Raw genomic sequence first — 72,089 nt, 5'->3', positions numbered from 1 at the left:
GCCTTCATAAAAAGGGAATAGAGTATAGGAGTAAAAATGTACAGGGCCCTGAGGAGACCACACCTGGAGTATTGTGTCCAATTCTGGTCTCCTAATTTGAGGAAGGACATTCTCACTATTGAGGAAGTGCAGTGTAGATTCACAAGCTTAGTTCCCGGGATAGCGGGATTGATGTATGCCAAAAGGTTGGATGAACTGGGATTGTATATGTTGGAATTTAGAAGGATGAGAGGAGATATGATCGAGGTATATAAGATTATTAAGGGATTGGACACAATAGAAACTGATTACATTTTCCAATGTTGGGGGAGACTAGGACTAGAGGCCATAGTTTAAGAATACAGGGAAAGTCCTTTAGGACAGAGATGAGAATTTCTTTTACCCAGAGGGTCTGTGGAATGCTTTGCTGCAGAGGGTGATAGAGGCGAGTTCTCTGGATAAGTTCCAGAGGGAGTTAGATAAGGTTCTTGTAGACAGGGAATTAAGGGTTATGGGGGGGAAGGCAGGGACAGGATTCTGATAGTGCTGGTTCAATGGGCTGAATGGCCTACTCCATCACCTATTGTCTATAATGACCCAGGCACATCCACTGCTTGCACATGCAGTTGAATGTGTGCACCTTTATCACTCATTCCTTCTGCGTTGGAAGGGTGAAGAGTGTCTGGCCTCGAATAGTGAGAATGGAGCCACATTCCCCTTTTCCTGAGAGTCCCGGAACATCCTCTGCCATCCTGCCAGGGTCTTGAAAGTGACTGTTACCCACTGCATACTGGAAGCAGTAGATGACCCTTGCCTCACATTTGCAGCATTCCATTAAGACCTTCTAGACGAAGAGGTACCGGGAAAATGGCGAACATTTCACCATCACCCTGACAGCATTGCGGATTCTTTGTCCTGCCAGTGGGTTTTCTGCCATGGCTCTCCTCATAAGACCTGAGGTAAAGATATATGTACAATATAACCAATATTTGGGACCTGAGCCCTTCTTCAAGGTATCAGGGTGATTGAAAGATCTGGTCCCTTCACTGACCCAAGAACTGGCAGAACCCACCACCACTACTGGTACCCCATTCACCATGTGGAAAGGATATTTCAACTACTTTCATAATCTCACCAATAAGGGACAACATTGTTTTGGTATCTTTTGTGTGGGGACAGCAGAGGGATTAATGTTGTAAATCATTAACTAAATTTGCAGGAGCTCTCTAAGAAAACGAGGACAGAAATTAATGTCCTAAATTAGCATTCATGATCATCTCAACCATTATAACACAGAACAAATGAAACAATCTTATCGATTTTATGCTGAATCCCATCTTTCTGAAAAAGATGTCAAGTGCATTTTCAATATTAATCATGTGTTGTAAAAATTCCTTGTGCACCAAACATTTCTTGAAATTAATTTGCTTAAATTGTGTATTTTGAAAATCAGAACAGAAAAGAGGTATGCAAATTTAAAGAGTATCAGAAAAAAAGCTTGCAGTGAACTGGAATTCACTGTCTGTATTGTTCAGATGGCTGGCTCCACCCTCACCTACCCCAATATAAACCTTGGTTTTCCTGCCCTTACCTCAGATTCACCTGAGGACTATTGTGTCTACTAGCCATCGATTGTAAGCTATTGAAAGCGAGTTTGTACTCCTCACTTGACTCTGAGTGCATTGAGTCGTGTTACAAAGCTGGCAACTGCAGGAAATCTGAAATACAAATAGAAAATGCTACAAATATTTAACAGGACAGACAGCATCTGTGAAGAGCGAGTTTACATTTTGGACTGACAATCTTACATCTCAACTGATGAATCAGTTCATCAGTTCTCATGGAAGGTCATTTATCTGAAATGTTGACTCCATGTTCCCTCTCTCTGCACACATGAATGATCTACTGAGGTTATATTCTCCAATTTCGGATCCCATTTCAAATTATTGTTAAAATTGGAAAATCAATAGACCAAGTAAAGAAAATCACACTAAATATATTTCTGAACCATTCATCTGCTACCCTTAATATTTGTGAGCTAAGGAATACACTATAGAAAGCGGAACTGCAATAAATAGCAAACAAGGAAAGCTGGAGGGACTCAACAGCCCAGGCAGTGTGCAGAGAGAGAAATTGACCTGTTCCGCTGGCATTCCAGTTAATTGGCTGTGCCGTATCCCTGGATAGGAAGCCCTTTGTGCCGTTTCCACTGGGCCACCCTTAATTGGGACACTAATTGCTTTTCCACTGAACACACTCATCCCCGGGGACAGAGTTTTCTACCTTCAACTGGAAACGGGTGACTTTCTGATATGACTTTTCTGCTGGTTTTATCAGCACACCGGCTGATTTCACAAATGTGAAATGACATCATTTGACGCCAGCATTCGGACAGTGGTCCTTTTCCACCGGACCCTGACCCAGTAAATTCCAAGTTAATTCCTGGCAAAAGGAATTTTCCAGTGGAAAAGGGGCTAAATGTCTTAGGTGGTCACTTTTATCAAGACTAAGGCAGGGACAATGGGTAGCAAGCATAAAAAGGGGGATGCAACAGGAGGGATCAGGAGGCAATAGGATGCTATAAAAATGAAGGTGTGAGTGAATATGAAATGATGAAAGACAATAATGGTCAACACAGTTGGCGTAGCGGTTAACGCAGTGCTGTTACCGCACCAGTGATGGAGACCAGGGTTCGAATCCCGCACTGTCTGTAAAGCGTTTGTATGTTCTGCCTGTGTGTGTTTTCCCCAGGGGCTCCAGTTTCCTCCCACCATTTGAAAATTACCAGGGGCTGTAGGTTAATTTGGTGTAATTGGGCAGTATGGGCCTGTCGTGCTGTTTAAATTTAAATTTAAAATAAATATATCACCAAATGTTCACAGCAATCATTTTATTTGAATCATATGCCTCTTCAGCTAAAGGTAATTGTCTTATTGGACTTTTCAATACTGTCAGAAATAGGTGAATCTCCCAAAAGGGCCTCTATGGAAAGTTCCTTACATCTCACATATACATAGAAAATAACATTTTTAAAAATACCAGCATATTTTATCACTACGAGACTGGAAGTATTTTATAAAATATTTGCCAACTGTAAAAGCTTGAACTTTTATGAATTACTGTCCACCAAAGATTTCAAAACAAGACCATTGGAACATTTTTGAAGAAGAAATTTAAACTTCAATAGCAAAATTTCCAGACAGAAACAAAAAAAAATGATTAGGATTATTACTTATTCTCTCTCATTAAAGCCAAAAATGCTTTCTCACGTCCATACAACATGAATGCAAGTTGGTAATAATCGACATTTTAAGGCTCTAAACGGGACACTGGTACCAAAAGAACTAAATTGTGTTCAATTAACTCTGTTGCTTTATCAATTTAATACTGGAAGGATTATTTTGCCAAATACAAGATACACAAATATATTTACATTGATTAAACTTTAAATATTTTAAAATATGACTAAGTCCCATCTTATTTATTCAGGCAGAACTCAGAAACAAACCATAAAAAATGAATTAAAGCATAATAGCCAACATTTTGCAAATAATGTCTATTAAAAATTAAAATTTGAAGGAAGATTACAATTGTCCTAAATTTACTACATCCTAATACCTTTCCAGTTTGGTAAATTCTAAGTTGGAGAATGAGGACATTGTGGTGCTAAGAACACAATGCTGCACGTATCTTGTTGTAGGGCTGAAGTCCAAAAAGATTGGTTATGTATCTTTATCTTTGCTCTGCCTCCAACAATGTGTTCTTACTTCTATCACGGTGTCTGCAGACTTTACATAATGTGGGAGCTGTTGACTTTTCCTTCCACAGATGAGGCAGGTGGTGGCCAATGGGAAGCTTGAGTAGCCTGTGAGATGGTGTTCCCTTCTGTGGCTTGAACAAGGCTTCTGCATTCTCTCAATTCATGCCACCAGGGTTCTACTAGTCTTCCAAATGATCCTTCTCTAATTTGAAAGGTCATAGGCCAGAGATCTTCGAGTCATGTGGATGTTGCATTTCTTAAAATAAGCCTTGAGCACATCCTTGAAACTTTTTCTTCTCTCTTGCCTGGTAATCTCTTTGCAAAGTAGAGCTGAAAATAATACCTGATTTTGCTGAGATAATGCTCATGTATTCTTTCATGTTATATACTCTAGTCCAGACCATAGCAGCAGATAGGTGGATGGATATAACTGTCTCCTAGTTTGGAGGGTGTAATCTTCAAATACCCTCTTCCTCAGTCAACTAAAATGTGTGCTGATGCATTGAATTTCAACATTCTTGTTTCCCTTCGCTGAGGGGTGGCTCCCAAGATATGTTTTCCAGGATCTCGCTGTAATCCTTGGCTGTCAGAAGATAGTGTGGTACAAGGGTAGGAGGGATGAATGGAGGTACTGACTGGCAAAATCTCATTGTCTTGCAATCATTGCGTGAGATTCTTCCTCTCTTTTTTTTTGGTGAACATGTTGATAATGGCTGACAGCTTGGCCTCCCAGCATGCATCATTATGAGAATCATCCCTGTACAGCAATTCAGCTACTCAAGTTCAGGGGCAAACTCTTAGTTCTTAATTGTAATCACGATTGCTCAACACTTTCCCAAGAGTTCTAAAAATTAGCTCCATTCTTGTAGGAGGTTTATGAGAAGTGGCGTGTCGCAATGTACAAAGGACTCTGATGCACTTCTAAGTGAAGATGGTGTCTGAGCTGGACAGGATATGCACAATGTGGTGTGGTCATGTACCCGAAGCTCTCCTTCTTGCTGATAGAGGTTGTCAGTTTGGGACAGTGTCAAGAGTAGCCACTATGACTGCACAATACAGTATGCAAAGCAATAGGGCGACAATGTATGCAACTGCAGAGCATTCTGCAGATGCTGTACCCTGCAGCCACAATGCTTTGAGAGCAAAAGGAATGAATATCATTATTAACCTTCAACACCTTCACTACTAGTTGAAAAACATGTTAAAGTAGATGCTCACCACAGCTCTGTTCAAAGAATGGTGTGACTGTAGATCCACTTCATTCTGAGCTTCCAATATTGCATTTGAGGGCGCAACACTATTCAAAACAAAAGATGCTCGCCGCCCATTAATTGCAACACCTTAACGTACGTTTAATGTCTACTATTGCACAGGTTTCTGAACATGTTGGCTTTTTTGCAAATAACCCTGGTCTACCAAATAAAGTCTTTAGTGACAACTAGTTCAATTCTGGCTCAAGTCGAAAAAAAGAAAATTGTTCCCAGGTTGAAGTTGCAAGGAGCCAGATTTAGTGTCAGCCAGTGCACCAGACACAGCTGTGTATTGGGGCTGTTTTAATAGCAGACTTTATCACATGCCAAAATCAGCTGCTTAAGATGCCAGGAGTCCAAATGAAGCATTTTCACTGCTTTCTTAGTTACCATAAAAGGTTGCTTTAAGCATCCTTGAAAAGGAAACAATGAATACTTTATCTGATTTGCCGAAATTTTATCACTGTAATGTGCAATCTTTTAACCAAAGTTGAATATATTTAGTTAAGCAAGTCTCTTCTGCCACCCTGTGGACAACAATGATTCTACCGATCAATGGCCCAATTTTTTTTGACTAACATTGAGAAAATTAGTTATTCTGCCTCGCAAAACATCAAAACATGACCTGACAAGTCATTAAGTGACATCCACAAGCATGCACGTTCTTATGCACTACTCAAGTTAAGCCAAAGGCCCTGTTCCCATCCTATGTGAGTCTATAACTCTGTGGCAATAAATATCATTTTCCTTTTTTATCTTATGGATATTCAAGCCATTTATAATCAACTTCTAACATGTGTGTCAGTTCCTGAGCCAATAGACATCATCTGTAAATATTGGTCCTTCCTCGGTTCGAAGAAGACACGTTGTTGTGCAGTTCATCTGCGGACATGAAGGCAATCCCAGTCTGGAAGTGCGAAGTCTAGCACAATGTGGGGACTGGAAGTCCGTTATTGTAATAACTATGGCCGCTGCTCTGCGATGCCATTCACAGCCTGCTGCCAGTCTTGGCAGCGGCTGGCTTTGAAACTGGTGTAGGCTTCATCGCAGAGGTCTCGCCAATGGGACCTGTCAGCAACTGCAGTTTCTAGTTCTATCGATTGGATACCACAGTAGCATAGGGTTTACTTCACAACATCTTTATAGCATTTCCGTGGATGACCTTGTCTCCTTCCGGTCTTCAGATCACTTTTAGAGCACCTGATGAGGAATATGATGATCATCCTTTCTGATGGCATATCTCACCCACCGTATCTGAGCTTTGATGATCAGGGACTCAATGCTGGTGGACTTTGCAGGACCCAAGACCTCCAGGTGGGAGGCACAGTTTTGCCAACGGATGCCAAGAATGAAACGAAGGGCACGCATGAGGAATTTCTTCATTTGTTTGATGTGATGTTGGTACAGAGTCCAAGTCTCACATCCATATAGGAGAGAAGGGATGACCACAGCTCTGTAGACTTTCAGCTTTGTGGAGATGCGGACATTGTGTTGATTGAGCACTCTGGTATGCAGCCTCCTCAGAGCCTGGCTGGCCTTGCTGATCCTCGAGTCAATTTCTTTGTCCATAGACCCATTTACTCCAGGATCAGCAGCTGTAAATGCTGATGGACTAAAGCACAACATCAGAAGACCATAGCCCCCTACTCTACTCGTTTTACATCTATGATTGTGTAGCTCAGTACAACAACACCATCTACAAATTTTCCAATTATACCACGGTAGTGAGTTGTATAAAAAAAGGTGATGAGTCAGCGTACAGGAGGGAGATTGAAAATTTGGCTGGATCTTTGGCTTGGCTTCGCGGACGAAGATTTATGGAGGGGGTAAAAGTCCACGTCAGCTGCAGGCTCGTTTGTGGCTGACAAGTCCGATGCGGGACAGGCAGACACGGTTGCAGCGGCTGCAGGGGAAAATTGGTTGGTTGGGGTTGGGTGTTGGGTTTTTCCTCCTTTGCCTTTTGTCAGTGAGGTGGGCTCTGCTGTCTTCTTCAAAGGAGGTTGCTGCCCGCCAAACTGTGAGGCGCCAAGATGCACGGTTTGAGGCGAGATCAGCCCACTGGCGGTGGTCAATGTGGCAGGCACCAAGAGATTTCTTTAGGCAGTCCTTGTACCTTTTCTTTGGTGCACCTCTGTCACGGTGGCCAGTGGAGAGCTCGCCATATAACACGATCTTGGGAAGGTGATGGTCCTCCATTCTGGAGACGTGACCCATCCAGCGCAGCTGGATCTTCAGCAGCGTGGACTCGATGCTGTCGACCTCTGCCATCTCGAGTACTTCGACGTTAGGGATGAAAGCGCTCCAATGGATGTTGAGGATGGAGCGGAGACAACGCTGGTGGAAGCGTTCTAGGAGCCGTAGGTGATGCCGGTAGAGGACTGAATGGTGCACCAACAACAACCTTGCACTCAACATGACCAAAACCAAGGAAATGATTATTGACTTTGGGAAGGGAAAATTAGAGATGTACAATCCAGTGATCAGAGGTAGAGAGGGTGAGCAAATTTAAGTTCTTGGGGGTCACTATCTCAGAGGATCTCTCCTGAACCCAACACACTAATGGCATCATGAAGAAAGCACGTCAGTGCCTCTACCCACAGGAGTTTGCAGAGCTTTGGTAGAGATGTGTGGTGGAAAGTGTACTGACCAGCTGCATCAGAGTCTGGTGGGGGACACCAATAACTCTGAATGGAGATCCCCTGCACAAGGTAGTGGACACAACCCAGGACATCGTAGGCAGACCCCTCCCCACCGTTGAGAACATCAACAGGGATTGCTGCAATCGGAGAGCAGCGGCAATCATTACCCAGCACACACTCTGTTCTCTCAGGAAGGAGGTCTAGAGCCACAAGACTCGCACCACCAGGTTCAGGAACAGCTGCTCCCCTCCACCATCAGACTCCTCAACAACAAACTCAATCAGGGACTCATTTAAGGCCTCTTACTTTCGCACTTTATTGATTTTTCTTTTTTTCCTCTCTGCATTGTACAGTCAGGTTGCCTACATTTCTTTATTTGTTTACATATATATGTTATCTCCTTGAGTAGTTTTTCTGCACTATCAATAAGTCAAAATTCTGCCTCACCCAAGGAAAAAAGAATATCAGGGTTGGATGTAATGTCATTTATGTATTCTGACAATAAATCTGAACTTTGAATAAAAATTCCTTTTCTGTACTTATATAAATGGCATGTTGTAACACTTAATTATACAGGAATATGTTAATATAACTACAGTACTATTCAAGGAGGGACACCAGCTTCTCTTAGAATTGTGGCCAGCTTAAAAACTGATCAGGGACAGAATGCTAGCTATCTTTCTTGTTAATTGAATCTGATGTCACTGCATGACATGGGAAAGAAGATAGGGGAGTGAGATGGTGATTTCAATGGAAACCAGACACATTGATGTTAATGCCATCCAGTTCGAGGGGGCCCAGACGGAATATGAGGTGTTGCTCCTCCAATTTGCAGGTGGTCTCAGTCTGGCGGCACATGACAGACGTGTCGGCAAGGAAATGGGGCAGGAAATTGAAATGGGTGGCTGCTATGATGGACAGAGCCAAGGTGCTCAATGAAGCAATCTCCCAGACTGCATCCAGTCTCTCCAATATAGAGGAGGCCTCAATGGGAGCACTGGTTGCAGTAAGTTCACAAGGGAATAGCTGCTCCATTGGAAGGACTGCTTGGGGCCCTAAATGATAGTGAGGGAGAAGGTGTGGGAGTAAATGGAATACCTTCTGTGGTCACAGGTGCCATTAGGGTGATTGGGAAGGGAGGAGTAGACGAAAGTCATGGAGGGAGCGGTCCCTGCAAAAGGCAGAGAGGAGGGGAGAATGGAATGCGTGTCTGGTGGTGGGATCATGTAGTAGGTGGCAGAAATGGTGGAGGATGATATGTGGGATGCAGAGCTGGTAGGGTGGTAGGTGAGGACAGGGGGAATCCTGTCATGTTGCACGTGGAGGGGGATAGGGCAGATGTGTGGTTGATGGAGGATAAGTGGGTGAGGGCTGAGTTGGTGGTGGAAGAAGTTAAGCCACATGATTTGAAGAAGGAGGACATCTCTGAAGATCTGGCATGGAAGACCTCGTCCTGGGAGGAGATGAGTTGGAGACAGAGGAATTGAGAAAGTGGAATGAAATCCTGACGAGGGACAGGCTGTGAAGAAGTGCAGCTGTCTCACACCTTCCAATGATATCCTTTTGAACTGTGTGATATCCTTCTGAGCCAGGCCTTCAAAAGCATAGAAAATGCAGCCTTTGGCAGTGCCTGTGTAAAGGTGGGCTGTTGATACAAATTGTAAACTGTATCCGAACAGGCCAGCACTTTGCTCAGAGATCATGTCGGTTTTGGTGCAGGTTCTGTCAGGGAGCGTGACAGTTGCAGTGACTGCCCGCCAACGGGGGGACGGTTGCTACTAAGATTTGAAAAGTGGCTCGATAGAGTCTCTCGAGATGGACTTGGGTGACTGGAGCCACACCTCCAGCAATGCAGGGTGTCATCCTCCAACACACCAGATCTACAAACAACTCCCTTCAAGCCCTATGCACACAGACACAGTTTTACAGCACGGGAGCTGGCCCTTCGGCCCAACTTGTTCATGCAGACCATGTTAAACTCTTTCTATTGGCCTGCACTCATCCCAGATCCTTCCAAATCAGTGGTTCTCAACCTTTTGTTTCCAATCACATACCATTTTAAGTAATCCCTTTCTCACCACAGGCACCTATGGCATCCTATGCTCAGAGATTAGTAAGATATTACTTAAGGTGGTATGTGAATGGGGAATAAAAAGGTTGAGAATCAATGTTCTAAATGTTTCCTATCCAGGTATAAATTTAAATGACTTTTAGATGTTGTAATGGTACATTCCCTCTGGCATTCTCTGCAGCCTCCCTGCCACTATCTTTCCCCCATTTGCACTCCCCACACACACACAATTAGATATTCTCTGAGACATTCTCTGACATCCCCATCAAACTCTTTCCTTTTGCCTCCACATACCTTTTCCAGCATCCTCATTGTCAGAGCGAAAATACCCATCTATAAAAGCAGAGGTTTATTGCCCTTACGCCTAAAGACATAGCTTTCTGAATGTGCCATAGCTGGCTCTGAGGCACAAATTCCAACCCGTCTCGGGGATGGATAATCAACAGAGAGCTGAGCTCTTCCGCCTAACCTGAATGTACAGCCGCTGCAAGCGGCTAGTTAAGGCCAGGCTGATTATGCCGTCAGCCCGTGATACATCTCTCCAATCACCCTTTCCCTCCATGAGCCCCTCAAGGCAGGAGCGACGGACGGGAGCCATCAGGGCACCGGGGGCCGATGGGGCAGCAGGAGCTGTCAGCAGGGACTGTCAGGATAGCACGAGCCATTGGAGCAGCGGGGGCCATCATGGGTCGGCCGGTGCAGCTGTGACAGGCTTACCGGGAGGGGCTGCTCTCTGTGGCTCTAAGCATGGCAGAGCAATGGCTGTCTTCCTACCCATAATCCCCCACGCAGCTGGGACTGGTCTGGGAACCACAGGGTAGTTCCAGCCACATAGTGGATTATGGGTAGGGAAAATGGCCATTGCTCTGCCGCGTATTTATGACGGGTGGCGCTACAGCACCAGTTGCCCACCTCCATTGGCTCCGGAGGGCGCTATGAGGCTCCTCGATATGAATGGGATGCTGGAGCAGCCTTTTAAGGCTGCTGTCTGAAATGTAAGTTTTAAGTTTTAGATCCACTTTTGTAGCCGGCCTCCAGGCAGAGGCCTGACATGAAATAGCCTAATGCTTCTCTAAAAGCAGAAAATGCTGGAAATACTCAGCAAGTTCTTTCTCTTTGCCATCTTCAAGGGATCACCCTGCTTCACTCCAGGCATGTGTGTTTTTCATCCTCATTCCGATTTTCCCATGATCACAATAAACTGTGCGTATGTTTTATTCCCACTTCCACTTTGCCATGTTCGCTATATACTTTGTGTGAGTGTGTGTGTGTTATTCCCGTTACCATTTTTCCTGGCTCGTCTTTTGTAAATAAAATCATTTACTACAAAACTGTGTTCAGACTCCCAGCTTTTATGTCCCATTGAATTGGTTTTCTCACTCAAAGCACTCGCCCAAACTAATTCATTTGAAATATGATGATTCTGCCCAGTTCCTATTACTTTATTGTTCCAAATTTCTTTGGTATTGATTCATTTCTTAGTTTCTCCAGTTTGGACTCGTTTTGGTCACATATCATTAACTGATTTTGGTTGCAGTAACCAGAGCACATTGCAAACTAAGTGGAAACAAATACTCTATTTTCTTGTTTTTCTCATCGACAACTCAAACATGCCTCATAGATACAAACAAGATATATTATTCCATTTTTTATAAATATGAACCTTCTGGACATGTGAGGGTGTAAACTGAATTACATGCTCATAAATCATTTTGGTTTGAAATGAGTCATAGAGAATTACAGCCTGAAAGCAAGCCTTTAACCCATCTTGACCATATTGACCAAGCTGGTTCCATTGACCCATGCCTGTGCGTGCAATAGTTAACCATGTGAAAATACAGTTTAAAAAAATGCTTTGCACAAGTACAGACAACCTGTATGATAAAAAGGCTCTTTATAACAGGTCGTAATCTATACTTGTGTAAAACAATTTTAGGTGCTTTAATATTTTTGTGTATTTTTTAAATTTAGGGCCCCTTTATAACATATGTTACCGACCCCACACTAGCTTAATCCAGCCCTGGGTGCATAAACCGAAGAACTGAAGTGTATTGCACATGCATTCTTCCACAATAAACTATCAGACGCAGTGGAAACATGTCTCTCGACGAACTTAATTTGGTTTTGCTTGTTTAGTCAATTATTAACAATATTGCTTCCAGCACAGAGCTGTAACATGCAATTGTGATTTTTGCATAGTTACAGAAACTAGCAAGCTCCATGGATTGGATGGCAATTGGAACGGGCTAAATCCGTGTACCTCAATAAACGTTCTCTGGATGTTGAAGCACCTTCCACTCTCTTTAGGCAGATGAACAGAAAACATAAATTCAAAGCTGCCTGAGATTGCCTCATTATTTCAAGAAATGGAAAAATAGTCATTCAAACCATCAACACAGGCACTTTTACTAAAACAAACAGAAACGTACCTTGTCAGGACAGCTTTTTTTTAAATTATATTTTATTCAACCATAGAAGGAGGATATTTAAAATAGGCAGTGGATGTTGTCCACATGGATTTCAGTATAGCATTTAATAAAGTGCCTCATGGTAAGCTGATCCAGAAGGCACAAATGCATGAGATCCATGGTGAATTGATCGTTTGGACTTGGGATTGGTGTTGGAGGTCTGTGACCATCTGTGTTCTGCAGGAATTGGTGTTGGGACTCCTGTTGTTTGTGAGGTTATATAAATGACTTGGATCAAAAAGTACATAGGTGCATCAATAAGTATAACAGGAAATATGGAAGTGTGGGTGAAGCATTGGTTGACTGAGTTGGAATACAAGGATCATATTCTGGTTGGCTGCCAATTGCTAGTGATGTTCCACAGAAGTCGGTGTGGGGCATTCCTTTTTATGTTGTATATGAATGATTTGGATTATGGAATGAATGGCTTTGTGGCCAAGTTTGAAGATGATATGAAACTAGGTGGAGGAGCAGGTAGTGTTGATGAAACAGGGAGGCTGCAGAAGGACTTAGATTGGGAGAAGGGGCAGAGACGTGTCAAAGGCAACACAATGTTGGAAAGTGTAAGATCATGCACTTGGGTACAAAAAATAAACAGGCAAACTTTTTTTTTAATGGGAGAAAATTGAAAATACCCAGATGCAAAGAGACCTGGAAGTCCTCTTGCAGGATACCCTGAAGGTAAATGTGCAACGTTGAGACAGTGGTGAAGAAGCCAAATCCAATGTTAGCCAAGAGGAATAGAATATAGGAGCAGGAATGTGATGGTGAGGGTTTATAAGGCACTGGTGAGACCTCACTTGGAGTATTGTGAGTAATTTTGGGCTACTCATTTAAGAAAATTAGGACAACAGTTAGTGCAATGCCTCTACAGCGCCAGCGACTGGAACCGGGGTTCGAATCCTGTGCTGTTTGGAAAGAGTTTGCATGTTCTCCCCATGTCTCCAGTTTCCTCCTCCATTTGAAACGTATGGGGTTGAAGGTGAATTGGGAGTAAGTTGGGCACCACAGGTTTGTGGACCGCAATGGCCTGTTACTGTGCTGCATGTCTAAATGTACATATAAAAGATGTGCTGGCATTGAAGATTCAAAGGAGGTTCATTATGATGATTATGGGAATGAAAGAGTTAATTTGAGGAGTGTTTGACAGTTCTTGACCTGTATTTGTTTGAATTTAGGAGAATAGGGGGGTGGGGGGGGGGGGAGGAAATCTCATTTAAACATTTTGAATGCTGAAAAGCGTCAACAAATTAAATGTAGAAATTTTGTTTCTCATGGTGGGAGAGTCCAGAACAAGAGGCCACAACTTCAGGATTAAAGGGTGTCCACTTAGAATAGAGATGTGTTGGAATTTCTTCAGCCATAGGCTGTGGAATTAGTTCTGGAGGCCATGTCATTGGGTATATTTAAGTCATAGATTGACAGGTTCTTAATTTTGCCAGGGCATCCGTTATGGGGAGAAGGCCAGGCAGTGGGGCTCAGTGGGAAAATGGATCAACTTCATGATTAAATGGCAGGGAAGACTCGATGGGCTGAATAACTTATTTCTGCTCCTATCTTATGGTCTCATAATGCCAAGATTGGTGGGCCTGTGGATAGTTAATCAGGCAGGACTTACAGAGTTGGTGGCAGGGCTTGGAGAGTGCTTTAGAAGAGAGGGATATAAGGGTACAGTGGTAAGTGGTGTCGCAAGTAGACAAAGTAGTGAAGAGGTGTTTGGCTTCAATAGCCAGTGCATTGAGTACAAGAGTTGGGATGATATGTGAGAGCTGTACAGGATGTCATTAAGCTGGAAAGGGTCTGGAAATGATTCACAAGGATGTCACAGGGACTGGAGTTAGAAAAGTAGTAAGGAGAGGCTAGGACATTTGTCCTTGGAGGGAAAGGAAGGGAAGAGGACACAGATTTAAATTGAGAGGGGAAAGATTTAGAGGCCGTGAGTGAAAACTTTTTTCAAAAAGCACAGTGGGTGGTGGGTATATGGAACAATCTTCCAGAGGAAACTAGTAGATGTGTGTACAATGGAAATATTTAAAATACATTTGGACAGATAAATACAACCCGACAAAACAGCGTTCTCTGATCCTCGGTGCAAAACACGCAGACACACATTCAGACATCACGCACATACAGTCAAAGAATGATAAGACAATTATTCATATATACAAATAAATAAATATTGTTTCATGTATATGAGAGTCTCAGATGGTTAGTGTTGGCAATTCCTTTGGTCGTTCAGCGTTCTCACTGCCCGTGGGAAGAAGCTGTTCCTCAGCTTGGTGGTGCTGGCTCTGATCATCCTGTATCTCTTCCCCGATGGTAGAAAAAAGGTTTAAAGGCCTGACCATATGAAACTCTGAGGAGAATTAATAAGGTACATTTTCCTAAGGGAAGAAAGTCTAAAATTAGAAGGCATAAATTTAAGATAAGAGGGGAAAAATCAAAAGAGGACATAAGGGGAAACTTTTTCACTCAGTGTGGTGGTATATGGAATGAGCTGCCAGAGGAACTGGTAAAGACAGGTGCAATAGCAACATTTAGAAGTCGTTGAACAGAAAAATGAATATGAAAAGTCTCGAGAGATGTGCCAAATCCAAACAAGTAGGTCTAGCTCAGGAAGACAACTGGATCAAGTGATAAGTTGGGCCAAGGGGTCTTTCTCTGTACTTTGGTTCTATGCCTGCCCTGAGGATTTGATTCACAAGGATGTTACAGGGACTGGAGTTAGACGAGTTGCACTGGGACTGGAATGGTGGACTTCTAATGGACTGTCTTTCATTGTGGCTCTAATCTTCAGACAAGAGAAAATGGTTGTAGTTCTTAAAGTAAATAATTCTAGCCCCAGAACGTCACTTCAGAAATCACTTTGAGCAATGTCCCAGGCCCAATTAACTTCAGCTGCTTCATCAATGACCTTACCTCTTTTGATTGCCGTATTTGATCAAATGGTTTTGACAGCAGTCAAAGATCCCACTATGAGATCATTGCCAGAGCAAACTTTGGTTTGTTATGCAAGATGCATGGTCTTTTAAAAGAAAGCAAATCGTGTTTAGGTCTCCACAGAAATTAGACTGAAAACATTGAAGGATGTTCCTCCTGTTCTCATCTGACCAATCCCCACACCCCTTGCCCCAACCATAAATCCTATGAGCACTTTCGTCATTATATTATATTTCCACTAGCAAATCACACACAATTTTGAACTGGAAACATGGCAACATTCTTTCATTGCAAACTGGTTCAAAATCCTGGAATTCCTAATGAGATTGCAGGTGAAAGTCTCTTCACCAGAGGGACTGCGGCAGTTCAAGGAGATAGCTCACCACCATCACTTCAACAGCAATTAACCCTAGGCAATAAATGTTTGCCCACAATTCCCACAATTCAAAAATTAAATAAAGATACTCTGGTCAGGATTGTGTTTGACTTGAATCTGAAGGCAAAACGATGAGATAGGTGGAAAGGAATTATTACTGCTGACTGAGTCGAGTACTGTCAGGCATCTTATTATGTTTAAGGTTATGCCTTTCGGCAATGGTTAGGAGTCACATCTATTCACAAAGGTCAGGGTTTGAAACTTTCTTTTGCAGGCTGAAGTTGATGCAAGTTCAGTTACTAAGCAATTTCATATTTATAATTAGCAGGTAGCAGAAACTTGGGTCACAAATGATCGCACTGAATGGCAGAAAAGGTTTGTGGTCCTCCGCCATTTTATTCGAATGTGAATTAGTTGGAAATTCTATCAGCCGTAAAATAGTTTGATAGCTTAATTATGTTCGCCTTTCCCAAGGAGGTCTGGTGTTGGGAGGGTTTAAACTAGAATGATGGGTGGGTGGGAACCAGAGTTGCTGAGGTTATGGCAAGCAAGTCGAGAAGATAGAAAGAAACAGTAGCTGAAGTATGTTAAGAGGCATTATGGGTAAGGCAGATGAACCTGGAGCTTGGGTCAGTACTATGGCCATTTTAGAAGCCGGACGGGACTAACATGTTCAATGTTCCTGGGTTTCAGGATACAGAGGGAAGTAAAGGAGTGCGTCACAGCTTCATTCTGTGGATTGATCCTCCATAACATCCACTGAGGCAGAATGTAGAGATAAAAGATAAGAAAGGTACAATCATTCTAGTATGATTCTGCTACAAGCTGCCCAATAGCCACCGTGAGATGAGGGATCAGGTATTTGGACAGATTATTAAAAACTATAAAAGCTGCACAGGGAGAATTTAATTTTCCAAATATTGCCTGGGGCGCCATTAGTGCCAGAGAGTTGAGTGGGTCAGAATTTGTGTGCCCAGGAAGGTTTTTTAATACACAATATGGATGGTCCAACCAGAGAAGGGGCCATACAAGACCATATTACTGAGAAATAAGCTTGGCCAGGATATTGAAGATTCAGAGTGAAGGCATTTTGGGAATAGTAATCACAATTCCTTAAATTTCAAGACAGTTATGAATGAAGATAAACTTGGACCTTGAGGGAAAATACTAAATTGGGGAAGGGGGGTGGAATTATGACCTTTATTAGACAGGACCTGCTAAAAGGGAAGCACACATGGCTGCAGCGGCCGCTCTGGCTCCAAACAAAGGTGCAATCTCTCGCTCTATTTGTCTTGTCCATGATGGGAAAACACTGCTAAATGAAAGGAACACTAAAACCTGTAGGTCTACCAAGCCAGAGGACCACATCATGAAGGTACTGTGTGAATATGATTTAAGGAAGGCAGGGAGCCCTGACCCATCCAACCTACTATTGAAACTTGGGGAAGAGGTCGCCAGAAACAGTGGGCAAGGAAGCAGAAGCACATGAAGCATACCCACATTCATGTAAGATTCAAAGTGAATCCATCCAGGCCCACGCTCCCGACAATTTCACTTGCAAATGGACGATATCTTTAAAATAAACTGGATTATCTGCACTGCATCTGAACCAGAGAGGAATGAAGAGCTGCTGCACTCTGGTAATAACTGGGAATTACAGAAGCGTGGCTCCAGGACTCTACTCCAAATTCAGCCATCCAGCTAGCAATGTGTTTGTTTAATTGATTGTTATGTACTGGGTATTGGGAGTTTGTGTTGTGTGTGAACCATGAACTAGAGAGAGACGGTCTTTTGTCAGGTTGTACACGTACAATCAGATGATAACAAACCTGAACTTGAACAAGGGAGTTTAATTGGAAATGGCTATTATCAGATATGTCTACAACTGACATGTGGATTTTGTTTAATAACCATCTAATTAGAGCTCAGGACCACTTTGTTCCATTAAGAAAGAAGGGCAGGGATGGCAAAGAGAGACGATGACAAGAGAGATTCTGAATCCAGTTAAAAAGAGAAATGAAATAATAGGTTTAGGAAGCTACAATTGAGCAGAGCCAAGATAGCAGGAAAGAGCTCAAGTGTGGGACTAAGAAGGCCATGAAATATCCTTGGTGATCAAGATGAAAGAGAGTGCCAGGGCATTTTACACTAACACTAAAAACAAGGGGACAAGTAGGGAAGGAAAAGAACCACCCAAGGACAAAGGAGGAAATTCATGCTGAGTCCAAAGAAGTGGGCAAGGTGCTAAATGAGAACTTTGCATCAGTATTCACCAAGGAAGGCACTGGGGAGCATAGTATGGAGAATGCTAATGTTTGGGGAATGTTAAGGCTAAGAAAGAGATAGTGCTTATATTTCATATTCAGAAATGCAAGTGATTGCAGTAGGTAGCAAACATAGCCAGGTCCATCACAGGGTCCGATCTCCCATCCATTGAAGACATCTATGTGAGGTACTGCCTCAAGAGGCCAATCAACATTACAAAGGACCTCTATTACCCTGGCCACAACCACCTCTCACTGCTGTGGGAAGGTGGTGCCAAAGTCTGAAGACTAGCATGTCTAAGTTCACCATCAGTTTCTTCCCAACAACTATCAGGCTCTTGAATCACCCATTGTTACACTAGGCTGCTCCAACACCACAAAAGCACTGCCTGCGCTATTGTCTTGTCTTTCTTTGGTTTGGCTTCGCGGACGAAGATTTATGGAGGGGTATGTCCATGCCTGCTGCAGGCTCGTTGGTGACTGACAAGTCCAATGCGGGACAAGCAGGCACGGTTGCAGCGGTTGCCAGGGAAAATTGGTTGGTTGGGGTTGGGTGTTGAGTTTTTCCTCTTTTGTCTTTTGTCAGTGAGGTGGGCTCTGCGGTCTTCTTCAAAAGAGGTTGCTGCCCACCGAACTGTGAGGCGCCAAGATGCACGGTTGGAGGCGAGTTGGAGGGCGGTGGTCAATGTGGCAGGCACCAAGAGATTTCTTTAAGCAGTCCTTGTACCTCTTCTTTGGCGCACCTCTGTCTCGGTGGCCAGTGGAGAGCTCGCCATAGAACACGATCTTGGGAAGGCGATGGCCCTCCATTCTGGAGACGTGACCCACCCAGCGCAGCTGGATCTTCAGCAGCATGGACTCGATGCTGTCGGCCTCTGCCATCTCGAGTACTTCGATGTTAGGGATGAAGTCGCTCCAATGAATGTTGAGGATGGAGTGGAGACAGCGCTGACGGAAGCGTTCTAGGAGCCGTAGGTGATGCCGGTAGAGGACCCATGATTCGGAGGTATTGTAATCCCACTATTTTTGCTTGCGCTATGGTAACTGCATTTTTGTACTTATTATCTATTTTTAATTTAGTGTTTGGAACACTCTCTCTCTTTGGCTTGGCTTCGCAGACGAAGATTTATGGAGGGGTAATGTCCACGTCAGCTGCAGGCTCGTTTATGGCTGACAAGTCCGATGCGGGACAGGCAGACACTGCAGCCCAGCAAATGCCCTTCAACCCTCAAATACTATTATTATTGTAGTCACTCATGAAGTCACCCATCTCACTGTAGTAACTAGTGCACCACTCTGTATATGTGAGCATGTGAACAGTTTCCTGAGATGGTGGAAGACATCAGTAAGTAAAGTCTCTTCTGTTTGCACCACTCTGTATATGTGAGCATGTGAACAGTTTCCTGAGATGGTGGAAGACATCAGTAAGTAAAGTCTCTTCTGTTTATTTGAATCTTGCATCTCTAAGTTATTTAAGAAGCCTCCCAAGTAACACAGAGACATAACAGTATATTGTACAATAACCCTAATTTTATTTGAAGTTTCTCTATTGAGCGGCACGGTTGGCGTAATGCTCAGCACAACGGCTTTACAGTGCCAGCAATCGGGACCAGGGTTTGAATCCAACGCTGTTTGCATGGGTTTTCCTTAGGTGGAGGAACTCCTGTTCCCTCCCACTGTTCAAAACATACCGGGGTGTAGGTTAATGGAGGGGGGTGGGTTGGGCTGCACAGACTCGCAGGCCGAAACGGCCTGTTACCATTCTGTACGTTTAAAAGAAAACATGCATAAGTTTTCTTTCAGCTGTGTTTGGATTTCAGTTCACAAGGTGTCAGTGTGGCACTGTGTTGAAAGTTTAGCATTGAAACAAAACTAAAATTGCAGGAAATACACAGCTAACTGAGAAAGCACGCAACTCCAGATTTCAGCTCAGCCCTTTTATTGCCATCTACAAGCTTCATTATTCTAATTGCCTGTAGGCAGCCTCCCATTAGGTATATTCCATAAATTTGCATGATGTTGAACAACTATGATATAAACTGAAGCAAATCCAATTCATTCGTTCACTCTATAGTTGCTAATCTTTGGTCATGCAAATCTCATTTTTTTTTGCATTTTCATCTTTCTTTTCAGATCCCTTCATCCGATGTCAACTCCCTTCCTTATTCAGTAATTAAAATGCGACATTTGTCAAACTCCATCCTCCTTCATGTCCCCACTCCTTTCATTGTACTTAGAACCATAGAACACCACCACAGAAACATGGCCCTTTTAGTCTGGACCGAACAATTTTTTTTTGCCTATTCCCACTGACCTACACCGTCTTTAGCCCTCCATATCTCTCCCATCCATGTACCTGACTAAATTGTTCATAAATGTTAAAATTGAGCCCACATTCACCACTTCAGCCGGTTGCTCATTCCACAACCCCACCACTCTCTGAGTGAAGAAGTTGCCCCTCACATTCCCCCTAACCTTTTCCCCATTCACTCTTAACCCATGACCTCTGGTTTGATCTCATCACCCTCAGTGGAAAAAGCCGACCTACATTTACTCTATCTCCCTCATAATTTTAAATACCTCCCCTCATTCTTCTATGCTCCACAGAATAACATCCTAACCTGTTTTACCTTTCCCTGTAATTCAGTTCCTGAAGTCCAAACAACATGTCAGTATATCTTCTCGGCACTCTTTCCTGTAGTTAACCAACCAAACCTGCACACAAAACTCCAAATTTGGCCTCATCAATGTCTTATACAACTTTGCCATAACATCCCAACTCCTATAAGCAATACTTTGATTTATGGAGGCCAATATACCAAAACCTCTCTTTATAATGCTTTCCACCTGTGAATGCCACTTTCAGGGAATTATGTATCAGTATTCCCAGGTCCCTCTGTTCAACCGCTCTCCTCAGTGCCCTACCATGTGTACATCCTTTTTTGGTTTGTCCATCCAAAATGCATCATCTCACACTTGTCTGCATTAAATTCCATCTGCCATTTTTCAGCCCATTTTTAGACCTAGTCCAGTTCCCTTTGCAAGCTTTAAAAACCTTCTTCACTGTCCACAACACCTCCAATCTTAGTGTCATCTGCAAACTTTCTGATCCAATTTATCACATTACAGATGTCAAACAACAATGGTCCCAGCACCCATCCCTCAATCATGACCTACCACTCACAAAGCCATGCTCACTATCCCTAATCATTTTCTGGTTATCTAAATAATAATATATCAGATCTTTTCCAACATCTTCCAATAGTTTACCTACTATTGACGTGAGGCTCACCAGCCTATAATTTTCAGGGTTACTTTTGGAGTCTTTTTAAACAATGGAACAATGTGAGCGACCGTCCAATTCACTAACACCACACTTGTGAGTAAGGACATTTTTAAAATTTATGCAATTTCTATCACTACAGCTCGCCTCTTCTCCTCCCTTCCACAGAACCAGACTCCATGCCAGTGTCCTGATAGCTATCGTAGGTTGTTTCCCACCCCCTCCCCCACCTCCCCAAACGGTATCCAAAATGGTATACTTGTTATTGAGGGGAACAGCCACAAGGGTACCCTGTATTTCCTGCCTGTTCCCTTTCCTTCTACTGACTGTCATCCATCTACCCTCCTCCTGTCTCCGAGGTGTGATAGTGTCCTCGTAACGCCATTCTATCACCTCCTCTGCCTCCCAAATGATCCAGAGTTCATTAACTCCAGCTCCAATCCCTTAACTCAGCTGGTCAGGAGCTGCAGCTGGATGCACCTCGCAGATGAAATCGTCAGGGATACTGCTGATTCCTGTGATGACCCACATTCTACAAGAGGAACATTGCCTGCCTTGGCTGCCATTCCCACTGTTTATGGTGAGAGGATGATATTTAAAACCTCCACTGCCTTACTGCAATTCCTACTATTCCTTGCCTCTTACCTGTTCTCGCCAAATCATATTGAACCAACAGACTCAAGCCACTATGCTTTCATTCATCTACAACTGGAATTTTCTCCCTAAATCTAGCTGCCTCCCTATTCTAATTTAAGACACACTGTAAAGAATATCCCTTGTACAAAGATTTTCATTACCACTGCTAATATCTTCTTTGCTTGTGCCAATGTTTGTCTGAATCTGATTCTGTGTTGCACTTTCTGAAGTTTCCTGCATCAATAGCTGAATACAGGGTAAACTGATGGAAAGCTCATTTCTTTTGTCCTTCAGCCCATGAACTTCCTGGATTTAGAGATTTAGCACAGGAAAATTAAATGAACAGCCATAATCTTGAATAGCAGAACAAGCAAGTCCAGCCATTTTCTTCTATTTGTTATCATTTGTCAATGTTGGGGGAAACCATGAATTTGGGGTAAAGATTTCAGATTTATTGTCAGACTACATACATGATATCACATACAACCTTAAGATTCTTATTCCTATGAGCATGGCAGAATTACCACTTATTGGTAGTGCAAAAAATATCTGTTCACAACGTACACACGTAAACAAATAAAGAAATGTAAACAAACTGCAATACAGAGAGAAAAAAATCAAGAAAGTGCAAAAGTAAGAGTCCTTAAATGGGTCTCTGATTGAGTTTGTTGCTGAGGAGTTTGATGGTGGAGGGGTAACAGCTGTTCCTGAACCTGGTGGTGCGAGCTTTGTGGTATCTGCACCCCTTTCCCGATGGCAGCAGTGAGGGCAGAGCGCGTACTGGGTGATGTGGATCCTTGATGATTGCTGCTGCTCTCCGATGTCTGTGTTCCCTGTAGATGTTCTTAATGGTGGGGAGGGTTTTGCATATGAAGTCCTTGTCTATGTCAACTACTTTTTGCAGGGCTTTACGCTCAGAGGTATTGATGTCCCCATACTAGACCGTGAAGCAACCACACTTTCCACCACATAGCTGTAGAAATTTGCCAGGGTTTCCAATGTCCTACCAAACCTCTGCAAACTCCTGAGGAAATAGAGGCACTGACATTCTTTCTTCACAATGCCGTTAGTCTGCTGGGTTCCAGGAAAGATGTTTTTTCAGCACCAGCTACCTTTAAGTAGTTTGTTCATTCTCCCCGTATATTTGTAAGTTTGTTCCAGGTGCTCCTGTTTCGTCCCACCCTTCAAAATCGTACGCGGTTTGTAGGATAACTGGTGTATTTGGGGGCACTGGTTCGTGGGCCAGAATGTTCTGCTGTACATCTAAAATGTACAAATGTATTTTTCTCTAAAGAACAACATTTAACTCAGTACGACAATAACACCATCAACAAATTTGCTGATAATACCAAGGTAGTTAGTTGTATAAAGGAAGGGGATGAATCAGCATTCAGGAGAGAGTTTGAAAACTTGGCTGAATGATGTACCAACAACAACCTTGCACTCAATGTCACTGGAACTAGGGAGCTGATTGTTGACTTCAGGAAGGGAAAGCCAAAGGTTTACAATCCAGTGATCATTGGGGAATCTGAGGTGGAGAGGGTAAACAATTTTAAACACTTGGGAATCACTATCTCAGAAGATCATTCCTGGACCCAACACACCAAAGGCATCGTGAAGAAAGCACATCAGCTCCTCTACTTCCTTAGGGGTTTGCGAAGGTTTGGTATGATGCCAGAAACCCTGGCAAATTTCTGCACGTGTGGTAGAAAGTGTGCTGACCAGCTGCATACGGCCTGGTATGGGAACACCAATAAAGCCCTCTGAAAGGAAGTAGACATAGCCAAGGACATCGCAGGCAAAACCTTCCCCTCTATTGAGTACATCTACAGGGAACACTGTCGTCAGAGAGCAGCAGCAATAATCAGAGACCCTCACCACCCAGCACATGCTCTGTTCTCGCTGCTGCCATCAGGAAAGAGGTACAGGTGCCACAAGACTCACACCTGCAGGTTCAGGAACAGCTCCTACCCCTCCAACATCAGACACATCAACGACAAACTCAACCAGGGACTCATTAAGGACTCTTTCTTGTGCACTTTATTGATTTTCTTTTGTTCTCTCTGTTATGCACAGTTTGTTTACATTTGTTATCTGTTTATAGTTCTCTGTTTGTTTACACTGTGTACAGTTTTTTTTGCACTACCAATTAGTAGTAATTTTGCCACGTCTGCAGGAAAAAGGAATCTCAGGGTTGTATGTGATGTCAGGTATGTGCTCTGACGAGAAATTGAAATCTGAAAAGCAGGAGGAAATTGCCAGTTACCTCCTTTCCACAGCACTGCAGACTATCTTTTGGACATCAGATGAGCAAAATAATTGGACTGAAAGTGGACAAATCCCCTGGTCCTGATGGGCTGCATCCCAGGGTACTGAGGGAAATGGTGGGAGTTATAGTCGATGCTTTTGTAGTCATTTACAAAAATTCTCTGGATTCTGGACAGGTCCCGGCAGATTGGAATACAGCAAATGTCATGTCATTTTTTAAAAAGGGATGTAGGCAGAAGACAGGTAACTCTTGGCCAGTTAGCTTAATGTCTGTAGTCGGGAAAATGCTTGAAGCTGTCAGTAAGGATGAAATAGTGAGACATTTAGAACAAACGGGTTCCATCAGGCAGACGCAGCATGGATTCAGAAAGTTTGTTTGACAAACTTACTGGAGTTCTTTGAGGATATAATTGGTGCGGTAGATAGAGGGGAACAGGTTGATGTCATATATTTGGATTTCCAGAAGGTGTTTGATAAGGTGCCGCACAAAAGACTTATCAATAAGATACAGATGAATGGAGTTGGGGGAAGTATATTGGCTTGGATTGAGGGTTAGGGTTAACTGACAGAAGGCAGAGGGTCAGGATAAATGGGTGTTTTTCTGATTGGCAAGTGGGGTACCACAGGGGTTGGTGCTGGGCCTGCAGCTGTTCACCATTTACAATGATGATTTGGAAGAGGGGACAGAGTGTAGTGGAGCCAAGTTTGCGAGTGATACTAAATTGAGTGGAAAAGCAAATTGTACAGAGGATGTTGAGAGGCTGCAGAAGGATATAGTTAAGTTAGGTGAGTGAGCAAAGGTCTGGCAGGTGGAGTACATCGTTAGTGAATGCAGGGTCATCCACTTTGGTAGGAAAAATAGAAGAGCAGAATATTATTAAAATGGTAAAAAAACTGCAGCATGCTGTTGTGCAGAAGGACTTGGGAGAGCTTGTGCATGAATTGCAAAAAGTTGGGTTGCAGGTACAACAGGTTATTAAGAAGGCAAATGGAATGTTGGCCTTCATCACTAGAGCAATTGAATTCGAGGCCAGGGAGGTCATGCTGCAACTGTGCAAGATACTGGTGAGGCCGCACCTGGAGTACTGTGTGCAGTTCTGGTCTCCACACTTGAGGAAGGATAGGCTGGCATTGGAGGCAGCCCAGAAGAGGTTCACCAGGTTGATCCCGGAGATTAGGGGTTTGACCTACGAGGAGAGATTGCCTGGGATTATACTCACTTGAATTCAGAAGAATAAGAGGAGATCTTATAGAAACATAAAATTATGAAAGGGATAGATAAGTTAGAGGCAGGAAAATTGTTTTCACTGGTACTAGAGGACACAGCCTCAAGATTCAGGGGAGTACTACGCTGAACTATATGTCTTTAAATATTAATGGAATACATAACCAAATTAAAAGGAATAAACTACCAAATTTAAATGAATAAATGTATTCCATTAGAAAAAATAACATATTGGTTAAGAAATAATATTGAAATATTCGAACAAGTATAGGAGCCTTACATTAAATACAATAGCGAAAACCTACCGGGGACAAACATTACCTAAGTTGATGGAAGGAGAAGGAAAGAAAAGAATGGACTCAGTAGAATTTCTGGTGTAATTTTGTTGAATGACAACATTGTCTGACTGGATTAATGCAACCTAGATTGTATACCTAAAATGGATGAGAGGGGGGGTGGGGGGGTGGTTTGGGAGGAAAGGGGGGGGGAGAAAAAGTCACTGTATATGTGTGAAAAAGAAATTGTGTATATCATGGCTAATGTGATTTATGGTGTGAAAAATAAAAAAAATTTAATAAAAAAAAAAAAAAAAAAGATTCAGGGGAGTAGATTTAAGACGGAGATGAGAAAAAACTTTTTCCCAGAGAGTGGTGAATCTGTGGAATTCTCTACTCAGGGAAACGGTTGAAGCTACTTCATTAAATATATTTAAGGTTAAGTTAGATAGATTTTTACATAAAAAAGGAATTAAGAGATATGGGGGAAAAGGCAGGTAGGTGGAGTTGAGTCGATGATCAGATCAGCCATGATCTTATTGAATGGCGGAGCAGACTCAACGGGCCGGACGGCCGACTCCTTCTCTTATTTCTTACATTCTTACATTTTTAACTCCTCATTCTCCTCTTCCTCAGCACTCATTCTCTGTTATGTGCCCCTTTGATCCTGTTTTGCCACACATAACAGGGACAATAGCTAATTAACCTCCCCACCTGTCCTTGGAACCTGTTCTTCAGAGGATTACTACCTTTCAGTGACACTGTCAGTGTTGGCTGCACACTACAATCCTAAATTAGCAGGCAGCATGAAATATGCATTTTTCTGAATTACAAGCCACACTCAGCCCCTCTATATAACCTTCATTTTATTTGAACTGTTTACTAACAAAAAAATCATGTAGTGGACATGGTAGATATGGATAGGGAAGATGGAGAATGACATGTTCCACATGCTGACAAATAGAATGCTCAGTTATGCATTTTGATCAGTTTCGACAATGTGAGCCAAGAAAGGCCTTGTAATGAAAGCCCTTGTGATGACCTTGTAATGAAATAGTTAGATAAGCTAAACTTGAGGTATCTCCCTCAATAATTTTCCCATTCCAAATAACCTACGGGTTTTGGCCAGGCCACGTCAGACACAATGCCAGAACTTACTGTCACTGAAATCTGCTCTCCTCCTACATCAACAAATTCTTACTGAGCCAGAGTGATTGTCCCAGCAGAGAACACTGAGTGAGTGAGACCACACAGCAAGCTATGAACTTCCCCATAAGAAGCCCAGTTGATAGGCCCTTTAGCAGAGTGAAAAAATGCGACCACAAAGACAGAGGTTCTCTGCCCTTACATTACAGAATTTACTCCGTGAGCGGCTCCAAGGTGCCGACTAAAATCCCTTTTCAACCTAGTGTCAGCGGTGGAGCAGAGTGCTCCGCCACGCATCATAAATGTACAGCCGCTGCAAGCACCTGGCTAGGGGCGGGTTGATGACATTGCGATAACGGGGTCAGCCCACGACCCAGTGAATCTGCGCTAAGCAGTTCGTGTCAGGCAGAGCCCTGGGTAATTCCTGCAGACATTTGTCTAATGAGCCTCCCCTGAGGCTGTTGCTCTCATGGCTGTCTGTGCTCGTTCTTGCCCCCACTCCATGCTGACTTCGTGCCGTGGTCCTGGTTTCTAACGATCCCCCTCTCGCACCAGTCAGCGCAAGAGAGAACTCTGCACTTGGGGGTCGGAAGAGGAAATGGAGGAGCAACCTGTCAACTTCACATGCTAGAGAGGTGGTGATGAGAGGGTGCACTGGACCAAGGGTAGAGCTGGTACACATCCCCAGGGACCGCAGGCACTCTGCTCTCCTGCTCCAGCTGGTGATGGTTGAACTATGAACCCCCCCCTCCCTCCAACCAACCCACCCAAATCATGTGGTCAGGATTCATCACTCTGTCGGCTGGGGTGCGGTAGGAGGGAGGAGAGGTGCGTAATCGGCTCATGGATAAATCTACTCCCCCCCCCATCCAACCAATCAGCCTAAATCTTGTTGGGGGGGTCCTCCGTCCTTTCCCCACCAGTCACCCTGTCCCCACGAGAGAGCTCTGCAGTCAGGGGTCAGTGAAAGGGTGCACTAGTTTGCAAGTTCTCCTCTCCTGCAGTCCTGGTCTCTAAGAATGATCAATGGCCGACTTCATTAACCATAATCCCATAAGCAGCTGGGATCGCTCTTCATTTCCCAGACCGGTTCCAGCTGTGTAGGTGATTATGGGTAACGAAGACAGCCATTGTTCACCATGTATTTATGTCGTCATGTTGACGGTCGGCGCCACAGCAACAGTGGCTCCGGAGGAAGCACCAAGGCGCCGCAAATTTCAGATTTTTTTACATGGATGGAGCCGGCCTCAAAGCAGAGGCCCTCCAATACAACACCTTATGACAATCCCATCCACAGTACTTCAGAGGATTTTGATTGTGATGTTTGAGGCTGGTAGTTCATTTGGTGGGTCATTATGTTTGAAAATAAATTCATGAATATTTTTGAAAAATAAAGCCATTGATCTTTTTTCATCATCCCCTCCTTATTATCTAGAGGAAGCAATGGAAATGATAGATGCTGTGTCAAATCGGAACTGGATGCCCAATTACACGACCATTGGTTACGCATTGAGAGCAAAAAATCAAGAATCAAGAAAAGGGCAAAAATGTTTAAAATTTTTAAAACATATGAATAATTTTTTGTGTTTTCAGAAACTTTTCTGATCTGGTATGCTAGTGCCATTTAAAAATGATTAATGCTGTGCAAACCCCACCCAGCAACAATAAATGGTAATACGCTCCACTGGATTCAAGAATGTTACCCTGCAGGTAAAACCAGAGCTGCTTTTAAAATTGAACAAATACAATAAAGGACTGAGACTTTTAAAATTACCCGCCCTCTTATCAGGCACCAACAAATCAGCTTGCATTAAAAACAAAAAAAAATGTCTTTGAAAATAATAACTTTAAAAACTGTAAAAGAATCAGATTTTTTTTCAAAGATATACATAAAAAGATTTTAAATATCATGATTATATTAAACTTTTTCTTATAAACAACAAGCAAAAACAAAACAGTCCCTCCCTCCCTCCCCCCTTCCATACATAGGGATCCGCACACCATCAGAGCTTGCATATCTTTTAAATATACAGAATATAACTGGGAAAACCATACTTAAATATTTGGGCCCCTATGTGGTCCAGGTATGGCTTCCAGATCTTCACAAAAATGTCATGTTTATTCTTTATGTAATTTTTTCTATAGTTATACAGCTGTTCATTTCCGCAGTCCATCGTGCTATAAGTAGAGGGGAATTGGACTTCCAAGTGATCAGAATACATTTTCTTGCTACCCTCCGAGGTATTTTTAAAAATGAGATTTGATATTTATTCAATTTGTTGCTTTTTTCCATGAAATCAATATAGCTTTAGGTCACCCGTGATGGCCACTCCTGTTATCCTAGTTAATTTTTCTGTAATATCTTGCCTAAATGGCCTCACCTTCACGCATGACCATGTGGCATGTAAAAATGTCCCTGTTTCAGCCCCACATCTGAAACACATCTCTGATATTTCTACTTTTGCTCTATGTCATTTCTGTGGGGTAAGATATAATTGGTGTAGAAATTTATATTGAAGCAATCCATTATCTTGCATTTATACTTGTCCTTACACCAATCTCACCAGCTTCTTTCTGAAATCACCACACCCAAGTCCGACTCCCCGTATTTCCCTTGACTTCTGCAACCTGGTTTTGCCCTTTTGCTCTGGAGAGCATACTACATTTTTGTTATAAATTTGGATGTATTTCCCCTTCCAAACTGTTCATTCAATTTCACTAATTTCAGGTGGGATCAACTTTGGTCCCTATCTTTCTCTCAAGAACGATCTAAGCTGGAGAAAACAGAAGAAGGTCCCATTGGCCACTCTGTATTTGTGTTTTATTTGTTCAAAGAACATAAATGTTCCTTCCATGTATCAGTTTTCAATATATCTTATGCCTTTGTCATGCCACAAATTTAATATTCTGTTGCCTAAGTTCATAGGCAATAACACATTTTTACACAGTGATGCTTTTACTGATATCCCTACTTTTTTATCCTATACATTCATTAATTTCTTGCCACGTTCTGATCATATGTATTAGTATGGGGTTGCCTGTCTTTTTTCTAGTGATTTGAAACTCCATTTAGAGGTACCACACTTCCCTACTCTGGAGCCACAGATGTCGAAGATGTCAATCAGAAACAAAATCATCTGCAATGGATATAAAAAGCAAACCATGACAAGTCAACAATAAGCTTAGGGCCACTGGCAAACATGACGCAGTGCAACTCAGAGATTTCAACACTTGGAACAAAAAGGCCACTGTTCTGGAGGAAGTAAATCCAAGATCCTACACTGTCAGAACAGAGGATGGTCAAATACTGAGGTTAAATCAAAATGCAAGAGACACTGCAGGAATGAACAAATGCAGAAGATCCAGCCTACCCAGCGACAGAGGAAACACCACCAGTGCTGGACAGTGGTGGACCAGCAGAGCCAACATATCTGCCTGTGTTAAGAAGATCCACACATTTTATCAAAATACCTGATTGAACTGAATCTATCAGGAAGGCAAAGCATGTGTATGCACAGAGAAGCTACAGCATGGGAGAGGCCACAGTACATTTAAGGGGGGCTGAAATTCTGAAGGGGGGCCCACAACGCCTATAGGGGGCATGGAAACTGAATGAATTAAAAAATATTGTCATTAGAGACATGTATAGTGCCGGAGGATTGGCGTGTTGCGTATGTGGTTCCTTTGTTTAAAAAGGGTTCGAGGAGCAAGCCTAGCAATTATCGGCCTGTAAGTTTGACATCTGTGGTAGGTAAACTGATGGAAAACATTCTTAGAGGTAGTATATATAAGTATATGGAGGGACAGGGTCTGATCAGGGACACTCAACATGGATTTGTGTGTGGAAGGTTGTATTTGACCAATCTTGTTGAATTTTTTGAAGAGGTGACAAGGAATGTTGATGAAGGTAGAGCAGTAGATGTTGTCTATATGGACTTCGATAAGGTTCCACATGGGAGGTTAGTTAGGAAGGCTAAGTCCCTGGGTATTAATTTGGAGATAGTCAAATGGATTCAACAGTGGTTGAAAGGAAGGTGCCAGAGAGTAGTAGTAGATAAACGTTTGTCAGGATGGAGGCCGGTGACAAGCAGTGTACCTCAGGGTTTGGTATTGGGACCGTTGCTGTTTGTCATATACATTAATGATCTGGAGGATGGGCTGGTAAATTGGATGATACTAAAATAGGGGAAATTGTGGATGATGAAGAGGGTTTTCAAAGATTGCAGAGGGATTTAAACTGCTTAGAGGAGTGGGCAGAAAGATGTCAGATGGAGTTTAATGCTGATAAGTGTGAGGTGCTTCATTTTGGAAAGAATAATCAAAGCAAGACATATGTGGTAAATGGGAGGGCATTGAAGAATGCAGTGGAGCAGAAAGATCTAGGAATAACGTTGCATTGTTCCCTGAGGGTAGGAGCTCATGTGGATAGGGTGGTGAAGAAGGCTTTTAGTTGTTTGCCTATATAAATCAGTGCATAGAATATAATGATGAAACTGGACAAGGCATTGGTGAGGCCAAATTTAGAGTACTGTGTGCAGTTCTGGTCACTGATTTATAGGAAGGATATTAACAAGATACAGAGAGTGCAGAGAAGATTTACAAAAATGTTGCCTGGGTTTCAGCATCTGGAATACAAGGAAAGATTGAGCAAATTAGGTCTTTATTCCTTGGAATGTAGAAGGCTGAGAGGGGATTTAATAGAGGTGTTTAAGGTAATGAGAGGGATAGATAGAGTTGATGTGCAAAGGCTTTTCCCATTGAGAGTAGGAGAGATGGATACAAGAGGTCATGGGTTGAGAGTTGACGGGCAAAGGTTTAGGATTAACATGAGGGGGAACTTCTTTATTCAAAGAGTGGTTACTGTGTGGAATGGGCTTTCTGGAAAAGGTGGTGGAGGTAGGGTCAATTTTGTCATTTAAGAAAGAGTTGAATAAGTATATGGATGGGAGGGGGATGGAGGTATATGGGCAGAGTGCTGGTAAGCGGGATTAGAGGAGGGTACTTGGATCAGTGCAGACTAGAAGGGCCAAATTGGTCTGTTTCCATGCTGTAATTGTTATATGGTTATATGGAAGTCAAGGGCTTTGTTGCTAGACTTTGCAGTATAGTTGCTAAGCAGCAGAAGATTTTTTTTTCAAGGTTGGAGGCATTTGCAAACAACCTAGAATGACCTAGATAAATGCAGGAAATTAACAATGTTTTCAGACTGTTCCTTGCTTCGACTTGATTGTTTGACTGACATGGAACCAGCTTTGTCTGTGAGTTGCCTTCCACATATACTTCCTTTTTTGTCCTATCGCCTTCGAGTGTGCAGGCCGAAAAACTTTGCTCCATGTTTCTTCCTCTGCATTTTCGTGACAGGTGGTGAAAGTATGTCCCCTTCTAGCTTTTATTGAAGAAGTTATGTACTATACACCAACATTCAGACATGTTTCCTACGTAGGTTCACCATCCATCAATGCAAACTGGGATTGATCAAGGCACCTATTACACAAACTACCTTCTCAGTTTTCCTTGTGACAAAGTTCAGATTTATTGTCAGAGAACATGCATGACATCACATACAACCCTGAGATTTTTTGCCTTATTATTCACTATTGCACCTGACCACCAATAATTCCCCAATGGAGCAAAGTTATTCTATAAGACAAACAGAAAAGCATTCTCCATTCCAGAACCAAGATCAACCTAACCTTATGTGATGCACTGCTCCAGCAGGAAGCAGACACAAAACTCGAGAAAGACTGTACAACAGGCTTTATTCAGTTAAAAGTCTCTGCTACAGTGGTAGCTGTACTGGTAACTCCCGAGTGACGGGCTCATGAGGGGCTGGCTCAGGACTATATCCCGGGCTGTTGATTTGACAGGCGGCCGGGTGGAGTTTGATCTATTCAGGTCTGTCCTTCAGTGATATTCCTGTAGATACAGGGATCGCCCCTTGCAATAGGCTGCTAAGGTGGTAAAGTCTTCTTTCAGCACAGTATGAATCCCCAGGAGGACCCAGGGTAACTCGTCTGCCCGGTTCAGCCCCTTGAGGCAAGCATCAAGGTCGCCTTTAGGTGCCTGTGGAAATGTTCCACCAACCCGTTGCCCTGAGGGTTTTTATATTCTCCGGGACTCCGAACTTTGACACCTAGGTGTTAATGCCCTAGTGCAGGACTCGGTGGTTGTATTGGCCAGTGGGATCACCTCTGGTCACCTCCTGCAGCAGTCAATCACGGTGAGGAAATAACTCGCCCTGCGGGAGACCGGTAGCGATCCTACAATGTCAATATGGAAGTGGCTGAACCGACGTCGAGCTAGCTCGAAAGTCTGGGGGTGCCTTGACGTGCGTCTGCACTTTGGGCATCTGGCAGAGCGTGCAGGTTACTGACTGACCTTTTTTCAAAGGCCATGCCAGATGAACCTACTGCCCACCATTTTACAGAGAGTGCCAGATTCGAAGCTGGGTTGCTGGCACTATAATAGCGTCATGCTAACCACTACACTAACAGTGCCACTACCCAGTACTGTAAAACATTGTGTTTTATTGGCAGCCAATCCCTCGAAATCTTGAATCTAAAGTTAGCCCCTTTGCTTTTGTTGCTGGTCAGCTTTGTGGGGAACATTTGATTGTGCACCTGAGATCCTTTCTTTTCTGGTTTCCTGTGCTTCATTGTTTTGTTCCCCTGGTCCCCCATAGCAACAACTTGCCAGCTCATTTACACTGCCCCATGAACAGCATGAATGCCTTTTGTGTGTGTTAGCACAGGATCATTTCTCAAATTTGGTTTATAATTCCCTTTCAACATCATTAAAATGCTTGTAATCTGTGCCACACCATAAAACCTGGTTCTTGTATTCTGTCTTGTTACACAGTTGCTTCAATTTTTCAGTAACATAAATTTGGAAAACACCTTGCAGCTCCTCCCCCACCACAACAATTAAAGCTTACTGGAACAACTAGTTTTTCAACTTTGAGAGGAATCAAATTTCTAGCACGAGTTTCTACTTCTGAGCTGAAGTACCTTTCTTTTGGGAGACAAGCTTTCCACTGACTTATATTACAAGCCCACTAACTCCCACAACTACCTTGACTACACAAGGGATTCTATCCCCTCAATTTCTCCGTCTCCGCCGCATCTGTTCCCAAGATGAGGCCTTCCCGTCCACATCTTCTGAAATGTCTGCCTTCTTCTTCAGCTCTCCCCCAGTGTTTTAGGTGCGGTGAAGAGAGAGGTACTTTCTTGCTTTCAACTTGGTCATGCCCTGAGCTAAAACCTTTTTTGGGTGGATCTAGAAAACTTCTTAGAACAAGTTACAGGTACAGTGTTTCCATTAAACCCAGATTTATTGTTACTATATAGAAATTGTCAGTATATCAAACGAAATTTGTGAAAATAGCATTGGCAGTAGCAAGGAAATGTATTGGAAATTGGACTCATTTAGGGATGGGAAAATGGAATGCAGAAAATCAAAGCTGTATTCCTTTAGAGAAAATTACATATAATTTGAGGGATAAATACCCTATATTTTTGTGAATTTGGAGCCTCTAAATATAAATTTTAGGTATAAATGTTCTCCCAGGCCTCAAGACCCACATTAACCTTCTTCCTTAAAATGAAAATGATCAGATAAAATCTGTTGAGTTTCAATGTGTTGGGAGGGGCGATGCTCTGGGCAATCCATGATACTACACTCTTTCTTTCCCTTCTCCTTTCTTTTCAATAATATATATAATTCTTTACATGCATATATATTATTCTTTATGGAGGGGGAAGGGGAGGGGTTATAACCATCATGTTTCAAATGAAAACTTCAATTTTTACACTTATTGTACAACGATTTATTAATTACATGTATGGAAAAAACTTGTAAATAAAATATTTTTTAAAACTCAGCCCTCACCCACATCTCCTCCATTTCCTGCTCTTCTGTCCTGACACCACCCCCCCCAATCCTCAACTACCACCCCACCAGCCTCTGCATCCAACACATCATCCTCCAGAACTTCTGACATTTACAACAGGATCCCACCACCAGACACATCTTCCCCTCTCTACCTTCCATTGGGACTGTTCCCTCCATGACTCCCTTTTGCACTCATCTGTCCCCACCAATCTCCATCCCCTCTTCCCCCTCCCCCACCCCCCCCCCCCCCAAGCACCTTAGGTGGCCTCAGGAGGTGGCACACTTGAGCCCACACCTCCCCCCTCACCAGAGTCTGGGGCCCCAAACAGGCCTTTTAAGTGAACTATCATTTCACTTGAGTAACTGCTGGACTGATTTACTGAATCCGGAGCTCCCTTTGTTGCCTTCTCTTCATCGGGGAAACTGGGCACAGATTGGGAGATTGCTTCGCTGAGCACCTTCACTTTGTCCATACTAGTGACAGAGACTTCCCAGTAGTCAACCATTTAAGGTCTGTTTCACACTCCCATACTCACACGTCTGTCCATGGCCTTATGTACTATCCCACCGAGACCACTTGAAAATTGGTGGAACAACACCTGATTTTCCTTCTGGGCACTCTCCAGCCGGATGGCATTAACATCGACTTTCCCAGTTTCTGCTAACCTGCTCTCCTCTTCCCCCTCCCTCCTTTCCTTCCCCTTTCCAGTTCTCTTCTCTCCCATCACCCAGCCATCCCTCGTCCCCTTGATCACTGCTGTTCCCTCCCCTCCCTTCTCCATCTATCACCTCCTGCCTTTGCAAACACAGCCCCCCCCCTCACTCTTTTGTCCGGATGCCTGCCGACATTTTTCCATACCTTGATGAAGGGCTCTAGCCCAAAACGTTGATGTATTTTTACCTTTGCTATGTAAAGGAAACTGACCTGCTGAGGTTCTCCAGCATTGTGTGTTTTAACATTGGTTCTTTTATTGGCCTCCAACTCATCCAAAGTGATTTGTTTTTGCTCTACAGCCTATTCCACTCATCTCTTGGATCTTCAGTCACATGGAAGAGCCTACATTGCTGCTTCCTGATGCAGATTCTCAACCCAAATTTTTGAATTGCATCTTTTAAGTGCTGCTTGATCCACTTAATTCTTCCAGCTTTTTTTTTGTTTTGTTCCAGATTATAGCATCTGCATTCTCTTCTGTCTTCTGCAACATTCGCCTTCAATCAGCTGCAAATACCTATCTGTCCCATCTACCGTCCAGATTCAGCAAATGGTCCCGACTTTAAACATTTGACTGACCAATTCTGCTCACAAAACGCTGTGTGATGCACAGAGTTCAAGCAACTTCTCATTGTTTACAGATCACGTGGGAAATAGTTTGTCAATGGTCAATACAGATTTTACTCTACCCACATCGTCGTTATCCAATGCCTTTAACACTGACCCATCTCCTACTATTTCTCTCCTCCCTCATCCTTTAAACCTGTGCGAGCCACTGGCTGAAGTTTTTGCAGACATTTTCCACCTCTCAATACAACAGTCAGAGTTTCCCACCTGCTGCAAAAAAGACATCCATTATACCGGTGCCCAGGAAGTGCATTGTGACCTGACTCAACAACTCTCAGCTGGCACACTTACGAAGCAGATCATCTCCTGTCTTGGGAAGGACCTGGAACCACTTTAATTGGCCTATCGCCGCAACAAACCAACAGCAAACACTGGCCCACCACTCTGCTTTAAGTCACATGAACCACAAGTACCCAGTCATTAGGCTGGTTGGTCATTGATTACATACAGCTCAACATTGAACATCAGCAGCACCAAAACTAATGACCAAACTAGGAGATGTAGGATTTTGTTTATCCTTCTGCAACTGGATCCTTCCTCATTGGCCAGACCCCCATCCAGCGCTGATTGAAAATATCAGTTCATTTTCTCTTTCAACACAGGGACACTCCAATGTTGTGTGCTTTGTCCCCTTCTCTGTTCTCTGTACACTCAAAACTGTGTAGCCAAGCTTGGGTCCAATGCAATCCTGATGACGCTACTGCTGTTGGCCAACTAACTAGAAATAACGAGTCAGAATTAAGAATGGAGATGTAATCTGGTTGAGTGGTGCCAGAACCATGATTTTGCTCTCAGTGTGTCACCAAGACCAGGGAATTATTGTTGATTTGAGGAAGGGGAGGCCGAGGAACCACAGAACAATTAATGGGACTGGGGTGGAGAGGGTTAATATCTTCAAGTTCCTGGGAACCCATTTATTAGAAGACCTGAAGCCAGCACATCAAGGCAACCATTAAGAAGGCACACCGAATGCCTACTTTCTAAAAAGCCTGAGGAGATTTGGCATATCATTGAATATGCTATCAAACTTCAACAGGTGTTCTGTGGAAAGTATACTGGCTGGTTGCATCACAGACAGGTTTGGTAATTTGATTACCCAGGCATGCAGAAGGCTACAAAAAGTAGCAAACGTAGCTAAGTCCATCGCAGGCTGTGACATCTATGTGAGGCACTCGCTCAAGAAGGCATCTACTTTCATAGTCCAATGGCTTTCCAGAACCAGCGATCGGGACTGGGGTTCAAATCCCATGGTGTCTGTAAGGAGTTTGTACATTCTCTCCGTGGGTTTTCCCTGGCTGGTCTGGTTTTTTCCCATCGTTCAAAACGTACTGGGGGTGTAGGTTAATTGGGTGTAAATTGGGCCACATGGGCTCGTGGGCTAAAATGCCCTTTTACCGCGCTGTCCGTCTAAAGTTAAAAACTTAAAATAGGGGATCTCTATCACTCTAGCCATAACCTCTTCTCGCTGCTACCTTGGGAAGAAGGTGTAAAAGTCTAAAGAGAAACACCTCCATACACAAGAACAAGTTCTGTTCAATGGCTATCAAGTTTTTGAACTTCCTACTGCACTAATCATAAATAACGAGTCAGAATTAAGAATGGAGAAAAAGGCCCATCTGCACTATTGTTAACACTACTTTCCTTTGGAAAATTTGGAGCCCATATTTACAAAGTTTTGGTTTGCAGGTCTGATTGGCTCTCTGACGACCTCACCTCTTGGTAACCACCAATAGGCTTTATTATATAAAAGTTTTATTTTCTTGGCATTCTCCGGATTTTCTTTCTTTTCTTTTAGGGCTGGGGGAGGTGGGGATGGAAGATGGGTGGGGGGGGGGGGTAGGATAATATATCTATTTTTTGAAATAATTTAGAACTGAATAACTATTAATGATTTTAAAATTTATTAAGTATTCAAAGAAAAACATGACTTTTCCTTGCACTGAGAAAAACAACCAATATTTCAAATTAATGGCCTTGAATCAAAAACTATTTAAATGAGGGAAGAGAGAAAAGGACATTTCTGTTAATGGAAGGCGGATTTAATGACAAAGCATGATGGTGAAAGGAAAAGGAGGGAAAATTTGTAAAATAAAAATGCAACGAAACCAATAGATTCAAGAATCTTTTATTGTCACGTAATAAAACAGAAAATGTGGTATTGCATTAAATTTACTTTCGGCAGACAAAGATTCACCATCAGCAGAAATTGCCCAGCGTCCCTTATAGTCAGAGAAAGAGAAAGAAAAGTGAATCCCCCAGAATCACTGTGTATTCCCAGACACACGGACTTAAGAACCATCGATAACCCGAGCTCCAGATGCAAACCTGATGCGATCAGGAAGCCTTCAACGTTCTCAGCACCCCCTCACATCTCGGTTCAGATACCTGGTACCCCTTCAGCCAGTCTAGAGCAGTCTGCAGCCTGGTACAGGTCCCCTGACCTCAGTCGCCAGCAGCCCACAGCCTGTGTGGGTTCCCTCACCTCGAGTCATTAACAGTCTGTGTGTTCTTCAGCCTCAGAGTCCCTCCTCACTGGTCTGCTGCTATATTCACCATCCCGTGCCCCATCTCCTCTTCTCCTCCTCAACTGGGAGGTGGCCTCCCAGTTTTCTGGTGCCCTGTGCCAGTCCCCCGCTTCCCCAGAGTCTGCACCCTCTCGTGGCCTAGACAAGGTTCACTTCATATTCACAAGTAATGACTTTTTTTGTCCTGCTGCCACAGTGTTGTATTTATTCCTGGCTGATCCAATTTCTAATTTCTAAAGCATTGCTACAATGTGCATTCAACATGTACAAAGAACATTACCTCTTAATTCCTTCATTTCTTTACTTAAAAGCAGAATACTAATTTACTCCAACCAAAGTTAGTACCTTCAGTGGCATAATGGGACTGAGAATAGTTTTGGTTCAATATATTCATCGCCATATTTATCGCCATCTATGTGATCTTTCATTACTTCACCCATACCATCTTTTTCTGCTGAAAGCCTTTCCTAGACATTCTACAAGGTCATGCAGAAATGTTGTCCCATCCACTTTCTCCATGGCCCTTTCACTCCAAGATGTGGGCCTGATAACCTGTGTGGCTACTGTCACACAACTTCTTCATTCTCAAAATTGTCGGTTTTCAAATCGCACGATGGTTGCTCTTACTAATTAATCCTCCAAGATTTTAACTTTTTCAAACATTTTCATCATCCCAAATTCAACCCCGCCCACCATTAAAATATTGCCTCCAGTAGCCAAGGGTCCAAGCACAAACTCTCTTCTTAAATTATTTGTCCCTACAATCACTTTAAAAACCCACATTATAATCAAGTTTTAATAAATTAATTAAGGTGGCACGGTTGGTGCAACGCCTTTACAGCCCCAGCCATCGGAACCATGCCAGGGTTCGAATCCCTCGCTGTAAGAAGTTTGTACGTTCTCCCCATGTCTGGGTTTTCTCCCATCCTTCAAAAACAGGGTTAATGGGGTGTAAATTGGGCGGCACAGACTCGGGCTGAAATGGTCGATTATCATGCAATATGTCTAAACCAAAGGGATTTGTTATTAATTATCTTTTTTGTGCCTTTCAAGTGGAATCTTCTAGTTCATTAAATCGTTTCACAATTCAACAGGTTACAGCTGTGCCTTCCAGCCTGATAACTCTTTCCAGTTTTTTGTTACATACCTTCCCAGAATATTTGCTTTTAATTTGGAGATCAGAACTATTGATTACACACCAAGTGTGACCATTCCTTTCCCTTTTAGTTTTACACCTTCAGTAATCAACACAAATCAACAAAAGGAGATACAGGTGATCTGACCAGCCCAACTTCACCTGTTCGTCTGGCCAGCCCAACTTCACCTGTTCATCTGGCCAGCCCAACTTCACCTGTTCGTCTGGCCAGCCCAACTTCACCTGTTCGTCTGGCCAGCACAACTTCACCTGTTCGTCTGGCCAGCCCAACTTCACCTGTTCGTCTGGCCAGCCCAACTTCACCTGTTCGTCTGGCCAGCCCAACTTCACCTGTTCACCTGGCTCAGCCCAACTTCACCTGTTCATCTGGCCAGCCCAACTTCACCTGTTCGTCTGGCTCAGCCCAACTTCACCTGTTCATCTGGCCAGCCCAATTTCACCTGTTCATCTGGCCCAGCCCAACTTCACCTGTTCACCTGGCCAGCCCAACTTCACCTGTTCACCTGGCCAGCCCAACTTCACCTGTTCATCTGGCTCAGCACAACTTCACCTGTTCACCTGGCCAGCCCAACTTCTCCTGTTCCTCTGGCTCACCCCAACTTCACCTGTTCACCTGGCCAGCCCAACTTCACCTGTTCCTCTGGCTCAGCACAACTTCACCTGTTCACCTGGCCAGCCCAACTTCTCCTGTTCATCTGGCTCAGCACAACTTCACCTGTTCACCTGGCCAGCCCAACTTCTCCTGTTCATCTGGCTCAGCCCAACTTCACCTGTTCATCTGGCTCAGCCCATTGCCCGCACTTCACCCACCAAAAATAAAGAAAGACAGTACATTTTGTGCAATTTGGATTTTTATTTTATCAACTTCTCCAAGCAGCTCAAGAAAATGCCCCCAAAAGGCATAGGAAGGGGGGGGGGGGGTTAATAAAGTAGCATTAATAAGACAGGATTAAAAATAGAGCTACAACCGCAAATCACATGGTTGCAATAATCGCTTTCAGAGGGCTGAATTGTTTTGGCCGACCCATTTTTGCAGCTTCCACCTTCTCACGATGCGAAATGGCGTCGGGGGTTTCCAATTACTTTATCATTGGGATTGTTGGCAGGTATTAAGTTACCACTCAGGTACAATGAAGGCTTTCTGACTGTCTGGGAACACCTTTACGTTGCAACAAAGTCTATCATCACTGGTTCCTTGACAGGATGGCATTTTTAAACAAGTTCCTTCATCGAATTCCTTTATAATCAGATTTAAATTCGCTGAACCTTTCAGGTTGCGAGCAGGAGCAGATTCCGATTCACCCGTTATTGATAACGTTAAATCAAAATCCAAAACTGCGGTTTAATAGTTCTTTGCTAGATTAAGGTAATTAAAGGCTTGACCGTAACTTTCTCCAGGAAACGGTGCAGAAAAATGCACCAATGTAATGTGATGTCAGCACGACCACCCGGTTCGCGCTACACATAGTTCTTGCTCGCAGCCACGGACCTTGGTGCAGAATATTTCGCGGTGTAAGAGTTGTCGTCCTTCGGGGGGCAGGAGCAGCAGAGCAAAGCCCCTCCGAGGATCAGCAGCCCCGAGGTGCCCCATCCGATGTACAGGGAGGCGCCCAGTTCCCTCCGCTGGGCGTCGGTCACCAGCGGGTTGTAGAAATCCTTGATGATGGTGTTCGCCGACCAGGACACGGGGATCAGGGTCAGGAGCCCGGCCAGGATGAAGATAATCCCGGAGATGATCGTGACCTTAGCCTTGGTCGCTTCGCTTTCGATGCAGTTGGTGCACTTTCCGCCCACGATGGAGATGAGGATGCCCAGGACCCCCACCACCAAGGAGATAACGGTCAGGGCTCGGGAAGCCTGGAGATCTTGGGAGAGCGCCAAGAGCGAGTCGTACACCTTGCATTGCATCTGGCCGGTGCTCTGGACAATGCAGTTCATCCACAGACCCTCCCAGATGATCTGCGCCACCACGATGTTGTTCCCGATGAAAGCGGTCACTCGCCACATGGGAAGGACGCAGGTGAGAAGGGCTCCCAGCCACCCAAAGACGCACAGGGCGATGCCCAGGATCTGGAGTCCCATTGATGCCATTCTTGGTCTTTCGCTCCTGCTCTCTGCGACTTTCAGAAAGTAACCGCTTAGATGATCCGGAAGAACCTGCAGACAGCAGTAAATACCCTGGCCTTTATATCCCCTCGCCAGTGGGCGGGCATTCACATAACTGAAAACAGGGATTACCCGTTGAGCTAGATTCCATGATCTTTTCAGGTGCATTTGATAACTCAAATTGCCATAATGGAATGTAATCCTTCGGACACCAGTGCCTACAACTAAATGTCATTTCTAGTCGGTAAAGATGTTATTGATAAAGTATATCACCTAATGTAAATTACATCCTCCTTAGTGGACAAAGGAATTTCACATCCACTCAGTCACATTAACATGACAGTCTTTTTTCTTTTGAAGTGCAAATCACTGGAGGCCTTGGAGGGGATCTGTTTCCTGTTGGTGGAGTTGGATTAAAAACGGATTTCTCCATGAGATGGCAATGAACTGATCTAAATGAAGTGTTCTGCCTGGGCTGAGAAGCAAATACTTAAGAGTTCTTCAAAGCTAGGACTTTCCACTCAAATATCACTTCCCTTTCTCTAGAATTGCCTTCTCATCTGTGGCTGATGACAGAGCTCGCAACCCACATTCATCTATTGATGATGAGTTCTTGCTCATATGCCCTGAAATTCTTGCTTGATGCAGCTGGAACAGACAAAAAAATTGACATAAATTTCAATGGTATACTTAATTAAAAAGAGAATATAAATTTTAAAAAATGGATTAAATTATTTTTTAGTTATCCTAGTGTTGGCTGCCTCAGACAAGTCCTTCAATGGATGAGAAGCCGGAGCCTGTGATGAATGTGACTACATTTGTTACCTTCTGGAGCCAGTATGACTCAAAAGTTCTCCAGCTTGTTTACGAAGCCATGTCCCCCCCACATCACCGATCTCCTAATGCCCTACTCCATTTCAAGACCCCTCAGATCGGCCGATTTAGGGCGTTTGGTTGTTCGGTGCTCAAATCGCAAACTCGGGAGATCGCGCCTTTGCTATTGCAGCCCCCAAACTGTGGAACAACATTCCTCCCTTCAGCAAATCAACCCCCTTCTTCTAACTCTTTTAAATCCAGGCTGAAGTTGTATATTTACTTGCAAGTGTTTGGAGGTGATTGCTGGTTGTTACCATGTTGAATGTACAATTCTAAACGTCGGGTACCTGTTTTATACTGTGCTTTAAATAGCTGCTTAAGTTATGATGTGGGATGAACAGAGTCTCACATCTTTTAGTGTGGTGATAGGTTTTGCTGGTGTAATGGTGTTAAAACACCGAGCTGTAGTCAATGAACAACAGCAAGACATGGTGTTCCTGTTATCTTGGTAATCTAACACAGAATGAAGGGCTTGCAAGACCTGGTGTGACAAAACATGAATTTAAGTGGGTCCAGGTTCTTTCTGAGATAGGAGTTGATTCACTTTGATAACCAACCTCTCAAAGCACTTCAACTTTTTTTCCAGCACGTGTGTTCCTGCGTGTCGTCCTCCTGAGCAGAGCTTATTTGTATTTGACTCATCAGCCTTTGCAATTCCCTCTCCATGTTTAGTTTTACAAAGGAATTGTTCCTTTTGCAACTCCTACTCCGACAAACTCTTACAATAGACAATAGGAGCTGGAGTAGGCCATTTGGCCCGTCGGGCCAGCACCGCCATTTTAGATCATGGCTGATCATTACCATCAGTACCCCTTTCCAGCCTTATCCCCATAACCCTTAACTCCGTTACCCACAAGAGTCTTATCTAACTCTCTTTTGAACATAGTCAGCGAATCCGCCTCTACCACCCTCTGTGGCAGAGCATTCCACAGATTCACACTTCTCTGGGTAAAAAAATGCTTTCTCATCTCCGTCCTAAAGGGCCTACCCTGTAATCTTAAACTATGCCCTCTAGTCCTCGTCTCCCCCATCATTGGGAACAAGTAATCAGACTTCACCTTGTCTATCCCCCTGATGATTTTGTATACCTCAATCATGTCCCCCCTCATCCTTTACTATTGGCAAAAGACCATTTAATTGAAAAGAATAAAGTGCAGAGCATACAACAACTGGCTGTATATGCTGTCCTGATTTTGCTGTCAAAAGTGTATAATTTTATACTTCTGGGTATTCAGTTTTATCTGCCACATGACTGTCCATCTTAGGGCTTTAGCTATGTTTTTAACATATTTGAATGCAAATATTAATTGTTGGCCCATGATGTTCTGTGAACTGTTGAGCTTGCTGTTCTACAGCTCCTGCTTTTTATCACAATGGTTACATTTCTTCCCTCTGCTCTTGAATTCCTCCACCTCATCTCAGAACTTATTGACATGAACAAGTCTTGAAATTTGGGGTTTTGCAGCAAATGTTCCTATTATAACCATCTTACAAGATTACTGTAATTAAATAGAATGAGCAGTGCATGAAGTTCACATTCATCAATATTGTACAACTCCTGGCTCAGCTGTAATTTTAAGCCCAGGTCCAGTTCAATGACCAATATTTGTACCATTTTTGATCTCTCATAGCTATTCTTTGCATTCATTTATTTTGTTATAATTTCTTGGGATTCTGTAGTTAATCTAGCAGTTCCTTTACCTACCTGTCATTATTGTCTTTCCTTTCTGATCCACAGCTGCTACCCAATGCTTTTGCTGCTTGTTCGTTTTTTATATTCTTTATCTTATTAAGCTAATATTAGCATGACCTCCATTACAATCATTTTGCTAACTGCGCTATTATATCTTATCTTGCTCAACTGTTGTGTAAGCTCGAATGCATTTGCCATTATTTTATTCTTTCAAGCATGTTTTGAAAATCTTATTTAGATTTTCATAGACTCGCAAAATTCAAACGAACCATGTAATTTTTCAACATTCACAAAATATATAGAGTACAGAAACAGGCTCCTTGTAGTTTGAACTGAACCATTTTTTTTTTCCCTAATACCTGCACCCAGTCCATAGCCCACCATACTTTACCCATCCATGTACCTGTCCAAATTCTTCATAAATGTTAATATTGAGCCTGCATTCACTACCTCAGATGGCAGCTCATTCCCGCCTTCTCTGTGTGAAGAAGTAACCCCTCGTGTACCCACTAAACTTTTCCTCTTTCACTCTTAACGCATGTCCTCTGGTTTGTATCTCACCTACTCTCAGTGGAAAAAAGCCTATCTACATTTACTCTATCCCCCTCCTAATTTTAAATACCTCTATCTCCCCTCATTCTACAGTCCACAGAATAAACTCCTGACCTGTTTAAGCTTTTGCTGTAACTCAGTTCCTTAAGTCCAGACAACATCCTAGTAAATCTTCTCTGCACTCTTTCTATCTTATAATTTTCCTGTAGTTAAGTGACCACACTCCACACAAAATTCCAAATTTGGCCTTACCAATGTCTTGAACAACTTTATCATAACATCCCAACTCTTATACTCAATACTTTGATTTATGAAGGCCAATATGCTAAAAAAAAAGCTCTCTTTACATCCCTATCCACCTGTGACACTTTCAGAGAATTATATACAATATCTGTATTCCCAGGTCCCTCTGTTTTGCCACACTGCTCAGTGCCCTACCATTCACTGTGTATGTCCTTCCTTGGTTTGGCCTTCCAAAGTGCAACACCTCACATTGTCTGCATTAAATTCCATCTGTCATATTTCAACCTATTTTACTAGCTGGTCCAGATCTCTGTGCAAGCTTTGAAAACCTACTTCACTCTCCACAACACTCCCAATTTTAGTGTCATCTGCAAACTTGCTGATCTGATTTACCACATTATCATCCAGATCATTTGTGACGGATTATGTTATATTTTATATTGTATATAGATATGTTTTAAAGGAGATAAATTATGGCAGGTTTTTTAGTTTAGGTCACATACAGATACAAACACTTCAAAACAGATCTCATTTAAACTGCTGGAGTTCTGCTCAAGCTAGTCTAGGTTCCGGGTGCCTTTGTACAAATCAATTCGTTCTACAGCAGCAGCTGGTTCTGGAACAGGACAAGCTGGCAAACTTGTGGAAAACCCCCATTTTGAAGACTGGTTGTGAGTTCTCAGTTGAGGCTGGTCAAAGCCCTTGTGGTCCAAACAAGAAGAGATGGATGGCTGTATAATGTTCCACTAGAAATAAGGTGCCTAAGGTGCCCTGTACTGCCTGCATGTTCCCTTTCCCTACCATCCTCCTGTCTCCTAGGTGTGATAGTGTCCCTGTAACTCCTGTCTATCATCCCCTCTGCCTCCCAAATGATCCAGAGTTCATCAACTCCAGCTCCAATTCCTTAACTTGGCTTCTCAGGAGCTGCAGTTGGATGCAGATGAAGTCGTCAGGCTTCCCTGGCAACCCACATTCTGAAGAGGAGCATTGGCTGCCAATCTCACTGTTTATGACTAGGGGAACAAATTATATGATATATAAAACCTACCCTTATCTGTGGCTACCTGCTAAATCCTTTTTGTTCCTTGAAAAAGGTGACCCTTTGTTACTTCAACTCTGACTATCCCTCACCTCTTACCTGTTCTTACCAAAGCCTGTTGAGCCAAGGCTTTACCACTTTGACTCCGCGCACTCCAACAAGGACCGCTCCCTCGCAATGCAATAGTATAGATGTAATCATTTTTGTTTACAGAACCACTGTGTACACAGCAAGATCTCACATACAGAAACGAGATGAATTAGGTTTAGTATCTTCTATTCATCTTTGGGATCCAGCTGTCACAGGCAGAGCTGACCTTGAGAAGGTGGTGCTGATCTGGCCTTTGGAACCATTACTAGCCTTCTTGTGAATGTACTCACATAATTTTGTTGGATAGGGAGTTCTGTAATTCGATTCTAATGACGATGAAGGATACCTGAAATATTTCCAAGTCAGGATGGTGTGAAGAGAATCTATAGGGTTGGTGTTGCCTGCTGCATTTGCCATTTTGACTCATACCCTTTGTGTGTTTGAGAGGTGATGTTGGAGTAGTCTGGGAGTTTAGCTGCAGTACATTTTATAAACCGCACACAATGCAGCCACTGTATGATGGTGATGGTAGGAATGAATGTCGCGATTATTAGAGAGGCAGTCAAGCAAGCTGCTTGTACCTGGATGGTGTTGAGTTTTTCTTTAGTTATTGATGTTCCAATCATTGTGGCAATTATTCCACTCATGTAACTTATAAATTCTGGTGGGTTTTTGTGTGTCAGGAATTGAGACACTCACCATGGCACACACAGCCTCTGACCTGCTTGGGTAGCACCATATTTTCTCTGCATTCTTTCTATCTATAGTCTCCTGGTCCTGATGGGATTTTTCCCAGGACTTTAAGGGAGGTCAGGGAGCAAATAGAGGGGTCACTGACAGTGATTTTTCAAAGATCACTGGAGGAGGGGGTGGTACCATGGGATTGGAGGGTTGCGAATGTAGTTCCATTGTTTAAAAAAGACACTGGGTGTAGGCCAAGTAATTGTCGGCCAGTGAGTTTGTCTTCGGTGGTGGGGAAGGTTATGGAGGGTATTCTTCGAGATAGTATATATGCATATCTGGATAGGCAGGGATTGATAAGAGGCACCCAGCATGGGTTTGTAAAAGTCATGTTTGACATACCTTGTTGAGTTTTTTGAGGAAATGACAAAAAAAGTGGATGAAGGTAGAGCAGTAGATGTAATCTATTTGGATTTTAGTAAAACATTTGATAAGGTCCGCATGGGAGGTTAATAGGTTCAGTCACTAGGAATTAGTAGAGAGATTGTGACATGGGTTCAGAGGTGGCTGAGAGATAGACAGCAGAAAGTCATGGTGGACAACTGTCTGTCAGGTTGGAAGCCTGTGACATTTATATTAATGATTTAGAGGAGGGTGTGGTTAACTGGGTAAGTAAATATGCAGATGATACAAAAATAGGGGGAGTGGTGGATAGTGAGGAAGGTTTTCTTGGATTACAGAAGGATTTGGTTTGTTTGGAAGAGTGGGCTGAAATATGGCAGATGGAATTCAATGTAGACAAGTGCAAGGAGCTGCATTTCGGTAAAAATAACCAGAATAGGACATAGACAGTTAAGGGGAGGGCTTTGAGGCACGTAAAAGACCAGAGGGACCTGGGAGTTATGGTACAGAGTTCTCTGAAGGTGGATTCCCATGTAGACAGGGTGGTTAAGAAGGCATATGGTGTGCTGGCCTTCATAAATCATAGGAACTGGGAGGTGATGCTGCGGCTGTTTAAGGCATTGGTGAAGCCTGGTTTGGAGTACTGTGCTCAAGTCTGGCTTCCTAATTATAGAAAGGATATAGATAAGGTGGAGAGGGTGCAGAGAAGGTTTGCAAGGATGTTGCCTGTCTTACAGCATCTGGATTACAGGGAGAGATTAAGGAGACTGGGACTTTATTCATTGGAATGTAGATGACTGAGAGGGGACTTGATAGAGGTATTTAAAATTATGAAAGGAATAGATAGACTAGACATAAACAGACTCTTTCCCCTGAGGGCAGGGGAGGTTGGAATAAGAGGGCATGAGTTAAGGTTAAGGGGCGAAACTGTAGGAGAAATATTAGAGGATGCTTTTTCACTCAGTGAGTGGTGGCAGAATGTAATGATCTTCCAAAAGAGATAGTTGCGGCAGGGTCCCTTCTGTCATTTAAGAGAACATTGGATGTGTATGTGGAGGTGAGGGGGTTAGTGGGCTGAGCTAGTGGAGTTGTTTAAGTGGGCGGACTTGAAGAGCCGACATGCCCTGTTTCTGCACCGTAAACAGTTATATGGTTATATTTATGTTGTACTCCTGCAGAGTTGACAATAGGGGACTCAGCAATGGTGATATAATTGAATATAAGGGTAGCTGGTTCAGCTCTTTCTTGTTTCACATGATTTGTCTGGCACTTTTGTGGTGTGAGGTACCATATGCTTGAACATGTTATAGGTCTTATTGCGTGGAGATGTGGCATTGAATTATTTGCTGAGGAGTTGTGAATGGAACTGAACATTGTATGCAGCACTTTCTCACAACTCCAGAGATCTGGGTCTAATCCTTACTTCCTGTGTTGTCTATTGAGGTTACATGTGGTTTGGCTACATGCAAAATTTGCCGGTTTTTTTTAACCAGCTACCCTTAGTGTAGGAAGTATCTTTGGCTTGGCTTCGCGGACGAAGATTTATGGAGGGGTAGGTCCACGTCTGCTGCAGGAAGTATCAAAAAGGGAATTAATAGGCCTGTGAGTGCAAATAAAGAAGCTGAGATGTAGGGAAATGGGCTGAGTAAATGGGATTGTTCTGCTGTGAGCTGATGTTGACCTGATGGACCAAATGGTAATTAAATAACATTGCACTGTGACCAGGTCAGCGACACCTTCCATCTCTTTGATTAAAATAAGAAGGAAAGAGCAGTAATGAGTGAGATTGTTTTCTGGGAGAGGATATTGATAAGGTAAATGCTCATGTTGGCATTGTACTGGGTCAGTTTTAAGGTGCTGGACCTCAGTTCTACAGCGATAGGGTGTTGCCTTGTCTCATAGTCATTAATGTATTTAATGCCATCAACACTTTCCCTCCTATCGCATGGAATGAATCCTGTTGGCTGGAGACTGACTTCTGCAATGGCGGAGATTTCAGAAGGAAGACAAAATGCATCATTTGTTTGTCAATTCAAGCTAATATGGTTACAAATTCTTCACCATTTTTTTTTGGACGTGCTGAACCATGCAACATGCTGAACCGTGCTGTGACTGCTCTCAGGTCTTCCTCCTCCTCCTCCTTTTATCTGTCTAATTGTTCACCACCATGCATGACTAGATGTGTTAAGTTCACATAGCTTTGATCTGATCTACTGGTTATAATTGAACAAGAAAGTTTTCTGATGCTATGATTGTAGTAAATACACAAATGTGCTGAAGAAACTCAGCAGGTCCTGCATAGGAGGTAAAGATATCTAAACAACATTTCAGGCCTGAGCTCTTTGGCAAGGTCTAAGCAAAAAACTCATTTCATTTCCCCACTCTATTCCCATGCTGGCATATCTGTCCATGATGTCATGTGCTGCCAATCTGAGACCACTCACAAATTGGAGGGACAATGTCTCATATTCTGCCTGGTCACTTTTCAACCAGATGGCATGAGCATCAACTCCAGTTTCCGTGAGCTACCACCCCACCATCTCCTCATCTCTCTCCTTCCCTATCTGCCTTCCTCCTTTCTTCCGGCTCCCTCCCCATCTCTTATCATATCCATCTGCCCCTTTTCATCCAGCTTTGCATTCTTAAAGCTACCCCATTCGCCCAATCATTTCTCAGCTTTTTTATTCCTACTTTCCTATCCATGTCCACCTGTTACAGAATTATCTTAGTAATCTTTAAGTTATAAATATATTATTTTTAGTAAAGGGACTTTGTGGGTTGGATACAGGGACACTTGCACAAAGAAAGATCACGCATTCATGTTAGCAGATTAAAAAAAATTCTTCCAGGAACAAAGTGTCTCTTTATTCAAAGCAGTAAGAATTTTGGATTATGCTATTGAAAGTCATTTGTATGAAGAAATAATTATCTGAAAGCAAATCAACAAGAATTCATGAGTTTGAGAATGCTTGAACAGTAGTTTAAAGACTCTGAATTTCAACACAAAAGATTTCTAAGACTGTACTTTAAAATTGCCTCTTTAGAATTATGCCTATGTGTGTGTGTGAGAAATCCCAAACCATTACAGTTCAGGCATCATTATGCACTAATGATGGTTTGGGATTTCACACACACACACACACACACACACACACACACACACACACACACACACAAAAACTTTTGCACATAGTGGGGCTAAGTTTAGAGTTAAGTAAGATTTTTATTAATAGTTATTTTAAAAATGATTGTTTTGAAGATACGCTGGTCAGTGTCTCTTTGCTGTTGGCCTGTGCTCCTCTCCCCGCCTTTTTATTCAGGCACCTCCCTACTTTTTGCTCATAACTTGTTGAAGGGCTAAGGCCTGAAATGTTGATTAGATGTTTTTGCCTCTTATGGGCGCTGGGCAACCTGCTGAGTTTCTCCAGCACGTTTTTGTGCATTATTTGCCGATTGTAATATTGATTAACTCTACCTATTGTATACTGTTTTTAACTCTTTAATATGTACTTTATTAGAGATGGTGAAAAAGAGGAAACTGGTGGGAACTCCAATGGGATAATGGTTTGATTCTATTAAATTCCTATGGGAATATTGAGATGATGAGATGACACGAATTACAACATACAAACCCACTGAAATTCTTCTTCCTAGCTGCAGCTGCACTTGAGTAATGTTTAAACTAAATTACCACACAAAAGGGAATCAGATACTAAATATGGAAGGATTGATCTTGAGCAGGATGACCTTTTGAAGCTGGTGTAGACTACTGACAGTAGCAGCAAGGGATTTAAAAAGTCTATAAACTATCCAGCCTTAGGTTTTAAGGATACAGCCATGTACACTGCTTGGGTTGGATGTTCTCCTAGATTTATCCTCCTAAAGGTTCTTTTCACATCGCCCTCAGTGACTGGGAGCACATGGTCAGTCAGGACAGTTGTAACTTGCAGAGGGTGCATCATTATTTGCCCTTTGGAACTCATCCAGAAGAGGTGTTAAATAATTACTGATGCTACTTGGTTTTGTCTTAAAGGAAGTGATAGAATGCAAGCCCTGCTGTAGCTACTGTGTCTGTCTGAGAATTCAGCTTTGTCCAGAATTTTTACATTGATGGTGGCTTTATGCTTGTTGTGCTTGAACTTCCGTTAGAGACTCTGAATCACCTGATCTAAATGCCATAGATCTGGTCTTCAACAGGTTGCGGATCGAGGCTTATCTGGTTTTATTTTAGATTTGCCTGAGAAGGCAAATAAGAACCAGATTGGCATCTGAAAAGTGGCACTTCCATGTTCGCTTCAGCAGCACATATACTAAAATTGGAATGATAGCGAGAAGATTTGCATGGCCCCCGCACAAGGGTGATATACAAATTCGTGAAGCGTTCCATATTTTTTAAAAGTGGCACTTCCCAACCCAAACTATTTGCTGAGCACTAGATTGATAGATCAACTAGAATTTTCTTCCCTTCTCCACCTATTACTTCCTGCCTTTCCGACCAAGCCTCCCTCCCCCACTCTCTTGTTCAGACCCCTGCCAACATTTTTTGCATACTTTGATGAAGGGCTCAAGCCCAAAACATCAGTTCTGTATTTTTACCTTTTTGCTATATAAAGGTCACCGTTTGACCTGCTGAGTTTTACTTCAACCACAGAGTCTACAGATTTTTGTGTTTTACTTGGTTGTCAGAGTACATACATGATATCACTTACAATCCTGAGATTCTTTTTACCTGCAGGCACTGCAGAATTACCACTAATTAGTAATGCAATAAAAAAATCTGTACAGAGTGTATACATGTAAACAAATAAAGAACTTTGTAAACAGATAATAAATGTAAACAAACTGCTTGTGCAAAACAGAATACAGAACTACAATTTGAGTTCATTTCTCTACTATTTATTAACTTCCCCATTCCTGGTACAAGTTACCCTCCCCTGACCCCTGATTGAGGACACACCAGCTTAAATCTTTTCATGACATAGAGGTATCTTTGTCAGAGGAAACCTTTGATAATTTCCCTTCTATTCTCACAGCCATTCCTTTCAACTTGCCATCTCAAGTAGTCTTTTTGTTCCCAACATCTTAATAATTGTGTTGACTTCCCTGACTCTCCACCTTTTCCTGACTGTATTTAGTCTGCATCTGCTCCCAGTAATTCCCAATTCGTTTGCAATTGCAGTTCTAAAATCTCAAATGTTTCAACATTGGCCCTGCAAACTATATTAATGCAAAAAACAATGGAGGAGTTTAGCAGAGCATCCAAGCATCAGTGGGAGTAAAAGAATTGTTGATGTTTTGGTTCTGAGCCCATCAAGACGGTGTGCAGATACCCAGTATAAGGACAGGGTAAGAGAGATTAGACAGGGGCCATTACTAATTGGAGAAGGATAATGGATATGGGGGGGGGGGTGAGTGATGGAGTTGGGAGACATTAGAAGTTGATTAGTAGGTGCCCATCAAAAGGAGAGGTGAGGGAAAAAGGGGGCATCAGTTGGAGAAAGATTATAGATCATGAAGCTTTTTAAAAATATATATATTTATATATTTAAAAATACAGATATAAAATAAAACCACATTCTTACACTGGACGATTATTAGAAAACACATTAGACCCCTACTACCCCTTCCCCCCTAACTAAATTCCTCCCCCAACTACCCCAAAATTTGGAGCCTAGTACATCAATAGATCATGAAGCTTGAAATGGCTGATAGGAGGGTGGTGGAAATAAATGCTATTGGCTAGAATCTGACAAGGAAAAAGGTGATAATGATAATTATTATAGACATTGTGAGGGGCGAAAAGGACAGATTGAACCATTGGAACTAGAGGGAGAGGGGATCCTATTGGTAAAATGTAGTTAGGATAAAACTGAGAGGGGCAGGGGGATGAGAATAAGTGGAATTTGAAAATTAAATGTTCATTGGGTTGTAGACTACAGTTGTGTGTGGAAGAAACGTGGCCTCCATGACTGCATTGTGGATGGTCACATGTCCTCCCAGTCTGAAACTTATTTGGAAGTCACATCACCTGTCAATCAAGGTTCGACTCTGGCTACCCATTAGTGCACACCTTGCCATTGGCTAATTTAAATTACTTAGGGTCATCATTGGCTAGAAGCATAGATTACCTGTGCCATAGATTAGCACATGGATACATAGCACATTCTTTCTCTCTGCCTTATAGTCCAAGCCCAGGACATCATGCCAGCTCACTACTGTGGACATCAGTGGAAGTGTCGCAGTTAAGGTGTGCATTACACTGAAGCTGAGCCATACTATTGCGATAGATCAATACTTGCAGGGAGCCACACCCCCATTAATCAGGGAACCAGGTAGGTGTAAGAGTCCCTGTTTGTAGTATGTGTATTCAAGAGTGTGAACATGTTGAGGTACACTATTGTCGGAGTCCAACCTAAGTCTGAGGTGAATGTCTATATCATTGCTTAAGTGAAATAGTAATCAAGTACAGTTTAATGTTCTCCCCTGTTTGTCTCCCATGTGTTCATTAAAGTTACACATGATTGTACCACTTTTATCCAGACTCGTCTCTCTGTGAACCCACCGAACCTGATACTGATACCAGGTGGAATAAGAGAAGTTTGTGTTGGCCCTCATTCTGGCAGTGAAGCAGGCCAAGAATGGAAAGGTCAGTTGGGAAAGGGAGTTGAAATGGAGGCAATTGGGATCCCAGGATGGTTATTGTGGACGGAGCACAGATCTCTGCAAAATAGTCCCCAAATTGGCACATGGTCTCACCAATGTAGAGAATGCTTCATCAGGAATACCAAAAGTAGTAGATGAGTTTGGAGATGCGTGTGAGTCTTTCCCTCACTTGGAAGGGCTGTTTAGTTCCCTGGTTGCTGGTGAGGGAGGAGGTCCAAGAGTTGCACCTCACCTCCAGTGGTGGTGCCACGAAACCTACCGATCCTTTCACTCATCCCTTCTTGTCCCACATTCACAAAAAAGAGATTCAATGCACCATGCCTGTGCTGACAATCAACCATCCATTTTTACACAAATCCACTTTAATCCCTCTTATTCTCTCACATTTCTATTAACTCTATTGCAGATTACACCAGTATTCTGCACACTAGGGACAATTTAAAGCATCTAATTAATCTACCAATTCTCAGCACTTTCGGCAGGATTTTATTTTTATTCTTCATTAAGGGTGGCATAGTTGGCTTAACAGTGCAATGTCTTTATAGAGCCAGCGATCAGGACCAGGGTCTATAAGAAGTTTGTATGTCCTGTGTGGGTTTTTTCCCAGGGGCTCCAGTTTCCTCCCACCTTTCGAAACACACTGGGAGTGTAGGTTAATTAGGTATAAATTGGGCAACACAGACTCGTGGGCTGAAATGGCCTGTTACCGTGCCGTATGTCTAAATTATGCAAACTGGCACAGAGAAAATCCCAGAGCAGTTGTTAAAACTAATCATTCTCCTTAGGATTTTCTATCCAGACTCTCCCTGTGCTCAACAGAAACATGCCCAATAATAAATACAACCTTGTTGCCTGCTCTTCCCTTTTGACCTCTCCATTCTCTTTTAAATTGCCCCCTGTTCTACAACCTTTACACAATAACAAATCTACAAATTCACCGATGACATAAGTGTAGTGGGTTATATAAAACGGGGTGGAGTTAGTACACAGGAGGGAGATTGAAAACCTGGCTGAATGGTGCACCTACAACCATCTTGCACTCAATGTCGTCAAAACCAAGTTGATTGTTGACTTCAGGAAGGGAAAACCAGAGGTGGAGCAAACTTAAGTTCTTGGGAGTCACTATTCTCGGAGGATCTTTCCTAGATCCTACGCACTAATGGCATCATGAAGAAAGCACCTTTACTTCCTCATGAGTTTGCAGAGGTTTAGTATGACATCAGAAACCTTGGCAAATTTCTACAGGCATGTGGTGGAAAGTGTGCTGGCTGGCTGCATCACAGCCTGGTATGGGGACACCAATACTCCGAGTAGAAAGCTGTGCAGAAGCTAGTGGACACAGCCCAAGGACATCATGGGTAAATATCTCCTATCATGAACATTTGCAGGGAACACTGCTGTCAGAGCAGCAGCAATCATCAAGGATCTATGCCACTTAGCACATGCTCTGTTCTCACTGCTGTCATCAGGAAAGAGGTATAGGTGCAACAAGACTGGCATAATCAGGGTCAGGAACAGCTGCTACCTTCACCATCAGACTCCTCAACAAACTCAATCAGGGACTCATTTAAGGAATCTTACTTTTACCCTTTATAGATTTTCCCCCTTCTCTGTATTGCACAGTTGTTTACATTTCTTTATTTGTTCACGTGTGTACAGTTTTTTCTTGCCCTACCAACAAGTGGGAATTCTGCCTCACCCACGGGACAAAAGAATCTCAGGGTTGTATACGTCTTAACAATAAATCTAAACTTGACTGATGTCAAATTCTGAATGAACTGGGATTTCCTTCATATAGATGTGGGGGGGGGGGGGGGGAAGAAATGTCTTCAGTCTATTTCACAATGTTCAGTTCCCAAGCCACACCCTTCTCTTAGCAACTACCTGAATGTTATTGTACAAGTGGATCCCAACATCAGGAAAGTGATCCATGGTTCCTCCTGTATTTTGTCTGGAATAGTCCATTAGAGTATGGGAAGAAGGGGGAAAATCACAGCATTGAAAGCTGTGGCGAGGGACAAACAGAACATGAAGCTCAGTCCTTAAAAGTCACTCATTGTGGGACTTTATTTTTTAAATAATCCCTCAGTAACTTTATTATATTTCCACCTCCAGTCTCAGCTCAACTCATCTGGTGCTAGAGGTTCTCACCCTTTTTCTTTCCCCTCACATACCACTTTTAAATATTCCCTATGCCATCGGTGCTCTGTGATTAGCAAGGGATTGCTTAAGGTGGTATATGAGTGGGAAGGGAAGGTTGAGAATCACTGCTCTCGACCCAATAGTTACTGAAAAACTTTACTTGAGAAATATTGGCATTTGGAGTTCTGAAACCGCGCACATAATGAGGTACAATTAAAACAGTAGTTTTCAAACTTTTTCTTTCCACCCACATACCACCTTAAGCAAACCCTTACTAATCTAATCAGAGAACCTAGAGCAGAGGGATTACTTGAAGTTGTAGGTGAGTGGAAAGAAAAAAGGTTGAGATCAAGCCCCCACGCCTAGTCATCAAAACGCTTCAATCCCCCTCAAATCTTTATCATTCAACATTGCTTAAAATAGTAAGTGAATCGTTTGGCTTTTTAAACATGTTTTCCAACTCGAGGGGAAACCGGTTAATGGTCCCCCTATTGGAGACTCGACCTTCAACTCTTAGCGATCTGCCCCAATTGTGATGAGCGTCGATAAGATTGTTTTGCCTCCGTTGAAAATAGCGTGGGGATGAAGTAGAGAAGCGGGCAAGAGGAGCGAGAGCTTCCAATATCCGCACTCCAGGTTTCCCCGTCTCAGAAACGCCCTCCCCACCACCAGCTTTAATCGCCACGATTCCTCGCGTGATTCCTTTAACCACTTTTACGGGGAATTGAAGCAAATATTCTGCTCCATTGCAACAGAAAACCCACCTTTCCGAGAGCAATTGGAAACATGCAAAGGAATTTCAGATCAAGAGCGTTGGGAGGGGGAGGTTCCAAAGAAATAATCACCATACGATAAATTGGGAGAGACAAAACTTGATATTTATTTAAAAGTAGAAACAAGAATACGTCGTATTAAAATCATGAAATGTGTTACAAACCGACAAGTGGAAAAGAAGCGATATTAAAAATTACAATACTCATGAGACGGGATCATTCAGTGAATTGAACGTTACCGCCCAGTCAAATGGATCCGAAAGCAAATTATACAAGTGTCCCACTCCCCCTAGGCGGGGACTTCCATTTCTAAGTTGTATCGAACCAAGAGATTTCTTTGTTACCAAACCCTTTATTACAACAAAAACCGACAACGAAAATTGTCTTCTTAACCATCAGAAAAAAACAAATGTTCAGAGAGCTTTATATTTCGCTCAAACGATCGGAAATTCCATTTAACGGAAAAGATCGCTCTAACCATTGGAGTGAAGAGAACGGGTGTGCAACAAGTCCGCACTGGCGAGAGCCTCACGTCTCCAAAGGTTGATCCATTCCTTCACACGTAGTTCCTGCTGGCAGAAGACTTGGCTGCAGAATACTTGGCAGTATACGAATTGCCTTCTTTCGGGGGGCAGGAGCAGCAGAGCAAAGCCCCTCCGAGGATCAGCAGCCCCGAGGTGCCCCATCCGATATACAGGGAGGCGCCCAGTTCCCTCCGCTGGGCGTCGGTCACCAGCGGGTTGTAGAAATCCTTGATGATGGTGTTCGCCGACCAGGACACGGGGATCAGGGTCAGGAGCCCGGCCAGGATGAAGATAATCCCGGAGATGATCGTGACCTTAGCCTTGGTCACCTCGTTTTCGATGCAGTTGGTGCACTTTCCGCCCACGATGGAGATGAGGATGCCCAGGACCCCCACCACGATGGCAATGACGGTCAGGGCTCGGGAAGCCTGGAGATCTTGGGAGAGCGCCAAGAGCGAGTCGTACACCTTGCATTGCATCTGGCCGGTGCTCTGGACAATGCAGTTCATCCACAGACCCTCCCAGATGATCTGCGCCACCACGATGTTGTTTCCAACGAAAGCGGTCACTCGCCACATGGGAAGGACACAGGTGATAATGGCTCCCAGCCACCCAATCACGCACAGGGCGATGCCCAGGATCTGGAGTCCCATTGATGCCATTCTTGACTCGATTCCACGAACAACCAGCGACAACTGTTGTCTTCAGCCGTTCTGAGCGCCGTGCAGCGCACACAACGGTACTTATTACATGCATGGAGGCGGGTTGTGTTCTTCCATGCCCCTCCCTATTAGATCATAACTTCGTCAGGGGCTTCACCCCATTTCCGTTGAAACCTAATTACTTCGTGGGACACGAGTATGCTTTATTGAGACTGAAAATGCACTCCCAAAATAAATTGGACTCACAAACTCTATCAAAATTATACTTGGGGTAGCAGTAGTTGGAGCAGCTTATTGGCCGTTAAATGAAAGCAGGCTTTCCACACACCTGGTTTGCTGTTTACAGTATCTCCCTGAGATACTGTGACAGGCATTGATTCATCGCCACGCCTAAAACCGATACCCCCTCCCCGGTGTTGTAAAGGATAGTTTAGGCGAAAACAGACCGATGTCTGGAAAAGAATACATATCCAAAGAGACAATTCAAATAAGGTTGAGAACTCCCCCCACCCACCCCCAGGTAACAATCTAGGCGTAAATATATCAAATGGAGATGACCTTTGGACCTGTGTTTCTCAAATTGTTCGGAATTAATCAATAACTACACAAATCGTTAAATGGAGCAATTTGTCGCCCGGCGAGAGGTCAGCTGGATGCGCGAATGGTTGGGGCATTGGCAACTAATAACTCATCAGTTTAAAGGTTTCAATCGAAGGCTTCAATGTTGCTACTTTGTAGTCGAAGTTCCTTTTGGAATAAAAACAATTCACTTTTTTTTATTGCGGCTGAAAACGACGAACTTTTTAAAACTTGTGAATCCCCGTCGTTATTTGAACTATTTAAGGTTTTCATTTCTAAACACAAACTATTGGAGAAACTCAGAGGGTCAAGTAAGTATCAGTAATGGTCGAAACCCTTTCGACTGAAAACGACGACCATTCTTTTCCTTCCACTCGCGCTGATTCCAGGTATCGTAGTGTCTTTTGTAAGGTGTCTTAAGCCGCTGTTAACGAATATTTTGGACGCTGGTTACTGATCAATCCAGTTCTTCCCCGTCCAAAACACCTTTTACTTCAGTTAAAGTCAATAGATGTGAACATTTTGCAATGTAAAGCGAACAGGCGGACTTCTGCTATTTATTTTCCATCTGGCTTAAAGGTGAATTTTTACTCCTGCATCAATCTGTGTAGAAACCTACCTTAATGATTATGGACCTTACATCAACAGTGATGAAGTGTTAGAAAGGCTGGTGTTGAAGCCTATCAGCTCCTGTCTGAGGGGTGACATGGTTACTTTCCAGTTAGCCTGTAGTAGTAACAGGTCTATGGCAGATGCCATCTCACTGGCTCTACACAAAGCTCTGGAACACTTCAATAACAAAGATGCATTGGTCAGAATGCTCTTTATTGTTTGGCATTTAACACCTTCATCTCCTCAAAACTGATCAGCAAGCTCCAAGACTTGTGCAATTGGATCATGGGTTCCCTCGCCTTTGGACCACAATTGGTAAGAACTTCTCCTCCACAATCTCCATCAGTCCTGGAGCACCACAGGGCTGTGTTCTTGGCCCCCCTGCCCCACTCACTTTATACCTATGACTGTGTGGTTCAGTATGAGAACAACACCATTTACAAATTTGCTGATGGTACCACAGTAGTGGGTTGTATAAAGAAAGGGGAGGAGTCAGCACACGGGAGGAGTCAGCACACAGGAGGGAGATTGAAAGCTTAAAGCTTGGGTGAATGATGCACCAACAACAACCTTGAACTCAATGTCACCGAAACCAAGGAGCTGATTGTTGACTTCAGGAAAGGCAGAGGTATACAATCCAGTGATCATTAGGGAATCAGAGATGGAGAGGGTGAGCAAATTGAAGTCATTGGGTGTCTCTATCTCAAAAGATCCTTCCTGGACCCAAAACACCAAAGGCATCGTGAAGAGAGCACTTCAGCGCTTCTACTTCCTCAGGAGTTTGTGGTGGTTCGATTATGACATCAGAAACCTTGGCAAATTTCTACAGAGATGTGGTGAAAAGTGTGCTGACCGGCTGCATCACAGACTGGTAGGGAAACACCAATATCCCTGAGCGTAAAGCCCTCCAAAAGCAGGTGGTCACAGCCCAGGACAATACAGGCAAAACCCTCCCCGCTATTGATTACATCCACAGGGAATGCTGCCTTTGGAGACCAGCAGCGATTATCAAAGGAATCTCAGGATTGTATGTGATGTCCATGTATATACTCTGACGATAAATCTGACATCTACAACTAAATTTGTATGATTCTGTTGGAAGAATCAGTGGGTGAAGCTGCATCAGTGGTGGTAAATGGTTGATGGACTTTTGTAGTCAGTCAAAAACCTACATGAGTTGGTCGTGATGTATTAGACAGCTCCTGATGCAGAATCTCAACTGTAAACTCCCTCACCCCTTTGTGCCCACAGATGTTTCTGGTCGCATTCAGATCCTTCAGCCTTTCATCTGTTGCTCCAGGTTCCAATATCAGCAGTTTCTAGTGTCTCTGTCCTGGTTGGTGCTCTGGAGTGAATCTGAGATCATTGATATTTGAGTTAAGTTTATCTTTGCTGATTACCATGGATATCCATTGCATTTCAATTTGTTCCCTTTATATTAATAATTTAATTAGTTATTTTCACCTATACGTTGATGGGACTTTATTATCCAGGCAAGTCAAGCTATCCTTGAGTACACAGGGTAGTCCAAAATAAAACAAAAGTACAGAGCATATTGTGTTAAAGAGAAAATGTTCATTTTAAATAGTGCAAGGATAGGAGCGTTTTACAAATCAGAAGACCTTAAATAGTCTAACAATTGGGAAGAAACTGTCATTGAACCTGCTGGTGTGTGCTTCAGCCTCTTGTACCTTCTGCCTGAAGGGAGAAAAGAGTGTGACCTGTTCGCTGCTTTCCTGAGACAGTGGAGGTGCAGACTGAGTTGATGGAGGGGAGGGTGATTTACATGATAGACTGAGCTGTGTTCACCACAGTGCGGGGTTTTTTTGGTCTTTGGCAGAACAGTTCCTGTACCAAAGGGCAAGCATTCAGGCACTTTCTATGGTGCATCTATAAAAATTGTTAAGAGACTTTGAGAACATGCCAAACTTCCTTCAGCTTCTAAGGAAGAATAGGGCTTTGTTGGCAATGATGAACCTAAGCCTATGGTTAGACCAGAGCAGGATGGTGATCTTTGCACACAAAATTGCAAAGCTCTTCACCATAGCCATTGCAGCACCACTGATAAAGGCCAGGACATCTGATGGAGTGAAGTCTGGTACCAGTGATGTCACAAGCTGAGTTAACAACCCTCTGAAGTTTACTCTTGTCCTGAAAGTTGGCGCCTCCATACCAGCAATTGATGCAACCAGCCAGAATGCTCTCTCCATGGTACAACTGTAGAAGCTTCAGAGAGTCTTCGGTGACATACCGAACCACCTCAGACACCTCACAAAGTACAGACGCTGGTGAGCCTTCTTTGTGATTGCATCAATGTGGAGCCTCCAGGACAGATCCTCTGAGATGTTGACACTCAGAACTTTGAAGTTCTTGACCCTCTCCACTACTGAGCCCTCGATGAGGACTGGGTCATGTTCCCCTGACTTAATCCTGAAGTCCACAATCATCTCCTTGGTTTTGCTGACATTGAGCACAAAGTTTTGTTGTTAGACCATTCAACAAGCTGATCTATCACCCTCCTGTACGCATCTTCATTGCTGTTTGTGATTATACTGACAATTGTGTCATCAACAAACTTGTACATGGCATTGGAATTGTGCATGGCTACACAGTCATGGGTGCACAATGAGTAGAGCAGTTGGCTAAGCACTTATCCTTGGGATGCGCCTGTGTTGATGATCAATGAGGAGGAGACGTTTCCAATTCATACTGACCATGGTCTTCCAATCAGAATGTCAAGGATCCATTTCTATAAAGCTACTCAAGCTAATTTTCCCTTCCATAAAAATTTCCTCACCACCTTATTCAAATCCTGGGGAAAAAAAACCCTTTGAAAGTAAACATGGAATTGTCTGAAATAAGTATTGAATACAAGGAAAAATGTTCATTTTAATTCAACTTACTCTACCTATTAATGTTAATGGAAGATCCTTCCATTTAATCAAATCCCTTTAAATCTTTTTCAATAAAGGTACATCATTTAACTTGTATAAAGATTGATAATTTGCATTCACAGTTACCCCTAAATATTTAATTTTATCAGACCATCTTAATTTTATAATATTTTTACACTCTTTATAATCCACTTCCAAAATTGGCAATATTTCACTCTTATCCCAATTCACCTTGTACCCAGATAACTCCCCAAATTGAACTGAACATTCTTGTAAATATTTGAAATAAATCAATACATCATCATAAAATAAATTAATCTTGTATTGATCATCTGCAATTCTTATCCCTTTAACCTTGTCGTTCTGTTGAATTACCTGAGCTAATGGTTCAATGACCAACGCAAGCAAGGCTGGTGACAATGGACAACCTTGACAAGTTGATCACGATAATTTAAATGGCAAAGAAGTTTGGCCACCATAGCAATTGGATTTTTATACAATGCCTTAACCCAACCAGTTTTTTAAAAAAGGATCGAAATTAAACTTCTCCATCACCTTAAATAAAAAATTCCATTTAACCCTATCAAATACTTTTTCTGCATCAAGTGCAACCACCATTGGTTGGTTGAAATGCTGACTTGATGCATTGATCAACGTTATAAATCTAAGAATATTGTCAGATGCACATCTATTCTTAATAAAACCTGTTTGATCTGTATGTACCAACTGAGGTAATTTTCCCTCATGAAAATCTCCACCCAATAAGTACTGTAAAAACTAGCACCATCTCCCTTCATTTTATGGGTCATGGCAAAGCCATGAAAACATATGCAACTCCCAGAAACTAACTTAACATATCCCCCAAACCCCACCAGAAAAAAAACTTAATTTATTGTTACGAGCTCAGAGAACCCCAAAACCCAGCAGCAACAGATATTCATCAAGACGAATGGTTACTTAAACAAAAGTTGCTTTTAATTATCTTTAAACATGAAAATAGAATCAAACTTTATCTTAACGCTATTAACTTAACCCCCTTCTAATTCTAAGTGCCTGTGTATGTAACATGTGTGTAAGTTCAGAAAAGTTATTTGCTTCACAGTCCAATCTCACTTCTCATTCCTCCAAGTTCACTGGTTGCAGACAATTCTTATACTGTGCACAGAATCTATCATGTATAAAGTTCACCAGGCTTTGGTGCTCGAAAGGTAAATGGTTGCTGCTAAGGAAAGTTCTTGTTGGTTTTCAGAGAGAGATTTGTTGTTCCAGGACATCCACAGCTGATATACTTCCATCAGCCACTCCAATGTCTTACTGACGAAACTTGCCTTCTCAGGGTCCTCCAGATGATAACCTCTTTCTTTCAGGTCACCACAGAGTTCCTTTTTGTTTCCCTTATTCCAAGTGAAACATTAGACAGCCAGACCTCTCCCTCTCGCCAATGTGTCTAGCATTAGCAGAGTGCCTGTATTTCAAATAAGATCTGTTTCAAAGTGTTTGCATGTGACCTACTCTAACAAACCTTTCCCAATTTTTTTCCCAAAAACATATCTATATACTCTTTCACATTAATCAACCAATCAATTCCATCTAACGTAAGAATAAATAATATTTCAATCAATTCTTCATCCATCAAAAAAAAATGGTATATTAAATTCATTGCAACAAATCAATGCCTTCTGTTACTTGGGCTTTAGACAAACTTTGAGCATATTTTCCAGCTTGAACAAAATTTGCGGAAAAGAAACATTCTGTTGACCTGGTACAAAAATTTTCAAAGTAGCAGGATAAAGCAACACAAATCTGTAACTTTATCATACAAAGCTCTCTTAACTGGATTAAATTCTTTCCTTCTCTTTAACAAAGTTTGACTCAAATCTGGATAAAAGAAAATGTTATTCCCTTCATAGTTCAAAGGTGCATATTCCTCAGCCCTTTTCATCACCAAACCCAGAAGCCCCTCTCTATCCTGGTAATTCAAAAATCTAACCAGGATAGATCGGAGTCTCTGGGTCAGACCTGACTTTGATCTTAAAGCTCTATGGGCTCCTTCAATTAAAATCTTGTCTTCAAAATGTTCCTCTCCAAATATCTTCGATATCCATTCTCGAAAGAACCGATTCACACCTTCTCCTTCAGATAATCCCACTATTTTAATATTATTTCTTCTATAGTTTTCTAAAATACTGACTTTCTCCAACAATTTTTCATTCATCAAGATTAAATTAGTCATTAAATATTCTGATACACTATCTTCAATATGCTGCATGCTCTCTCGAACATCTTGAACCTTATTTTCTATCTTATCCATCCTTTGTGTAATATTATTCATTGCCTTCAATGCATTGTCCACTTTAACTGCCAAATCTGGTTAAGCTTGCTTCAATTCTTCTGATAGCAATTTCACATAATTTTCCAAAGTCTAATTAATTTTAATTTGAAGTTCATCAATTTTGGATTCAATCTTGCTCATTTCTTTCTTAAAAGTTTTTTCCCCCCTCTGCTCTGTTCCTCTTCTGAACCTTCTTCCACTGGGTTTGTCTCCTTCATGCTCTGAAGTTGGCTCATTAGACTGTCGTTTAAAAGACTTTGAATTTTTTTTTCTCAGACTACTTTTCTATCGCGCCACGCATGCCTGGCTTCTTGCGCATGCGCGTTGCAGTTTTAAGTTTTCCTCTGGCGCCATCTTTACGGCTTGATGGGAAGGAGGGTCCCTCTCCTGGGTCCTCACCGGCGGATCCAGAAAGTACCTCAGTGGCCTGCCTCGACGCTGAGGTAGGCCCAGTTTTTTTTCTTCTCTTCTGACTTCTTAGTAGGAGTTGGCTTAGGTGACATCTTAAAAGTTTAGTTAGATGGTTTACACTAACTTTAAAATAATTTTCTTTTTTAAAAAAAAAACTTTTCTAAATAGGTACTTTTCTTTTAAAACTAATTCAACGGGAGTCATGAGGATGCCTGTCATCCCTCATGGCATCACGTGACCCCCCCCCCTCCAGTTTTTAGCTTCTTGACCAGCACTGAAGAAAGAATGGCTTTGAAGGCCGAGCTGCAGTCCGTGAAGTGCAGCTGTATGTATGAATTGCTGTTTTTCAGGTCATTGAGAGCTGAGTGGGCTGTAGATGCTGTGATTGTACAGTAGTAAAAACACTGAAATGCTGGAGGAACTCAAATGGATTATTCAGCATATATAAGAGACAGATATATTTCTGATGCTTCAGGCCTGAGCCCTTCAAAAAAAAAAATACCCTCCTGTACCCATGTTGAGCTCAATGACTTCATCCACTTTGCTGCCAACTTCCACCCCGACCTCAAATTCACTTGGTCCTTCTCTAGCAACACACTCCCTTTCCCTGATCTCTCTGTTTCCATCTCAGGAGACAAAGTCTCAACAGAGATCTTCTATAAACCCACCAACTCCCACAGCTACCGCAACTGCATCTCTTCCCACCCTGTGCCCTGTAAGGATTCCATTCCATTCTCTCAATTCCTCCATCTCTGTCGCATGTGCACCCTGGATGAGGACCTTCATGCCAGATCATTATAGATGTCCTCCTTCAAACAACGTGGGTTTCCCTCTACCATCATCAACTCTGCATTCACCCATATATCCTCCATTACCTGCACATCTGCCCTGGCTCCCTCCTCCCCCTCGTGCAACAAGGAAAGGATTCCTTTTGTCCTTGCCTACCACCACACCAACCTCTGCATCCAACTCATTATCCTCTGCCATTTCCACCACCTACTACATGATCCCACCACTAGACACCTATTCCCCTCTCTTTTCCTCACTGCCCTCCACAGGGACCACTCCCTCTATAACTCCCATGTCCACTCCTCGCCACCAATCACCCCCTTGGGACCTACCCCTATGGCCACGGGAGATGCTCCACCTGTGCGCACACGTCTTCCCTCAGCACCATTTGGGGCCCCAAGCAGTCCTTCCAAGTGAATCTGCAGAAATCATCTACTGCATCCAGTGTTCCTGTTATGGTCTGCTCTACATCAGAGAGATTAGATGCAGGCTGGAAGATCACTTTGTTGAGCACCTCCGCTCTGTCTTCAGCAATAGCGGGGATCTCCCAGTGGCCATCCATTTCAATTCTCCATTCCATTGCTGACATGTCTGTCCATGGTCTCATGTACTGCCAGTCTGAGATCATCCGTAAATTGGATGAACAACACCTCATCTTCTGACTGGGCTCCCTCCAACAGGATGGCATTAAAATCAACTTCTCTGGCTTTCATTAAATCACCTCCCCAATCCCCTTGCTTCCCCTGTCATCTCTCCTGTCTCCTATTACACAGGCATGATAAATTCTACCAAGTCCCTTATTGCATCCAATTAACACCTTTTGTTGGTCTGGATTCCTCCCCCATTTGTATACTGAGACTCTGATATATCCTCAGGCCCGAAACATTGGCAATATATCTTTGTCTCCTATAGAGGTTGAATAGACCAGTTAAGTTCCTCCAGCTTTTTGGTGTTTTTACTACCCATAGAGGCTGTCTGACCTGCTGAGATCATCCAGCAGTTCTTTGTTGACCTTGAGGGAGAGGTTATTGTCCTGACAACATGACACTATGTTCTCTATCTCCTTCCTGTACACTGTCTCATCATTGTTTGAGATCTGGCTTACAATGGTGATGTCATCTGCAAACAAGTAAATGGGGTTAGAGCATTATTTGGTCACGCAGTCATGAGTGTATAAGGAATAATGGGTGTTTCTATTTCAAGTAAGAGCACAGCCTTGAGGGGCTTCAAAATCCACATCTGCAGATATGTCTTTCTGGACGAGTCCCTTTTTTAAAAAAAAGTATTTTATTTATTAGAAAACAAAGTAATTACAAGATTAAAATATTAACAAATTATCAAAAATCTTCATGGTCACATAGAAAAAAGCCTAAAAAGAACTGCAAAGAATCCTAAAGAGGAAAAGGGGGGGGGGGAACCCTAATCACCCCCTAACTCTACCCCTCCCTTTAACCATATTTTAACCCAGCTACCCCCCTAAAGAAAAAAGAAACTAAGACAGAGATAAGGAGAATAACTCAAATCGTTCATTCACTATATGAAATGGAGATCCCGCTGCACTCATGACCAGTCTCAGATTTTCAAATTAGAATAGTCCAAATATGTGCTCCAAATATTTTTAAATACATAATATTTATCCTGTAAATTATAAGTTATCTTCTCCATTGGTATACAAGACCTCATTTCTAAATGCCATCTTTGTAAATTAAGCTCCATCTGATCTTTTCATGAAACATATATACTGCTTGAGCTAATCGCAAGAATGCCATTTGAAATTGATCTAATTTATTAAGCAAAGCCATTTCAGTAACTTCCCCAATTAAAAAAGATCTTTAGGTCTAGAGAAAATTGTATTTTCAGGATATCCTGCAAACAATTTCTTAATCTAGCCCAAAAACCCTTAACTTTGTCACAAGAACAAACTGAATGCAGAAATGTACCCTTTTGCTCGTTACATCGAAATCACAAATCTGAAGCAGTCAGTTTATGGACGAGTCCCTTTCCATTGGTGGAGTATATGGGGTACAAAGTCAAATCAAATATTTGAGTCTCTTTGGAACTAACCACCAGACAAGCCAGTTCTCCCATTTTCCATTGAAAATCTCACCATTGCCAGGAAGCAAAAAAAAAACCAGAATCTGAAAAGAAAGCTCTGCTTTAACATAATCCCATACACAAAACTGTTTTAAAACACTGCAAAGTCAAATAATTATTGAAAAACTATGGTGGTCATTGTAATCTAAAGACCTCGTGGTAGCAAGCACTGACATGTATCATTGCACTGTCTTTGCTTATCTATTTTGTGGTGCCGGCCTCTGTATTTGCACTATTTCTAATGATGGTTGAGATTGTATCCACTCTGCCTTATTCTCAAGCTCTCCGATACCCAGTCGAGTTAAAACTGAACAATTGATGAGGCAGACGGCTGAATACAGTCAGTGCATCCATTTGAATTGTATATAGCCACGTCTTTATACTGGATAGAATCATGATCCTATGTATTAATGCTAAGGTTTAGTTACACTGGACAACATTTTTTGATTGTGATAGACCACTTCAAGCTGAACGCAAAGATAATGTCGGATTTGCTGTATCACGGAGGTAGTTAAAGAATTTGCCATGTTTAATTGCATAATGATACTGACACAATACATGAGTTTAGATTTATTGTTAGAGTACATACATGACACCTCATACAACCCTGAGATTCCTTTTTCCTGCTGGTGTGGCAGATTTACCACTTAATGGTCGTGCAAAAAATAAACTATACACAGCATAAACATGTAAACAAACAAAGAATGCTAAACCGATTACAAATGTAAACAAACTGCGCAATACAGAGTGAACAAAAAGAAAATCAATAAAGTGCACAAGTAAGAGTCCTTAAATGGGTCTCTGAGTTTGTTGTTGAGGAGTCTGGGGGTGGAGGGGTAGCAGCTGTTCCTGAACCCAGTGGTGTGGCACCTCTACCTCTTTCCTGATGGCAGCAGCGAGAACAGTGTGTGTGCTGGGTGATGAGGGTCTTTGATGATTGATGCTGTTCTCCAACAGCAACGTTCCCTATAGATGTACTTTATGGTTTGCCTGTGATGCCATTGGTCATGTCTACTACCTTTGGAAGGTTTTACACTAGGGATATTGGTGTTTCCATACCAGACCGTGATGCAACCGGTCAGCACACTTTCCACCACACCTATGAAGAAATTTGTCAGGGTTACTGGTGTCATACCAAACCCCCACAAACTCCTGTGGGAATTGAGGCAGTGACATGGTTTATTCATGATGCCATTGGTGTGTTGGGTCCAAGAAAGATCTTCCGAGATACAGATACTCAAGAACTTAAATTTGCTCACCCTTTCCACCTCTGACACCCCAATGATCACTGGATTGTAAACCTCTGGCTTTCCTTTCCTGAAATCAACAATCAGCTCCTTGGTTTTGAAGACATTGAGTGCAAGGTTGTTGTTGGTGCATCATTCAGCCAAGTTTTCAATCTCCCTCCTGTATACTGACTCATCCCCTTTGTTTATACAACCCCCTATCGTGATATTGTTGGCAAATTTGTTGATGGTGTTGTTGTATAGGTGTAAAATGAGTAGAGTGGGGGCTAAGAACTCAGCCCTGTGGTTCTCTGGTACTGATGGAGATTGTGGAGAAGTTCTTAACAATCTTCACTGATTGTGGTCTGGATGTGAGAAAATCCATGATCCAATTACACTGTGAGGTGTAAATTCCCAGGTCTGGAGTTTGATGATCAGATTTGAGGGGATGTTGGTGTTAAATGATGAACTGTAGTCAATAAAGAGCATCCTGATGTATGCCTTTTTGCTGTCCAGGTGTTCCAGGACTGAATTAAAAATGTTTTGGCACTAAATTTTATTTGTACTCAGCATCTGATGCTTCTCATGTCAGTGTCCAACAACAGTCTGCCAGCATTGATGGATTCCAGTTGCCATGATATCGCTTTTCCATGGTTGCAATATCCTAGTGAAACCATTCACCATGTCACTGACTGCACCAAGATCAGAAGGGAAGAAGTCCAACTGCGAATGCAGAAAATGAATTTTCAATGATGCCTTGCTCTTCGTGGGTTTTTATTTTGCTTGTAATTTGGTGCTCTGTTGTTTCCAAGAAAATTCTCAACAACATCTTTAAATGCCTTCTCGGCCTAAGTCAAAGTTTGTATAGTACCTGCAACTCTCTGCCCAGGCATGTTTGGGCTGACCAAAGTAGGTTGCTTTGTAGGCAATATAGTAGTAGACTTAATGTCCTTATTAAGGGCTCAGAAGTGGAGAGGGTCAAGAACTTCAGATTCCTGGGTGTCAACATCTCTGAAGATCTATCCTGGAGCCTCCATGTTGATGCAATCACAAAGAAGGCTCACCAGAGGCTATACTTTGTAAGGTATCTGAGGAGAGTCGATATGTCACCAAAGACTCTCAAATGTCTACAGGCGTACTGAGGAGAGAATTCTGGCTGGTTGCATCACTGCCTAGTATGGAGATGCAAACTCTTAGGACAAGAATAAACTCCAGAAGGTTGTTAACTTGGCCTGCAATATCAGAGGTACCAGAGGACATCTACAAGGTAGGGTCTTTTAAAAAAAAAAAAAAAAAAAAAGTGGCCTCGATCCTCAAAAGACCCCCCCCCCCCAACAACCACTACCCAGGCCACGCCCTCTTGACTTTGCTTCCTTCGGGGGAGGGGGGGAGAGATACAGAAGACAAAAGACGAGCACTCAGCGGCACAAGGACAGCTTCTTCCCCGCTGCCATCAGATTCCTGAATAATCAATGAACCAAAGACACTGCCTTACTTTTTGTTCACTATTCTGTTTTTTCTAGTAATGTCATAAGATGGTTGTAATATGAATGTTTGCACTATGAAGCTGCCGCAGAACACTGAATTTCATGGCTTGTCCATGACAATAAATTCTGATTCTGATCTTGTTGACTTCAGATCTTTGTTTAAAATAGTTGCAACATCTTTACTGTTTTGATTTCCATATTTTAGGTTATTTTCCAAACTGAGCCCCACCTTCTGTATCCCAAAAACAATGACATTTTGCCCCAAGAAAAAATGTAATCTGTCTGAAATCCAGAGTGGAACACAATAGCACAGCTTTTCTTCCAGCATTGTGCCAAGCAGGAAGTGAGGTACCTCGCTTTATAAAGTTTGGTTTGCCTAATTGGCTTGTTTGCTCCCTTAGACATGCAGTACGACTGCAAGCCTTTTGCAACATTTGTTGTCAGTAGAAGTCATTTTGTTCCAAATCAGGCCTTTCATGGTCAGTCACAACAAAAGCCTACTTTCATTGTTTTATTTTCTGTTTTCTGTAAAGCAATCTGATTTAAAGGGCCCCTTCTCATATGTTGCACAAACTACTAATGCAGAACAGGGTGAAAACGGGCTGTGGATTCTGTTATGGACTTCTGAGACTTTTGATGAGGTGCTTTATAATTTCCACTGTAACGAGGACAGACTTTCTTTACAATAAAATAGACTGAATGAGAATTTAATGGGTGTATATAAAGTTATGAGAGGGCTAAGCAGGTTAAAATTGGGTTGTCCTATTTCCTTTGGGGAGAAAACTGGTAACTGGGGAAGGATTTATGTTAAATTGAAGAATTATTTAAAGTAAGTTCAGGAACATTGTTTCATCAGAATTTTGGGTAAGTGGAACTTTTTACATAAAAGCATCGTCAAGCTAGAAACCTTCCTTACATTTAAAAATGGCCTGGAGGTTCACTTGAAGAGTTGTAACCTATAAAGTTATGGACAGGAATAAAATTAATTACTCCAATTTTGGGTGGCATGTAAGCAACATGACAACTGGCTTCATTCTATGCCATACATTTCTGTTGAAATCCTCCCAATCGCAAGCATTTCCATGATGGTTCTGCTGGATAAACTTTGGGGAGTTGAAGGTTTTTTAAAAAAAAAATTATTGAAAGGAGGTCAAAGTGGCTGGAGACAGATAAGAGAAGGGTTAAAATATATAGACATTCCCCAAGTGTAAGGAACCACATACCGATTTGACCTCTCCATCCCCCGTTGACTTAAAAACCTTATCCCTCAGAAGGTTCTGCCCTCTACTCTTTCTGCACTAATCCAAACCTCACTATCAGACCCACAGACAACATGGCACTGTTGTGGTCTGGCACAATGACTGCTTTCTGACCTCCTCGATGCCACTTTGATGAGCTCCAGCCCCTAAAAATTTACCACTGCACCCCTGCCTCTTACTTACCCTTCAACAGGACCCTTCCAAAACTCGTCAAACCACCTTCTCATTCACTACCTCTGAACATCACTTCCAGTCATCTCCCTTCCACAGCCTCTAACCTTGTTTCCCAACTCCACATTGTCCAGTTCTACCTCTCAGCCAAGATCCAGAAACCCAGAAGTCCAGTCCTGGCAGACCCATCGTGTCCGCGTGCTCCTGCCGCACCGAATTGCTATATTCTTACCTAGTCTCCGTTTTGGTCCACTCCCTTCCCACCTACACCCGCGATACTTCTCATGACCCCATCACTT

At 42.7% G+C, this 72,089-nt stretch overlaps 1 protein-coding gene and 1 non-coding gene across 2 annotated transcripts; one reads left to right on the top strand and one right to left on the bottom strand.

Annotated features, from left to right (window-relative positions):
- Positions 1-40,323: 40,323 nt before the first annotated feature.
- LOC138749561 (claudin-4-like) lies at positions 40,324-58,008 on the bottom strand. The gene is made up of 2 exons (XM_069911088.1): positions 57,446-58,008; positions 40,324-41,588 (listed from the first exon to the last, which is right to left on the bottom strand). The coding sequence occupies exons 1-2, from the start codon at positions 57,934-57,936 to the stop codon at positions 40,949-40,951; spliced, it is 1,131 nt and encodes a 376-aa protein (XP_069767189.1). The 5' UTR covers positions 57,937-58,008; the 3' UTR covers positions 40,324-40,948.
- On the top strand, positions 51,461-51,565 carry LOC138750058 (U6 spliceosomal RNA). Its single transcript, XR_011349048.1, has one exon. It is a non-coding gene; the product is annotated as a U6 spliceosomal RNA (small nuclear RNA).
- Positions 58,009-72,089: the final 14,081 nt, after the last annotated feature.

This window comes from Narcine bancroftii, chromosome 14 (genome assembly GCF_036971445.1).
Source record: "Narcine bancroftii isolate sNarBan1 chromosome 14, sNarBan1.hap1, whole genome shotgun sequence".
NCBI lineage: Eukaryota > Metazoa > Chordata > Chondrichthyes > Torpediniformes > Narcinidae > Narcine > Narcine bancroftii.
This window is presented reverse-complemented; position numbering and strand designations above follow the sequence as displayed.

Coding starts and splice junctions, on each gene's coding strand:
- LOC138749561 (XM_069911088.1), bottom strand. CDS start 57,936: ATGGCATCAATGGGACTCCAGATCCTGGGCATCGCCCTGTGCGTGATT. Junction 41,589..57,445: donor AGGGAACTGGGCGCCTCCCT/GTATATCGGATG, acceptor CAGGAGCGAAAG/ACCAAGAATGGCATCAATGG.